The 72,089-nt window shown below is 44.6% G+C and overlaps 1 protein-coding gene across 1 annotated transcript; it reads right to left on the minus strand.

Moving 5' to 3' along the window:
- Positions 1–31,504: 31,504 nt before the first annotated feature.
- Fam155b (family with sequence similarity 155 member B) lies at positions 31,505–57,775 on the minus strand. Its single transcript, XM_028769977.1, has 3 exons — positions 56,013–57,775; positions 34,740–34,911; positions 31,505–34,336 (listed from the first exon to the last, which is right to left on the minus strand). Exons 1-3 carry the CDS (start codon positions 56,868–56,870, stop codon positions 33,951–33,953), a joined length of 1,416 nt encoding a protein of 471 aa, XP_028625810.1. The 5' UTR covers positions 56,871–57,775; the 3' UTR covers positions 31,505–33,950.
- Between the last annotated feature and the right edge of the window lie 14,314 nt (positions 57,776–72,089).

The following is a 72,089-nucleotide window of genomic DNA, read 5'->3' on the forward strand; positions in this document are numbered from 1 at the left end:
GGGTTGACAGAGTACTTACTCTGTAGCCCAGGCCAGTCTCAAACTTATGATCCTCTTTCTGCAGCTTTCCAAGTGTTGAGATTACAGGCATATGCCACCACACTTGGTTATATCTCATTTACTCCTCAGCCCCAAAGGTTCAGCCTTCCTGGAAGTGTTTTTTCTAATACAGCTCATTTTCTTCAACCCTAGTTGCCACTGCTCCAATTAGGTTCATTTTTGCCCAGAATTTCTGTATCTAACCTTTAATTTCACTATACTTCCAGATTAGCCTAAATACCAGTGTTACCGTGGTAATCCACTTTTAAAACATTCTTCTTTGGATTGGCATGGATGTTTTACCGGCACTGTAGATCCGTGTACTACTTATATGCTTAGTGCCCTCAGAGGTGAGAAGAGGGCATCAGACTCTCTGGGACCTGAGTTACAGACAGTTATGAGCTGCCACGTGGGTGCTGAGACACAAACCTGAACCTGGGTCCTCCAGAAGATCAGCTAACCACTGAGTCATGTGTCCAGCTCCAGATAATGCACTTTCTTAATCAAAAGTCTTTAATAATGTAGATACATACCATAGGCTGTGGGATAAAATTGACCTTCTTTGCCTAACAGGGTAGCATATAGTGCCTCAGCAATGTTAACGAGGTTTGTTCTCTTAACCCTCTGGGCTTTGGCTATGCAGTTTCCTCAAAAGCTTCTCCCAAGCTTCTTGTTCACCAAATAAATCTTGCTCATCTTTTAGAGCCTATATCACATATGCCTTTCTCTATGAAGCCTTTCCTGATGTAATAGAGTAGGCTGTGGTCATATTTTCCCCATGTTCTCACAGAGCCTGTACAAACATGTACACCTTTCCTAGAGACTTCATTGCAAAGGACGCTTCCTTTACCTATCTTCTTTTCTGTCTATATTATGAAATATTAGAAGACAGTGGTTATTTCACATCTGAATCTCTAGCTCTTAGTATAATGTATAGCACAAGTTTTATTATTGGGGTGGGAGGATGGGAGAAGAGTAAACTTTATTGAGTTTATTGGTTCCATCTGCTATGGCTCAAGAATGTATATATCTCACTTAAACCTCAATCTATCTGATCTGTCTGTTGGAAAGTGTGTTTTTATGTGACTATGTAACTTGTGGGGTGTGCGTGTGTGTGTTATTTGTACAGCCAGAATCCTCACTAGTTTTTTCTTCCAGTGCTAAAGATGGAACTTTTGTACACACTAGGCAAGTTGACTATCACTGAGCAACATCCCCAGCTCTTACCAGCTTCATCCTGCCTTCAGGCTCACAGCCCTCCAATAGCATCCTATTAGGATCACGTTCACCTACACTCATTTTCCAAGAGGTAAAGTAACAAGAACCTTTAAGTCTCATAAAAATGTCCCCTGCAGCTCTACTTTGGGCTCCATACCTTCAGTCTGAGACTTCAGCTGGGCCTATCAATCCTTTTCCATTCTTCTCCTCTGGGGAGTTAATAAGCTTTCTAGTCACACTGATCCTCTGTAGCTAAGTGCTTTTTCATTGGAGTTGATCTAAGACTAAATGGCAGTTTTCTTTACTATTTTTGTTTTTGTACATATGTGAATGGTATCTATATGTGCATATTTTGTTTTCTGATGTGAGTGCACATATGTGTCTGTGTGTGTGTGTGTGTGTCTGTGTGTGTGTGTGTGTGTGTACGAATGCTAATGCGTGTATCTATATATGCACATGAATGCAGTGGCCTGTAGTTGATATAGAGTGCTTTCTTCAATTGTTGTACACCTTATATGCTGAGATAAGGATTTCCAGTTAAACCATAGCAGGCTGGCTGTGGGACTCTGTCTCTGCCTCCTGTGCAATGGGATCACAGACCAGCCTCCATGTCCTTTCAGTATTTCTGTTAGTGCTAGGAATCTGAGCTATGATCTTTATCCACTGAGCCTAGAAATAAATGAGTTTACCGTTTATGATGATTGATTTTTTTTTTTCTGGTAGATGTCAGATTGGCTTAGCTGGCACAGATTATAGAGCACACAATCCCCATTCTTATTTTTGGCCTTGATCCTGTCTGACTTGGATGCTTGACCATTTTACTCAGACTTGTTACCTGGAAAGTTTGGCTTGGTGCCACCACACAGTCTGGTAGGATTCCCTATCCTTTCCAGAATCCAATTTATCCATCTAACTTTGCCAGAGGACCGGGGGGTGTTGCTCACTACATTATCTTTTGGCTCTTCAGAACGCTGTACTTGTCCAGTACCTTTTCTGGTTCCGGAGAGAACTAGTCTGCTTCGATGGGTAAAGAGGGCACTTTGACTGTGTAGCACAAAAGAGGCTTCTGTTATACTTTAGCTGGGCAGCTAGTGCTTCCATAACTCTTCTTAGGTGACTTAGTAAGAAAATCACAGTGATACACATTTACAAAGATATCATAATGGAAACCATTATCTCTTATGCTAATCAACTAATGGTAATGATAATAATAACAATACAAATAAACTGATTTTTCTGTCTTTCGTTGACTCTTTCTTTTTTTAAAATGTTTTACCCTTTTTATGATATTGTAATTTAATTACCACATTTCTCTTTTCTTTTCTCCACTCAGTATACTCCTCCTACTCTCCCCCAAATTCATTGACTCTTTTTTTATTGTTATTGTGTGTATGTGTATATATGCATATATATGTATGTATATATATTTTTCCCTAAATATAACATGTTCTCTCCATATGATGTTACTCATATGTCTGTTTTCGGGGCAGACACTTGGCAGTGGACAACCAACTGGTATGCTCTTCCTTCTGCCCTCAGCTTTCCTCGGTTGCCTCTAGTTCTTTGTGTAGGATTGAGGCCTCCTGGGCTTTTTCTCATCCTCCTGGCATATTTGTTGGGCGTCAGCATTGTTCAGCTCACATTTGGACCACCACACTGGGGAGACTTTAACGGTATAGCTCCTGCTTTTACGTGGAGACACAATCTCACAGCAAAGTTCCTGATCTCTAGCTCTTACAATCTTTCTGCCGCCTCTCCCTCAGTGTCCCCTGGGCCTTCGGTGTGGAGTTGTTTGATTGGTAGATGTATGCCTTGGTACTGAGCTCCACAACTCTGCATTTGATTGGTTGTGGCTTCTGTACTGGTCTCTGTTGTCAAGAGAAGTTTCCTTTATGAGGGGTGAAGACTACACTTACCTGTAGGTATAAGGACAAATGTTCATAGATTGATGTTAGGTATTATGCTGGTTTATTTAATAAATTATTGGTTGTAGATGCTCTTCTAATAACTATGATTTCACTAGCACTGAATATTTAACAAGGTTTCCAGTACTAGATATAATATCCTTTTTGTTGAGCAGGTCTTGACTCACATTCAATAAGGATGCCTCCCTCCATTCATAGGCTCAGAGACCAAGCCAACCTTGTGCTGTATGATCTCACTCCCTCCACATCATTTGTTGTTCCAGAATTTGATATGTTCCAAGTTAACCCAATCAATGTAATTCTCTGGAACCTGAAACTGGTACTGGGTTACATAGCATGGCAGCCAGTCATTGAAGCTGGGCCACCATGAGTGGTGATGCATTAATGAAGAGGGGCCACTAACTTCTGTTTGAGGCTTCAGTACAGTACTGATTCTTGCTCCTACTTGCAGCAATGCTTTCTTCTATGCCTTGCACCCAAATGAGACTTAGCTGTTGACATGTAACGAACAAAGCATCAGAACTACAAATTTACAATGTTTCATTGTTCTGCTTTGTATAGTGCAGAAGTAATACACATTCAGTAAAAAAAAAAAAAAAACATACTTTCAATTTACATCTTTTCTGGAGCTAGTGACATGCCTCATTCCCAGTCAGTCATATGATCACAAGGCTAAACAACTCACACGCCACTGTATAACATGTTGCTCAACTATATGGGTTAGATGCTCGAATTAGTTTTTTATAATATTTACAGTGTCTTCAATGTATGTATCAAGCTATACAACCATTGTAAGTTGGGGAACATGAGCAGTTCTACCCTTCTCTGACACACTGCTATCATGGGCCTGAAAGGAGATCCTTTTCATTGTTCATGCCAATGCTGACCTATTAGAGTGTTTTATTAGCTGTTCTGCGAAGAATGACTTTGAAGCAGAATCAGCACTGAAGTTAGGCTTACATTTCTCCCATGGTAAAGGAGCGGACATTAGCGTTGTTTGACAGGTATCTTCAGACCTCTCTGACTTCTGGGAGTGCTTCTGCCTATGAGCTTGTGTGGACTCTTTCTGAAGTCTGTTTGCCTAGTTCATTAACTCTGTGACCTTGGACAGATTTCTTCCTTTCTTTGAGCTCCAGTTCTTTGAGTGTAAATTAGAGGTTAGGTCAGACAATCATGAGGTCTTTGCTAGTTCTTTGGATCAGGTCAGCTTCCTTCCAAGGTCAGCATCAGACACCCCATCTTCCTGCTCCCCCCACCCCCACTCCGCTTCCCCTATGCAACAGGACTCATTAAGTTCTGGTGTCTTGTTGAGAGGCATTTCCAGTTCTCCATTCATTGACAATGTGGAGAAGAGCCAGGCTTTGAGCCCCAGGAATCAGCAGCTCCTTTCTTGCTCAGGTTATGAACCCACTTCCCCAGGCTTTCTTTGATGATTCGCTCAGCTGCCCCTCTCTTACCCTTGGGAATGACCTACCAGAATGTTCTTTCTTCAGTTTTGCAATAGGAAGACACTTCACATGCTGAGTTTTAGGAACAGATAAAATCCATCAATGGCAAAAAAAAAAAAGTTGCTTTCTCATGCCCTCCCTCCCCTGACCCTCCGACTCTATCTCTACATCATGTGCCACTCCAACCAGGGTCACACCCCAGGCATAGGCTCCAGCCCTCCCGCTTCCCTTCTCCCTTGAAACAGTCCTGAGTTCCCCACAACTTTCTCTGTTCAGCCTTGGCTGCCTCAGCTTGCTCCTTTCCCCTTGCTGGGCTCTTCCTTCTATAGTAACTCAGCCTTTACCATGTCCCTTCCCTGCCACCCAGCTCCAGCCCTGTTGCCCCCGTCATGGGCCTCTCCCTCTGCAGCTGCTGCAGACTGAATGAGCACAACAAAAACCTTACCACATGTATTGAAATGAAGCTCTCCTTGGACAACTGCAGCTTTCCCTGGGCAGGATTTCAGTCTGATTTTCTCAGGGTTCCCATAGAGCCAGAGCTCCTACCCAGAGCTCCCCCCACAGATGTCTGGGCCTGTGGTGAACCAGAGCCCTTTGCTTCTCTGGCCAGTTCTGAAGGACCAGACTCCTCCCAGTCCAAACATCTCTGTCCACTGTTCATGAGCCTAACAAACAAGTGAGGGCAGAGGAAAGTCAGCCAAATGGGGCAGGGAGTCTGCCCCAAGAGGGGTTGTTTAACTCAGAACCCGAGCCCCCAGGGCAGGGATCCAAACTCCCCTTACTGAAGCAGAAACCAGTCTTGCAAACAAACATATAAACAAATGATTACCAGTGAGTCAGGAAGGCCTGTTAAGGGCTGGAGAGCTCTGAGCTGTCCCTGGCACTTACCCCAATGCTTAGGCTTCAGGATTGCCCAGGAGGGCCTGGAAGTGGGATTGGGTCTCCAAAACACAATCTCCACCCAAGCTCTGAGCAGCTGAGCAGGATGGCTGGGGCCTCCGTGTCAATCACTGCCTCTTTCTTCCTGGCCTCTCCATCTTGAATCCCACTCTGGCTCATTTTGCTTTGAAAGCCTGGGCTCTTGCCCATCTCTACTGTATATCTCTGCCATCTTTTGGCAGTCTTTCATCATCCTCAACTGCATTTAATCCCCACAAAATGGCATTGCCATTACGTACCACCCCTAAATGGGTTCCTTTTCAAATGCCCCCTAGGAATTGTGAAAATGACCCCAGGGAACACTTCACCTTCTGCCTTTCTGTGTTTCAGTATCCTTGACATATAGTTATTTAAGTTACGTTAAGACACCAAGCGCCCTGGTCAATCTCCATAGCACCTGTATGCTGTGGGACAATTACAACACCCAGGCTCTGGGGATTAGGCAGGCTGCCAATTTGTACTTTCCTATCTGTGTCCCTTTCTGCCATTCCCAGAAGAAGCATTAGGGACTGGTACCAAGCATTTAAATATTTAGAAGGCTTGGTAATGGGTGAGGCTTCTGGTATGTCACAGCTTTCAGCCTTGGCCAGGGGCATGGACCGTTATTGTCCAGTCCCAGGACCAGGTTTCAAGTTTCACAGAGAGAGCCATGCTCTGCTATTGCACTCTTAACCCTTAGCACAGTATCTGTCACATAGGAGTCACTCAAATACGTTGAAATGTTTATGGAGAGATATCTAAATGAGTTAAGTGGACAGCAATACATTTCAGGGCCTGCTGTGACCTTCTCTCTGTAAGTAAGATCCGTAGGCTCATGAGTTAGATTTCTGGGAATGCTATAACAAGTTAGAACAAAAAAAACCAGCTTATAACAGCACCCGTGGACAAGCTCACAGCTCTGTAGATCAGAAATCTGAGTGGACTCAGCTGAATTCTCTACAGGTCCCATAAGCCTAAGATCAAGGTTTGAGCTAGCTTGCAAGTTTAAAGCCAAGTAAGTATCGAATTCCAAGTTTATTTAGGTTATTGGCAGACTCCATTTCCTTGTGGCTGTTAGTCTCAGACCACATTTCCGTGTTGGCTGTCATTGGAGGTCACTCACTGCTTGGAGAGGTTGCTTGCATTTCTTCTCATGCGCCCTCTTCAAACTGGCAACAGTGCCTCAAGTCTTTCTCATCTCCTTGTTGTTCCTTTCTGCCAACAGATGGAGAAAGTTCAGTGCTTTTAAGGACTCACATAATTAGATTAGATCCATCCAGATGTCCTCCTTTTTCTTTCGCCCCTTTCATTAGTTCTTTGAGAATTTTCTACAATGTATTTTGATCACATTTACTTCCCTTCCCCCAACTCCTCCCAGATTGCCCCCGACCCATTTTGTGTCCGCTTTTTTTTTTTCTAAAAAACACCTATCAAGTCTAATTTGTGTGGTCCACATGTTCTTGAATGTGTGGCCTTTTACTGAAGTGTGATTGACCTACCAGGATCATATCCCTACAGAAAGGGAACTCTTTGTTTCCCGCAACTATCAATTGTCAATAGCACTACAAGCTCCCCAGCTTGTAGTGAAACTTCATGGCCACCTCCCCTTTCCATGTTGACATTTGGTTGGCTTGAAGTTGTACAGGTCTTGTGCATGCTGTTATAATTGCTGTGAGTTTTTATGTACAACTGCTCTGCTGTGTCCAGATTGTACTGTTTTGTTATAGTCATCTATTGCCTCTGGCTCTTAATGATCCCTGAGCCTTGGGAGGAGGACATGATATAAATGTCCCATGTAGGGATGAACAGCCTGCAATCTCTAAGTCTCTGAAGCTGGTCTTGTTTTGGTCTCTGTGTTAATCAGCATCTACCACAAAAAAGAAGCTTGTCTGATGATGGTTGAGAGATGTAATAACCTATGGTTATAAAGAATAAATCATTAGGAGTTAGTTTATTAGGTTCTCCCCTAGGGCTTATAGCTTTTTTAGCTTCAGGTTCTTGGTTCCAGTAACAGTGCCAGATAGGGGTCTCATCTTGTGGAGCAAGCCTTAAAGCCAATCAGAAAGTGCTTGGTTACTCCTATGACATTCTTGTCACTATTGTACTAATGGCTGTGTCTTTCCAGGCCAGCCATTATTGTAGCTGTTGGAGATTGGAGATTGACAACTGGGTAAGACTTTTCTTAGTACTTTTCTCCTCAAGTGTGTATAGCACCTTCTAGCCTAGGACAGCTAGCCAGGATCAACCTTGCTTTCAGATGAGTATTAACTTGACTTCTCCATGGTCTGTGACTCGGGTAGTGTTGTGTCTTCACCAATAAGGTATTACTATCAAGTATGGAAGACAATTAAGACAATTGACAATAGCTTGTAATGTTTGAGGAGTCATTAGAAGCTCACAGACCAACAACACTAAAGGGGGTAACCCAGCACCAGGGCTTTTATTTGTTAGCTTGTGATGTCTAGTAGGAGCATTGTCATCTCATTAATAGGGCAAGTCTAGACTCATTTTATATATGTGTATGTATTTTAAGGAGCTTCCATAGTGGTAAGTTTCTATATGACCTTTTGGAAAAATCTTTAGTGTTGGTGATTCCTTGGCTTATTTCTTCCTATTTTCTGCCCTCCCATCCCCCAACAAGATTTAACCTTTTCTGTTCCATTATTTCCCCAATACCCTCTAAACCCTTTCTACCTTCCTGATCTCTATGGATATTCCAAATGAAACACACATATCTGAAGATTCAAATCTAACATTCACAAGCAAGGTAAGCAATATGCAATATTTGTCTTTCTGGGTCTAGGTTACCTCATTCAGGATGACTGTTTTTTTCTAGTTCTGTCAGCTTGCCTTAAGATTCCATAATTTCATGGTTATTTTACAGCTGAATAATATTCCACTGTGTAAATGTACAGCAGTTTCGTTATCCATATATCAGCTGATCAGATCTCTCTTTATGGTGGTAATGTACACAAAATATGCCTCTTATTCCATTTACATGTTACATACATCTATGTTGTTATCTAACCATTGCCAAAGTCTGCTTTAGAACATTCTTATTCTCCCAAAGTAAATAAAGCACTGAACCCATTAAAAAAGATATAAATAAAACCTCCTGTATTACTTTACTTTCTGTTTCCATGATGAAGGCCATTATCAAAAGCAACTTGGGGAGGAAAAGGTTTAATTCATCTTTTTTTTTCCCATTAATTTACTTATTTATTCACTTTACATCCTTATGGCTGCCTTGCTACTCCCAATTCCACCTCACACAGCCCTTCCCCCTTCCCCCTCCCCTTCTCCTCAAAGAAGGTGGAGGACCCCCTGTGTATCACTGCACCCTGGCACATCAAGTCACAGGAGGACTAGAGTTAGGGGAATGTATTTCACATACAGCAACAGCCCGTGCTCCAGTGGCTGGGGGACCCACATGAAGACCAGGCTGCACATTTGCTACATATGTGTGCGTGGAGGGGGCTGGCTCCAGCCCATGCTTGCTCTTAGTCGGTGGTTCAGTTTCTAGGAGCCCCCAAGGGTCCAGGTTTGTTGGCTGTTGGTCTTCCTGTGGAGTTCCTATTCCCTTTGGGTTTTTCAATCCTTCCCCCAACTCTTCCATAAGACTCCCTGAGCTAAGTCCAATGTTTAACTGTGAGTCTTTGCATCTGTTTCAGTCAGCTGCTTGATGGTACCTCTCAGAGGACAGTTATGCTGGGCTCCTGTCTGCAAGCATAACAGAGTATCATTAATAGTGTCAGGGATTGGTGCTTGCCCATGGGATGGCTTTCAAGTTGGACAAGTTATTGCTTGGCCATTCCCTCAGTCTCTGCTCTCTCTTTGTCCCTACATTTCTTGTTGACAGGACAAATTTGGGGTCAAAAATTTTGTGGGTGGGTTGGTGTCCGTATCTCTCCACTGGGGGTCCTGCCTCACTACAGGAGGCTACCTCTTCAGGTTCTGTATCCCTAGGCTTATTGGCTTATTTCATCTTATAGCTTACATTGTAAGGGAAACCAGGACAGGAACTCAAGCAGGGCAGACACCTGAATGTGTGTGTGTGTGTGTTGTCATTTTTTTCACTTTACATAATGTTTTGCAGGTTTATCCATGTTGTAGCATGTATCAGGGGCTCCCTTTTATAAGAGCAAATGGGCCATGAAATATAATGACTGTGAGAGACATAGCTCCCCACATGTATAGATTTGAGGAATTTGGGCTTAGAATCTTGGAGATTTTCTTAGAAATTCTGTCTATTTCAGTCTCTGCTCCAAGGATGTGGAATAATACTATTTCCCACCCCTGAGTAAAGGCAAAGACTGTCTGGAGACGAGAAAGCATGTAGTAGCTGGAATAGAGAGTGGTCTGGGCAGTGCGGTAGGCCACTCATCTGTGCCATATGTGTACGTTGTACAAGGTGCTGATGCTGAGTTTACAAACTGAGAGATAAATGTTTTATTCTGTCCATTTGACAGAGGCAAGTTGAGACTTAGAAACTTATCCAAGGCATTACAACCTCTACAAAGAATCATGCATTTGACTGCAGGCTGGAACTGCCTCCTAAGTCTGGAAATAAGACAATGCCAAATCTGTGAGGACATGACCAGGTGTTACCAAACCCTGCCACTGGGATTTATAAATCTGCCAGCACAGTAGATGGTGACTCCTATGGACTGAAAGCTATGTCCCATATGTCTCATATGTTGGTGCCCTAACCTCCAGTGTGACTGGCAATTGGGAGACAGAGCCCAGAATACGACCATGAAGGCTAAATGAGGTTATAAGGACTAGACTTTGATCTGATATGGCTAGTGCCCTTGTAGAAGACATAAGATTAGCCTTTCTTAACGTATGAAAATTTGATGAAAAGACATCAGCCTGGAAGCCTGAAAAGTTCTCCCAAGAAGAACCCAACTGCCCAGTACCATGAGTGTGGCCTTACAGTCCCCAGAAGAGTAAGAAACTAATACTCTGTTGTTTTAGCTATGTAGTTTGGAGTATTTTTGTTATGGCAACCCAAGTTAACTACTTCAGTGATCATGATACACAGCAGCAGAAACCAAGACAGAAGTTCCCAGCCCACTGTGCAATCTTTGCACAGTGTATTTGACCTTTCTAGCATTCACTGAGGGCCAGTTTGGGTGTCCTGCACGGTTGGATTCTACGGTCTGGAAGGAACAGGGAAAAGGGCTAGTGTCTAAGGCTCTGGCTGGCTTGGTGCAGCTGTCCGTGAACAGGGCAGAGCTGTGAGAGCAGCTGGCACTCTGGGTGCAAGGCCACCACCCGAAGTGAGGCCAAGAAAGTTGCAAAGGGAATTAGCTACAGCTGAACATCTGCAGCAAGAAGGGCAAGCGCATAGTGCCATCAATGTGCAAGTCATTTGTGATTGGGAACAGCATATTTGGGATGTGACAGCAGAGTGCAGGGTCAAGCAGCCAGCAGAGCTGGGGTGGTTTGGAAGCAGTTCAAGACTCTGAACTGAAAAGTCATTTTTTGGGGAAAGACCATGAGCATCTGTTTCAACTCTGAGACTGGCTCCTCTCTCCTGATGTTGCTGCTTTCTTTTGTCAGACTATGTAGGTCTGTGGCCTTTGGGAGCAAAGCTCTCAGTTGTTTAATGGCATCTCAGCCTTGGGGCTCTGCATTAGTTACCCACCATTGTGTAACAAATTACCATACATCTAATGACTTAAAACAGCAGGACTTCTTGGCTCATGGTTTTCATGCATCAGAAATCTGGGCACAGCTTAGCTGGTTCTCTGCTCAGGTCTCCCTAAGTTAAAATCAAGGTGTCTGTAGGGGTGCAACTCATCTGGTTGCTGGCAATGTTCAGGTTCTTGTAATTGTAGGACTTGAGCCCCCATTTTCTTGCCAGCTGTTGGTCAAGGATTGCTCTCATCACTAGGGGTCAACCTGAGGTTGTTGTCATGAAGGTCTTCTCATAAGTAATTCTCAATATGATTGCTTCTTCAGTGGCAAAAACAGTTTCTCTCTCCCTCCTTCCCCTTCAATCCACCCTCTTTGTGATGTGTGGGTGTCTCAGGGTTACTACTGTTATGATGAAACACTATGACCAAAATCAAGGTGGGGAGGAAATAGTTTATTTGGCGTACACTTCCACATTGTAGTCCATCACTGAAGGAAGTCAGGACAGGAACCCAAACAGGCAGGAACCTGGAGACAGGAGCTGATGCAGGAGCCCTGGAGGAGTACTGCTTGCTGGCTTGCTCTCTGTGGCTTATTCAGCATACTTTCTTATAGAACCTAGGACCACCAGCCCAAGGATGGTACCACCCACAATGGGCTTATCCCCTCCCTCCATCAGTCACTAATTAAGAAAATGCTCTACAGGCATTTTCTTAATATCTGGATCTTGTAGAGTCATCTTCTCAACTGAGGCTCCCTTGTCTCTGATGACTCTAGCTTGTGCCAATTTGACATAAAACTAGCCAGCCCAGTGACTGTGTGGATGCCATGTCACACATGTGAAGGTTACAGGGCAATTATGTGGCGTGGTTTTCTCCTTTCTCAGGAATCCAACTTAGGTAATCAGACTTTCAGGTCAAGTGCCTTTACCTACTGAGCTTTCTCCACAGCCCCACCAATAGTCACATCTTCTAAAATTATACTACACTATCATACCCAAGAGACTGGCACTGTTAAATTCTATGCCATTTTATCATATATAGATTCCTGAAACGACCAACCAATGCAGTCAAGATTCAGAACTGATCCTGTCATTAAAGGTTACCTCATATCCACAAACTCTATAATCGTTTTATTTTGAGAAAGTTATATACCATACAATATGTGGCATTTTTGTGAATGACCTTTTCTCCACTCAGCAGAATGCCTTTCAGTCTCATCTGTGCGTTTGTATCAATAGTTCATTTCTTTTATTTTTATTGTTCAGTAGTATCTCATATAATGAATGTACAAATTGCTAGTCAATGACCTGGTAAGGGACATTTTATGGTTTTAATTCTGGCCATTGCAAATAAAGATGCTATAAGCAAATGTGTGAAGATTTTTGTGTCAACATAGTTATTTGTTGGTCTGTAATAAATGTCCAAGAGTGTTGAAGGAAGTCAGGCCAGCTCAAGCATGGGGAGCATGGCAAACATGGCTCTGGCAGGCCTTGTCCTTCTCCCTCATTCCCTCTGCCTTGCTAAACTCCATTAGGTTATATTACTAAAGCTAGCCACAAATGTCTAGTCCCTTATTTGGCTACTCCCCCCTCCTGAGGCTGACTACCAAGATCCAGCTATCAAAGTATTGAAGTCCGGAAATCAAGTCCCCTTTGGCTCACATAATTAATATACCCAATAAAAATTAAACACCTCATCCTAACACAGGGTTTTCCCTTTTTCCTTTATAAACTGTCATTGTCCTATGTGTCACATTTATCTCCTCTCTATCCAGAGGTAGTTCTTTGTCCTACTCTATGACAAATATCCCGGCCCTCTCTCCCTTCCCCCTTTCTCCTCTCTCTTTTGTGCCCTTCCACTTTTCCCTCTTCCTCTGTTTCTTGTCTTTATCCCGTATCCCTCCCTTCTGTCTCTCTGGGACAAACAAATCTCCTTTGTGTTGAGAACTTGGTCTGAGAACACGGTCTTGGAAGTCCTGAACCAATTATTTTTCCTTTAAAGTATAGTTTTTGGTTATGTGATAAGTGGATGTATAGTTTTAAAGAAACCGGTCCAGTCCTCCCCAGATTATACATTTATTTTCCTACCAGCAAGGAAAATGTGATGCTGTTTCTCACATCCTCACCAGCATTTGATGTTGCCACTATTTCCTCAGCCTTTTGGATAGGTGGCTTTAATTAGCAGTTCTCTAACGGACAGCAGTGGTGAGCATCTTTGCACTTACATAGTTCTCATCTGCAGATGCTCTTCAGTGACATGTTCCTTCTTGCCTTTCCCTTATTGTCTAATTAGGTTGTTTATCTGTTTACTGTTATATTTTGAAACTACTTTATGTAGTCTAGATAATGACTGCTATCAAATACATGTTTTACAAATATTTTCTCTCTAGATAGCTTCTTTGCTCCCTCTTAGTAAAAGTGTGCACCAAATAAGAACTGTATTTGAATTTTTAAATTTTTATTTACTATTGGTGTGTGCATGTGTGTGCTCTGCATGTGAGTGTGGGTGCACCTATGCACTAGTACATGTTGAAGTCAGAAAACAACTTTGGGGAGACAGTTCTCTCTTTCCCTGTGGATCCCAGGGATTGAAAACAGGTAGTTAGGCCCCATGACTGGTGCTCTTACCTGCTGAACCACCTTGCTGCCCACAAAATTTGTGATTTTAATGAAGTCAACTCTATTACTTGTTTCTCTTATGGGTTATAGTTTTCCATATCAAGCCTAAGAATGCTTCATCAGTTCTTATATTTTAAAGATTTCCTATGTTTGCTGTGCTTTATAGTTTTACACTTCATATTTAAATCTACACCCCCCCTTTGAGGTGAGGGTTTGTTCTTGTTTCTTTTTGGTTTGGTGTTAGGGATTGAATCCAGTGCTTTGTGCATACTAACAATGTTCTGCTACTGAAAACTAGCTGTGATGTTGCAGGTCTGTAAATCCAGCAACTGGGAGATGGAAACAGGAAGATCAAGAGTTCAAGATTATCTCTAAGTTCAAGGCTGCTCTGGGCTCCACGAGACTTTGTCTGAACAAAAACACAGAATATACTTTAACACTGAGCTATATTCCAGCATATCCCCCACCTTTCAATTAGGTTTTTTATATAAGCTGTTGACTTTATGAACAGTTTTATCATTTGCCTATGGCTATCTAAATGCAGCAACACTATTTTTTGATTTTAAGGACTACTCACGTGATTAAATTAGATCCACTCTGAATAACCACCATTTATTTTAAGCTCAAAGTCCACTGACTATGGACCTTAATTACATGTGAAACATCTCTTTTCCCATATAACAATGTAATAATATGAATTACTGTCCATTGTGTTTACAGGTCTCACCTTGGCTTGAGGGAGGAGATGATGCAAATTGTGTTAAGGGGGAAAGCCATCGTGAAATTCTGCATGCCACAGGCTGTGAACCTTCTACTGATACTTTTTTTTTTTACCTCTAGGAAAATAATTGGCTGCTTCTAGCAAAGCTAGCGTGGTGCAGTATTTGTACCAAGCAGGTCTGATGAGGAGGGGAGGAGAGACATGGGGGCGGGGGGAAGTGGAACACCACTGCTACTACAAGAGACTTTTCTTTGAAAATAGAGTTGGGAGTTGAGTGTGGTCGCACAATTGTAATACACACCTGGGAGGCTGAGAAAGATGGATCATAAGTTTGTTTGAGGCTAGTTTGGGTTACATATTCTTCCTCAATAAAGAGAAGGGGTTGGGTGGGGAGAGAAGGAAGGGAGAGAGGGAGGGAGAGAGAAAAAGAACTTTTAGATTAGCTAACTCATGACAGAAGCCCATCATAGGCTCCACTGACATCTGATTATTTTGCTTTCTAAACTTCACCCAAGCCAGTGTTCTGACACTGACATAAAGTTAGTAAGGAGTGTTTAGAGATGGCTTTTTTGAAAACCTATGGGATCTTTTCTATCTCCTCTGAGACTCCTATAATGTCTCTTCTGCTGAAAGAACCAAGATTGTGGAAGCAAATGCCAATCTATACTTTGTATCCAAAGATCAAGTGAGCCTAGCAGGCCAACCACAACCGAAGAGCCCCTGGAACCAATAGTTCTCTGACTTTGTTTGCGGTGCTAGGAATAGAACCTAAGGTTTCCTGTGCCATCCTCAACCCTAATTTTCTGGCTTTTGAGTAAAAGGTAGCATAGTGAAATCAAGCTGTGATATTGTCCTTTCAAGCTGGGGGCCACTGGAAGATTGTACAGAGTAAAATGGCTGAGGAAGCCAAGAAAATCCAAGTGAAGAATTTGATTGAAAAGTCTAAGGGTGTAAGGGGAAAGCCGGTAGAAGAAACACTTGAAACGAATGGGACCCCAGATCTGTTATTCAGCCATCTGTGATGTGGGAAATAGAATGAGAAGCACAAGAGTCTTATAGCATCACGAACATTCTTCTATTCTCTCACTTCCAGCATTCTCTGTGATATCTAGCTTGAGCTCTGTCATTACCAATTCAAATGGAACCTCTGGGCACAGCAGTGTGCCAGTCCTGGTTCCAGTATATGCTATGGAAATGGAATTTAAAGGTCAGCAAACTTCCCTGCACTCAAAACCTCTTAAGTGTTCATGATCTACCTTCCATGCTAACTGTTGAAATCAGGTTCACCTGGTTCTATGCTTCCTGCACCACGGAGCTCCTCCCAACCCAAGCTGTATAGGGTCTCAGAATGGAGAGGGGAGGGGCACATTACCCTAATCCCTGCAGCTGCTTCCACACCACTGATGAGCTCTGCTGTGTAGTCTCTTCTGCCTTTCATACACATTTCATCTGAGGCGATCAACCTTCCTATTGCTCCATCTGCCCACTTTCTCATTTATACTTTCTCCATTGTCAGAAAAAAATTAATATCATATGCTTATTAATTTTTAAGAATTTCATACCATTTGCTCATATTCACCTCCTACTCCTCCCTTAACTCCTTCCATATCCAGCTCCCCTCTCCTAGCCCTTTCCAACTTCATGTCCTTCTTTTAAAATTGTTATAATTTACCAAGTTCAATTTGTTATGCCCATATATTCATGGGTGTGAGGCCACCCACTGTAGCATGGTAGCCCTACCAGGGACCATATTCTTAGAAAAAACTGACTTTCCCTCTTCCAACAGCCATCGAGTGTCAATAGTTCCTTAGCAGAGGGTAGGGGGTTCCTGAACCACTTCCTATTCTGTGTTGACTGGATTGTAATCAGGTCCTGTGCAGACAACCACTGCTGCTATGAATTCATGAGCCGCAGTCCTATAATATCCTGGAAAAAAAGGTTTTGTCCTAATCCTCCCAGACTCATAGCCCTTAACATCTCCCAGGTTCCTCCTCTGAGATGAAGCCTGAGTTTTGTGTGGAGGGAATGTGGTATAGATATCCTATTTATGGCCAAGCACTCAAAATACACTCTCTGTGCTTTCATCAGATGTGAGTTTCTGCATTAACCCAGGGGTATAGTAGAACATAGATGATATGAAGGGGCAAGGGGCAATAATGGGGTTTAAATGGAGAGGGGGATGGGGATGCAGAGTGGAGGAGGTGAAAGGAGGCAAAACTAACACATATAACTATATAACTATATAGATTCTATAAAGTAACTTAATTAGAAGGATCCTACATAGGGGATGTCTCTCTCGGAAACCATAGGTTGGCAAAGACAAAACCCTCTGCCAGGTGTGGGGCATCTTCTCTCCCATTGTACGTGAAAGATGTACTGAAAACCCTCAAAACAATGTCGGATTTTGCCATTGCTCTTGATTGCCCACCAGAATCTGTGGAAGACACCAGTATTGGGATAATCTACCCCCCTACACACACACATACACACTGTGTATCAAATGGCTATGTAGGTGTGCACCTGCATTTTCAGTTGTTAATTGCTGTGCTTGGCAGAGCCAAGTGCTGGCAGGATATTTAGTATTTTCATTTCTATGTCCCATTACCTGCTTTCTTTATGTAAATGCTTGTCCTTCTTTACTTGCCCAAAAGATGATTCTCTGAGACTATCATGTAATAATGCAAGCTGCCCTGATGAAGGACACAAAGGTAACAAAGATGGGATGGGCGTTGTCCTGCTGCTGTTTGGTTCAGACTGGACAAATAAGGAATGCGGCTTTTTGTAAAATAAAGAGCTGGTGGCTGAGGCAGAGGCAGAGGCAGAACAACTGACCTGGTAGACAGATGTGTGGAAGAGAAAAAGCAGACAGGACAGGACAGAGCAGGGAGGTAAGACAGTGAGAACCACATGGAGAGACTGAATAGCAGAGAAGTCAGGTTAAGTTAGATGGGCTGGCTGAGAGACTGTCCCAGAAAACAGCTTTAAACTATAGAGATGTTTCTGTGCCTTTATTATTATTAATCCACAATTGAGACCTAAAAAGCCCTGCAATATGCCATAGACCTTAGTCCCAGGACATGGGGAAATCAAGCTGGTATTGACTGGGAAGCTTCCTTCTTTTCAGCTAATTTCATAGTACTAGGAGATACTATGTAGGTTGCTGGGGGTGGTGGTGGTGATGCATAGTCTTCAACTGTCTTACTCAGAGCTGTGAACTCTCTGAAACGCAATAATGATCAGCATGGCATAGCTCCATGGGTGCAATAAATGCGATGGTGGTAACCAACCACTTTCTGATTGGATTTAAGGCCTACTCCACAGGAAGAAACACATGCTGTAAATCATTCTGTAAATCTGGCCAGCAACCTGTACTTGGGGAGTTCAGAGGCCTCAGAGAGTGAAAACTACTGCCATTAGTTTGATACATTCATATAATATCAAATTACCCTCTAAATTCTTATCTCTCAACTCATAGATCAGTGCAGCTTATCAACAAAGTGTCAGGGCACGGTGATACACCTCTCCATTCCAATTCTCGTTGAAGCATTCATTAGCTGATTTCTCTTGCTGTAGATGGTTCATTCTCCTCCTATTTCTAGCTCACTCATTTCTAACCTGAAATTACTTGGAAAACTTTTAGAAAGTATGAGGGCTTAGAGCTAGCTCAAGCCAGTTGAATCTGCTTCGTCAGGGCTACAATTTGTCTATGACTTTCTAAGCTCTAAAAGGATTCTAGTGTGCTGGGATTACAAGGATGGTTTTTAAGCTGCCCGTTGCCACTTCCAACTTGGTCTATAGTGGGTCCAGCTTGGTAGTGATTCAAATCTAAAGATTCTCATCTCTTCTACACTTTAGGAAGACAACCGACTGCCTGCTATCATACATCAGACTCACCTAGAATTTTACTGCCTCAGAGTTTTGATATCCCAAGAATACTAAGTCCATCTTCGGGATTTGTTACTTCCCTCGTCCATCTCAGGAACATTTGAGAGCTTTGACCGAGCCCCTCCATCTCCTTGCTCTATCCCCAACCTATCCTGACTCCCAGGGTTGATTATTCTCATCACTAACCTCATCACCAAAGCCTTCTTGTCTATCAGGTTTTTGGTTTTACCTTAAAATTTCCAAACCTTGAATCAAGTTGGCAGTCAACCTTCCGGTTCTTAGGCCAGAATGCCTGAAGAAATCTGGGTACCATTTATGCGTATGACTACAAATAAGTGGTTTTAAATTTTAGTTTATAAACATAGTTTACCCTGTGAGTTTTATTCCCCAACTGTCTCTATTTCTGTCCCTCTGTCTGTCTTTTTCTCCTCCTCTCATATTCCTTGGCCAGTATTTTAGACTTTTGCACTTTTGTAAGTAGCAGCCATGGTATAAGAACTGCCTTTGTAACTACAAGCTTGTTTCTTTCTCCCACTGTCCTTTTGCTTTTACTCTCTTCCTGTTCAAGGCTAATTATTCTTCCCATTTTCTGGAATATGTCATCATGTATTTGCCTTTGTTGAATCTTCAACCTCTGTCAGCTTCATCTTCTGATAACTGAGAATGAGTTATCACACACACACACACACACACACACACACACACACACACACACACCTCCAATCTCCTAAAAAGTCTCTCTTGAGCTTATACTTCCCTTCAGCTACCAGCTTCATTCATTGGAGCCTAATTAGTCTAATTCACTGTCTCCATTTCTTCACTTTTCAGTTGTATTTCAACCTGCTGCTATGGGGTTCTCGACAGTCCACGAGAACCCATTCAGACATCCAGACCATTTTTGTTTCGTTTACACCATCTGTGCTAACCACTTCAGCCTTTTAAAATCCTCCATTAGCACCTGTGATTCTCCTGCTCCATGGCTCATGCCCACCTCCCTATCTCTTTTTTTCTAAGTCTTCATTGCCATACCACGTACAGTCCTTTATGCATTTTAAAGGTTGGGAAATTTGAGAGTTCTCTCCTTAGTTGTCATGTGTTTTTTTTTTCTGCATATATTTTCTCCAAAGGCAACCACATAGTGAGGATTACCCACATCTTTCTTTTAGGTCAAGTCTCTGTCTGGGCTGAATTCTAGGCTTGGGCATCTTCTATGTGCTCTCAATCAAGGTTTGTTATTTTCCAGAATCTTCTACCATAAAACCACAGAACCAGAGTCCTATGTTCCTTATCAGTGCTGATAACACTATCATTAACAGCAGAAATTGAGCTTTAGCTATCTCAGAATGATCTCTTTGATCCTTAATCTCTACTTGCAATTAGTCAAGGTTTTTTTTTTCATTTTTTTTATTTCCTTTATTTCCTAAGTCATCTCTAGTATATCTACTTCTCTCCATTGCTTCACTGAATATGATGATAGTGACACCACCACCTACACACTTGTCTCTATATCTGCCATTTGGTTCCACCATGATATTTCTACCAAGCAGCCAGAGCGATGAAGGCTTCTAGAATGGCACTTGAAATATAGTAGGTATTTAGTGAAGTTCTAATGGATGAATGAATGTCCAAATTCTCTCAGGTATGTATTCCAATCCTGCTCCTCTTCTGGTGCCTACCCCTGACATTTGGATCTTAGATAAGAAAAAATCTCAGGCTAGGTCTTTGGTTCAAGATGGCATACTCCTCTAAGTTGAGCTCAGCTGCTTTTCTTTCAACCTCGTTGTATGGAAATCTTAGAAACCTTCTCATTGAGTTCATTTGTAAACCAACCAACTAGGGGTGAGAGACAGACAACAGGACCACCAATCTTTATTTCTCATGAGCTAATTCCACAGTCTTAGACACATAATAGAAGGAAAGAGATAAATTCTCTGTCAGTTGAGAATGTGGGAGAATTCAAACATAAGTGCATTTACTAATTCATTCAAATTACTTTGCTCCAGAATCTGTTCTGCGCCTTGAGGTATGATAGTGGGCAGTGTCAGGAAATGTTTGACACAGTGGAAAGTCTAAGGGTATAAGGATGTAGATAAGCCTGTATCAGCATAATCTGGATGGAGGTGGGTGAAATGCCTCCCATATTGCAGGAGAATAGCTAAATCTTGCTCTAGGGTATGCTCTGACCACAAGACTACCAAAGTAGTAGAAAATCATGACATGGTGGACAGATGGAGTGTCCTTGAGTCTGCAGAGAGTTACTGTTTCAGCCCCTTACTCCTTGCTTTAACCATATCTTGGTGCAATAACCATTTATATCTCCTTGGATGCCTAGAATGTAGTCAGGCCAACCTTCCTGGCTGTGCCCAAGATAGAATGTGCCATTTTTTGTTGTTGTTTTGAGAAAAGGATAATACATGGAAATTTCTCAGGATTCTTTGTATTCTGAATTTTCTCCCATAACCCCCTGGCTATTTGCTAGTGATTCATTCTGATGTCCCCAAAGGAAGTTCTTTCATCCAAACCCTTTGACAGTGTTTGAAAAACCACTTTATGCCGTAGCCTATTGCTGCCAACAAGGTCAGTGGCGAAGGACTGACCCTTCACACAGCACCAGTCCAATAAGGATAAAGCAAGCAGCAGGATCCAAGTTGCAAAGGTTGGTACTGAGAAATCAGGTCTTGTGATCCCCTGCCTTCTTCCCGGGGTCGGGGTGGGGTTGGAGGTCTGCTGGGATGGCCTTCTCCTGAGTCCCTCCCTTGCCTCCTCCCTTTGTGGGCAGGGCTGTACCAGACCAAGAAGACACTGCCCCAGGGGCTCGTAATCTGAGTGAGACAGTCCAATTATGTACAATTTATGGAGCTCAATTGGAGTGAGTTCAGAAAAGAGCAACCTGAACAATTAAGGGACCGGAGGGCTCGGCTTCTGGGGCAAGATAAAAGGCAGGAGGTCTCAGGCAGCCCCAGTGGTTTCAGGAGAGCGGGTGAAGGGGGAGGGCCTGCAAGGATGTCTGCCAGCAAGGGAGTGTTAACGGGGCCAACACCTGGGAGAGAGGGGGTGGACGAGCAGGAACAAGGCAAGGGATGGGAGCCCCCAGGAAGTGTGGCCAAGAGGCTTGGAGCACAGACCCAGGTGCTAGGAGCCAAGGCATGTTGAGCAAGTAGTAAATTTTGGCTTTCCTGGCCCAAGTTCTGGCTTGAGGGAATCCCAGGAAGCCCTGGAGAGTGGAGCTGGCAGCAGGATGGTGCCTTGACAGAAAGAAACTTAGATTGGGGCCTAGTAAATGCTCAGGCTCCAAAAGAAGGCTGCATGATGTAGAAAAATAATGGTTAAGGAGTTCTGTAATATTGGGAGGAGGAAGAGGAGGAGGAGGAGGAAGAAGAGGAGGAGGAGGAAGAGGAGGAAGAAGAAGAAGAGGAGGAGGAGGAAGAGGAGGCTTGTTTCAGTCTTGACTCTACCTGTGCCAGGCTGTGTGATTTGGGGAAAGTTCTTTCCTTTCCTATGAGTTGGATTCCTCCTCTGTCAAAAAGGGAGACCTTTTGAATAATTGAACTCTCTTTTAATGAAATCTTACATAGAATTTTACTCTGTAAAAGGGCGAAAACAATACTTGATTAATAGAAAGGTGCCCATTGAGTTCAGATTTTGTCAACAGAATTATGGGAGCATTTATATCAACTCAGTAGCTTGAAATCAAATATTCCTTTTCTCATTTGCTATTTAAAATCTACCCTTAAAATCCAAGAGCACCTCAGAAATCTGGGGAAAACCATGTACAAGGTTATTTCACTAGAATACTTCCAACTCTGATGCTTTCAGAATGAATACTGTGGGTCCTGAAAAGGTAGAACCTGTCTTCTTTCCCTATGTCCACAGTGCCTTGGGAATTTTTATGTCTGCCTTGGGGCATGGCTCAACTGCATCCAATTGAACTGTGGGTCTCTGATCTGGTAAAAGACAATGGCCAGAGGCATGCCATTTGGCTGTTTCAGTGTTCCCACCCAGATGGCTCTAGATGTTTTTTGTAGGGGAGGACTCACAGCAGCCTGGTCTCTCTGTACACAGCATGTACTCCTTTTCTCTTTGGCTACAGTTTCCAGAAGTTTCACAATTGGGTGCCAAGGGGGTGGCCCACACCACAAAATTTTAGAAGTTGAGTAAAACCATCCTAACCAAAAGAAGTTACCTGGACAAGAAGTATTCAAGAATGGGCCTGGTTTAAACACCACACTTAGCCATAAGGTACTGACTGTGTAAATGGCATTACCAAGCAAAGCTCTGGATAGTACAGGTTCTTGGTTGTTTCTTGCAGGACCTTCCTTGAATGGAAAGTAATTCCAGGTCTTCTTGGGAGAATATTAAAGAGGACTTAACAGAATTAGAAAAACTAGGAACATTTTGGTTAGGTTAATGGTCCAAAATCCAACAGGAATATGAAGGAATATAATTTTAAAAGAACACATGGTATATGCTTATAATTTTTATTCCTTTCCTTTAGAAATGCAAAAATGTCTTGACATATTGTCATTTATATTCTTTAAAGTGGCTGTATAATAAGCCATTGTATATATACATCAAAATTTATTGAACCTATCTTCTTTTGATGACATGTAAGTTCTAGTAATATATATGATTCATGATCTTACAACAGCTATTATTATGTACACAACATCCAACAGAGGTGTAAGCATGTGAGCATGTCTTATTACAGAGTACTTGTGCTACCTTTTAAAGTTAACTGTGAGGTGGCAGGGCAGAGTGCTCTGGAATCCTGTGGCCTCATTTTGCTACCCTTTACCAGTTTTGGTGTTTTTCCAGATCTTTGGTCTGCTGAAGCTAAATGGCTTCCTGGGACATGATAGAAAATGGAGCCAAAAATTCAGATGGCCTGGGAGGGAGTCTCTTGAGATATACCCACCAACTAACAATTCCCGATTTGTGACACTTTTTTTTTCAGCTATTGTTGTTCCTTGAACCACTTGAAGCAGTGGCCAGAGATGGCAGACTACTTTTAGAAGCCCGGCAGATAATGAAAATCCAGGAAGCCAGCTTCATGCGGGATGACAGATGGCAATTGACACCTAGTTTCAGCGAGAGACCAAAGGGAAGGTGTGACAGTGGGGCTGACTTCTAGAGCTGACTCAATTCTAGCTGCCAGCACTGCCACCTATTAATGGATAAGCCAGGAATTTGGCTTTAAATGAACTCTCCCCACCATGTACAGAAAAATAACAGGAAGTGCATAAGCTCTGAGTACTTACTATTTGTTAGGCAGTGTTCTAAAAGCTTGGACAAAGGCTCCACCACTAACCAAGAAGGTCTATGGAATTGATACCTGCTGGGAAAGGGAAATCAGTTTTCACTGGGTATTTCAACCACACTCCAGGGCAAGCCCCATGCCCAGGAGTAATTGGTCAATACAAAATGGACTCTGTGTTGTTGTTGATGTTTTTCTTTGTGAGCATTTTGTTTCCTTTTGTCTTTTTATTGTTTTAATTTGATTTTTATTTTTAATATTGTGGAGAGAGGGAGAAAATAAAGTTGGATGGTAGAGAAGATCTGGAGAAATGGGCAAAAAAAAAACATGATCAAAATATATGATAATATTGATGGTAACCCAGGGAGTACTGTTGTTTATCTACACATTACAGATGAGCTAAGGAAGGCTCAGATAATTTAAGTAAAACCTCCACAGAGTCACATAGATCAAGTGGCAGACTCAGAATACAACCCTAGGCTATGTTCTTAACAATTATAATATACAACTACTTACTGTGCTCCCCTAACTGAAATGTGAATACTGAAGAAATCAACACTACCGAGCCAGACTAAATGTTGCTGGAAGCTTCCTGGAGAGATCCTTGCTTTACTCTCGAATGAGACTGTTGTCATAGATGGTCCTAAAAATCTCAACCCTAGTCGACTTCATTCTAGCATTCCTGCCTAGAAAAGGTCTGACTCAGGAGCAAACCTTTTGAACCTGCCTTTTAGATGCCGACACTTGGATTACTTTCTAATTCTTGGTCGCCTCCTCCTCTTCCTCTTCTTCCTCCTCTTCTTCCTCCTTCTCTTCCTCCTCTTTCTTTGTGCTGGAGATGGAACCCAGGACTTGGAAAATGTACTTCCATTACATCTTTAGCCTTTGGGTTTTGGGGAGAGAGTTTTGCCAGGTAGTCCAGTCTGGCATGAGCCTCACTAGGTAACCCAGGCTGACCTCGCATTTGCAGTGATCTTTTTGCCTCCTAAGTGCTGGGATTACAGGCATGTACCGCCACGCCTGGCTGCTTCTGACTCTGGTTTGTTGGCTTGTTTGTTTGGAGTGGGTGGATCTTTTGGTGTCTGTCAGTCTCAATTTTCTCACCTGTAAACCCCAACTAGTAATCTTTCCTGCATAGGGTTATTGTGAGGATCAGCAGGACACTGTGTGCACAGGAACAGTACAAATAGGATATTCTTAGCAGTAGGGCTTGTTTATAGATAAGATGTCATTTCTCAGGGAAAGCTCCCCAGAAATGGAACCAGGGATGATGAGCGTTCTTCTTCTGCCATTATTATCTTTCTCGGAGCTCTAGCTTTGATTCTAAGCTTTTGCATCCACCAGGCCACATCTATGGCTCTATCTGACCATGGGCACTGATCTCTGGAGTTCAAGGGCATGTTGAAATTTACCACAAGTGCTTCTTTGCTAATGATCTCCCTTTGCCATTTTTTTGTTTACTTACAGTTTTAAATTTTTTATTATGTTTATTTACTTGCGTGTGTGCTTGTATGAACATAAACACTCCACGATGAGTGTGAAGAAGGTTTTACTTTCTACTATGTGGGTCCTTTTCAAACTCAGGTCTCCAGGATTAGTAGCCTTTTACCCTCTGAGCTATCTCAACGACTCTACTTTTATGGGTTTTTTTTTCATATTAATTTACAGGTTTGTTCAGTGAGTTCAATAAGGCTAAACGCACACACACACACACACACACACACACACAGAGAGAGACAGAGACAGAGACAGAGACAGAGAGAGATAGAGAATATCTTTTCCTCATGAAGAACTATTGTCTTAGAATCTATAAATATTAGGCTCCACAAGCATAAGGAAAACAGAAAAGGTATTTGGTGAAAGTGGGGCTCAGCATTGTGGAGAAAACTTGATCATGCATGTCATCAGCCAGGTCAACATATGCTTGCTGAGAATCAACCTCCAGTAAGCAGTGGTCAGGAGGGGAAGATATTGGAGGGAAACAGTAACAGTGAAGCACTTAAGAAGCTGGTGACTAGGAGAGGACAGCACAGAGGATGCAGACGGACTCTGGTGCTCTGGAAAGGCAGGCACATGTTCTTTGCATCCGGTCTCCAGTCTTGTCACAATGTACTCCTGAGTGAAGACTGCTCAAACAGATGCCTCTGAAACCCTTCACAGAGTTCCACCGAGTCTCCCACCGTTCTAGATCTAGTCATTGCAGACCACCGAAGTAAGCCTTTTAGTATTAAGAGTTGAAGCCAACTGGCCAAAATGGTGTGGTCAGAGTGTGGAGGGCTTTGCATATCAGCTTTTGCTTTCTCCAACCAACGGGAACCATTACAAGAGCAGGAAGTTAGACCAAAGCTCAAGAAGGCACCTGGCCCCATGCCAGGGCGTCTCTTCTTTGAGGGCAGGAGGCTGGAGGCAGGTGTGGAAAAAAATGAAGATCTGGGGACAAAATAACAGACATGATGATGGGTCAGTAGGAGAGAGGAGGGAGGGAGAGAGGAGGGAGGGAGAGGGGATGAGAAGAAGGAGGCAGGGTAAATGGAGAGAAGGAGGGAAGAGGAGGAAGGGGCAGGGTGGAACAGAGAGTGGGGAAAGAAGTAAAGACAGACAGAAACTGAGACAGAGGCAGACACCCAGACACCATCTGGGTCTTTGGGGTGGGGGAGTGGAAGGCGCCAAAGGAGTCCCAGATGATAACTGGCTGGCTTCTTGCTCTAATCGCCAGGGCCATTAGCACAAACAGTGAATTGGCCCCTTAGTGGCTTTCTTCCACTAGAAGCACCAAGGCTGCCCATTCAACCCTGTACATCTTTTCATTTCAGCCTGGCTAGACGGGGCGGCCGGCTCCCAAGCTGTGGCTGAGGTTCTGGAGCGCTGAGCTGCATTTCATGGCATGGTTCCGGGAGGCCCGGCCTTCAGGGGCCTCGAGGCCGGCTCTCCCGCCCAACCTCCTGCGCCCCGCCCAAGCCCCAGCCTCAGCCTGCCTTTGGCTTGACAGGGTAGTGGGAAAGCCAAGGCCGCCAGAGGCGGAGGGGAGCAGGCAACTGAGGGCCTGGGTGCGGATGAAGGCGGGAAACGGCCCAGACGCGAGGAAAGCACGAAGAAGGAGAAAGAGGCCAAGGAGGGAAGGGCGGCAGGGCGGACTGCAGCGGACCCCGCGCCTGGGCCTTGTTCAGCGGCTGCGCCTCCGCCTCCCTGGCGCCTCCCGCCCGGGTAGGAGGAGCCACAGCGCCACCCAGCGTCCGGTGTTGGGGAAAGGCAGTTAGGGCTTTTCCGTGGCCCCGGAAGAGCTGGAAGCTGGGTGGTGCAAAGCCTGAGGGAAGCGCCTGGAAGGTAGCCTGTGCAAAGGTAGGGCAATTTGTGGTTGATTAGCTTTCAAAACCAGACCCTTCGTTCACTTCATCTACCACTCCATCCAGAACGTGGTTTTACTTGAACCTTACCTCAGGTCAGCTGATAATAGTCTTCTGAAGTTCAACAGTCTTCCATGGCTCCCAAAGGACCGCGATGTGAAGCCAACCTAGATTTCCTGTTCTGACTGACCTTCAAGGCCTTTCATGTTTTTACCTTAGGCAATCTTTCAAGCTTATCCCTTGCCACCCACTCTGTACATCCTAAACCAGTCTTTCTTACCTAAATGAACTACTTACCACCTCCAAATTCATTCACTCAGTGGATGTTGACTAACATACTAGAGAAAAAGGTCCTTGTCTGCCTTAGAGCGTCCATTCAAGTGCAGAGACAACAAACAAGAAAGCAGATGTGAAAACCCTTGTCCTGTGTCCACTTATCATTTAAAATAGTTCCATGCAGTCTAGATGATATAAAAAGCAGGGTGACAATGTTAAAATATTGGGGCAAGGGGGGCACCACTGTACAATGGGTAGTCAAGAGAAGCCCTCTGAGAAATTGACTTGTTAGGTGGAACCTGATAATGAAGAGTCAGCCCTGCAAAAATTGGAGGAAGAACATTTGAGGCCGAGGAACTGCAAACATAAGCTCAGCATAGGTGGGGTGGCAGGAAGGGAGGGAGATGATGAGGGAGGGGAAGGCAAGATGCTTCTGGTTGTGGAGAGCTTGGTTTGCCATAGAGAGTTCAGATTGTATTCTATGTGTGACATGAAACTATGGGAAGCTGTTATCAGAATATGGGATGATTTTCATCTTTAGAAGAGTTCCACAGGAAGGATACAATCTCACAGACCAAAAGACTATTTCTCCACACCTCTTCCAGCACTCCAGAATTTGTTCTCAGTTATGTTGTTGGGCTTTGTCGTTCTGACTGGGGGGGTGGTGTAAGATGAAATCTCAAAGTTGTTTTTATTTGCATTTCCCTATTTGCTAGGGAGGGTGAACCTTTTTGAGATATTTCTTAGCTAGTCTCTCTCTCTCTCTCTCTCTCTCTCTCTCTCTCTCTCTCTCTCTCTGTGTGTGTGTGTGTGTGTGTGTGTGTGTGTGTGTGTGTGTGTGTGTTGGGACTTCTCTGTTCTGTTCAGGTCCATTTTTTGAATGGGTCATCTGTGTGACATCTTTGTGTCTGGTCTAAGTCACTACTGGCCTGAGTTAGGTGACACCAATGAGCATAGAAGACATTCTCAGAATCTACATCATGCATTTTGAGAGATCTCTGTTTAGGGTTTTCTCCCTAGCCAGGGCAGGGGCTCTTGGGAGCAGATGCCATGTTGAGAGGAGTAACCTGTTGACACTCATCCTACACTCCAAGGCACTTACCCTCTTGAACACTCAGTACTAAGTGAATAGATTTCTGTGTGGACACCACAGAGCATGTGATAGGACATAATGGCAGTAGGGCAGAACTCTGAGCCTGTTGCTGTAATGGACTTTTGCCATTTTCTTTCTTTATCCCTGTGTCTTCTGTGCTAGCAACTGGAACCAGGGCCTTCAATTATGTTACTTCGAGTTGTTCTTTAACTATTTAACATCTAATCCCATCCCTCTGTTTTAGAGATCAACACCAAAAGGAGAAAAGGGACTCTATGAATGTTGGGTACAGTCAAAGTCATCATGGCATAAAATGCTCACTATTTTGAATCCCAATCTCTTCTTCCTACTTGCCCCACCCAATTGTTTATTCACATCCATTATGCTATGATCCTTTTTAGCCGCTCATTAATTGTTATAGTATTGCAGCACAATGCAAGTGAATCTCAGGGTGAAATTGCAAGTCTTAAGAATGAGTCAAGATTTCACGAAGTCAATGGAAGTGATATTGGAGACCATCTCTAATGTCACACAGAACCCTTGCTAAATGGGGATTTGGAAGAGATAGGCCAGTTACAACTGGCAAATTGACCTGGGTAATAACAGGATCAAGGCTTCAAAGAGAACAACTCAACTCTCAGAGGATTAGAAGTCCTTGGGATAATTGAGGAAGCTCTTAAGTTTTATACAAACAGAACCTTGCCTGTGACTGTGCTGTAAAAGCCAACATTGTGTTCTCATGCACTTTGGTCTGGAAAATTACATTATCCTGCAATGTTTGAGTCATTTTTTGTTGTTGTTGTTCATTCTAAGAGTTAGTGCATATTTCCAATTATTTACACATTTTAAATAGAAATTAAGATATTTCCAACATGTTCAACTTCATTTCCCAGGTTAAAGTCCCAAATCAAGACTTTTCCTTTCTTAATTCTGTTACACAATGTCAGTTCTCACTTACAATGAAGCCTTTTTCTAGCACCACTTATCCTGGAATAAGAAGGACTTCATGTAGCTGCAGTCTTCTCTTCACTGCTGATTGCCAGGCCTGGCTGCACATTAGAACCACTTGTGGAGTTTGTTAAACAAAGCTGAAACTGGTACCCTCCTCACCCCACACTAAATTAGGTTAGACTTTTTGCTGGCAGGGCCCTGTTCTAATACTCTCCAGGTTATTGTGATGCAAGACCAGGGCTTCAAGCCACTAAAGTCCTCCCACTTCATGCTGTGCTAAGAGATGAAGGCTGGCTGTAGTTGCACTGACCAGTGGGAGAGTGTCAGAGTCTGGGTCTAGATAGACAGGTACACTCAGAGAGATAGTTGCAGGGTGATGCTAGCCTACCTCAAGAGTCAAAGGGTGCGTAAAGCTTGTAGTTACTTGCTTGGCAATATCATTATGGCCTGCACTCCCTAGATACATATTCCCAAACCCTTCACTTTTCCTATGTAGTAGCGTACAGAGAATCCATCTCTCTGTCCTGTACCCAAGGCCAAGAGAGCCTGCCTTGCTCTGTCTGGACATGTGGGAGGCTAAAATGCTAATTGTAAATGTGATAGTGAGAATGTTACAGTAAAGTTTAAAAAGTCATGTTGTATGTCTAGAACGCATCCATCCTGCCGTACTGCCAGCATCTAACACAGTGCTTGACATGTTGTAATTGCTCCATAGGTATATTTTGAATGAATAAGTAAATTGAACACAGACATGTGTTATGTACTATGATTGAAGTGCAATGCAGTACCAAAGTACAGGAAAAGATTATTTCCTGCTGGGGAAAGGAGAGGATGTGAAAGCCTTCATTGCAGAGAGGATATTTAGGCTGGATTTTGAAATCTAAGGCAGGTAGTGATGGGCAGAGATGGGGAGAAGACATTCTAGGAAAAAGAAAGTAATGAGAGCAAAGAGCAGAAGAGGAGAGGGGACAGGGTTTATTTATAGATCAGCCTGTATGATGGTTGCTTGCATGTATGTATATGCACCACACGCATGTGCCTGTTGCCAACAGAGGCTACAAAAGGATGCCAGATATCCTGGAACTAGAGCCATAGATGGTTGTAAGTCACCATATGAATGTTGGGAACTGAACCAGGGTCCTCTCCTGGCCAGTGTGCTTTTAACCACTGAGCCATCTCTCCAGCCACAACCATGGCCATTGTATTGGGTTTCTCCATAGCACCTGGGACTGTGCTGGGTGGAAGACTGACTGGGGCCACAGCAATTGGACAAGAGATTAGCTGGACAATAGTTGGGCTATTATCATAGTCCAAGCAGAGGTCTTGAGGTCCTTAAGTCCTGGAATGGCTTAGTGGGATGCAGGGAAGAAAGAAGGGCTTGGTACATAGTACAGAGAACGACAGAATTTGAGATGGGAGTAAAAGAAAATGAAATGATCAACGATTGTCAGCTATTGTGTCACGTGATTATCTGCATACCTTATTCTCACAATAAGGTAGTGGCTTGACTTTTTAGATCCAGTCTGTTCTCAAAGGCTATGTGCTAAGTGCCATGTTCCATTGCTTTGGAGGAAATTGGGAGTGGAGCTTTTCCTCGAAAAGCAATCTGGAAGCTCAGCCTAATCATACTCTCCTGTCCTCCATTCTTAGGAAAGAGGCTCGCTGGCACAGGCTCTTTTGCTGCTCCTGCAGCAGCAACGACTTTGTATTCTTTGCTCCTGCAGTGGGAAGATGAGTCTGGTACAGTGGCCCATATGGAATGAGTTAGGGTGGTTGATTAGCTTTTAGTAATTATGAGGCATCATGTCAAAATCTTGAGTCTTGGCTTCTCTTGCATTCAAAATAAGGACTGGCCACATGCCTCACATTCCCACAGTAAAACCTTGGACTTGAGCTTTGGCCTTTCCATATGTCCTGGAGTTCTTACCACTCCAGGTTGAGTTTGCACTTTCCCTCAGCTTTGCTCTTTATGTTAATTATCATCTTGACCGCTGCCAGTGGAAAGCTTTGTGATTTCCTTGTCTAGAATGGTGTACTACAAAGTTTATGTTTTTCTCGATATTTAAACTGAGTTAGTTGGCATCCCCTGGCCCATTGGCCTCCTCAGACCTTAGAGTTTTTCCTAGAGCAGCAAGCTGGGTTCTACAGAGTAAATCCACGAAGAGAGGGTTATCAAGTCTTAGCTTTTATTTCTTTAAGGGGTTAAACAAGAGCAGAGAGGTCTCTGCCCCACAGTGCAACAAAACAGAAAGCAGTACACATACAGACACTCTCACTGAAACACAGAGGCAGGTAAAGAGGAAGGCAGAGACAACTGAACCATAGCCGGGGAAAGGAGGAAGGGATGGGAGACTACTAGGGAACCAGCTTGGAGACTCAGTAATAGGAACTAGTGCAAGAAAGTCCTACTCATGAAGCACAGTGTAGAAAATGGCATAAGAAAGCTGCCCAGCTCTGCTGCCTGTGACGGAGGGCAGGGGCAGCTGGGGAGGTGGAGGAAGATTAGGGGGTTGGGTCGATGGGGACAGTCAAATGACTGTGAGGTGGAGTGTGGTGCCCCTTTCCCCTGCCACTGGGCAAGGCCTTGGGCTGGTCTGAGCCAGGGGTCTCCTGGGCACTTGGTGAGGGGGAAGAGAGGATGGGAGTCTCCAAGGGTCCATTCCCTGGGACCATATTGTCCCCCTTTGCTTCCCAGTCCTTTATCCCCTCCTGAGGATGCAGGAGTCAGAAGGCAGTACTGGGATCTCTCTGGAGCCCAAGCCCCTGCCTTTCACTTACACATAAGCACATCTGGGAAGGATCCAGCACCTCTTACCCTCCCCAGCTGAAAAGAGCACTCTAGGGATGGGGTATGTGGCCAGGCCCGAAGTGCTGAGGGCCAAAAGATGGAGGACACAGGGTCCAGGCAGAGGACAGGCTGTGAGATATGAGTAAACTGGCAGAGAAAAGGGCTCCATAGGCTCAAGAAGCTGATTTGGGATCCAACAGTGGCCCTTGAATGAAGGAACCCTTGTCTGCTAGGGAGGGCTTCCATCTATCACAAAGCTGGCAAAGTGCAGCTTCTTCTTCCCCTCCCCTCTTGTTTCTCTGTAATGTTGCTCCAGGACTATCCTCCCTTATGTGTCCTTTTGGTCTCTGAAAGCCCCTGGCCTGTCCCACAAATGATCTGGCTCCTGTTCTTGTCAGCTTTCATTGGCTTTTAGATGCCTAGGCAATGTGGCCTTCCTTTTCTTCCAGCAGGTCAGTGCAAGCAAGGCCAAAGGCTCCCAAGCCTCATCTCTCACTCATCCCTCTAGCCTGACTAAACGAGTTCCTCAGGCAAGGGTTAGCAGCAGTACTTTATCTCCAGTCAGAGTCCTCTTGCCAGTCTCTGAACTTTGTCCAGCAAGGGCAAGGGGTGGCTAGAGAAAGGGACCTGCTAAAGGGTGAGGAGGAGTCTAGCTGTCCCTAGTGGGACAATAGGCCACAAGGTCAGGAATGGGAAGGGATGAATACTCTTTGGTAGGCTGGGGATGGACACAGGATGGGGTAGGGGAGGCTAATCTCTGGAGAGCTCTGGGGCAACACCACCAGCTCTCCTTCATGGTGGCCTGGGCTAGGACAAGATGGGGAGTATAGGGACCCAGGCCAGGCCTGATGCACTTGGGCTCAAGTCCCTCCTCCCTGTGGAGATTGGAAATGAAAGCTCTGTGGCCACAAGGCCAAGATTTCCAGGGCAAGAGCAGCCCTAGGGAGTGTGTGCACCTTCTGTAAGATATGGCCCTCCAGACAGCGGCAGTCCAACCATGTGCCCTCAACCTTCTGGGTTTTGGCTCCTGGGCTCTTTCCCCAGGGATCTCTTAATGCAACTCCTTCTGATTTTGGGGGCCACTCTTGAACTGGCCTCAACACTAATCACCCACCTCCCAAAAGCCAACTATCATTAGTGTAGCCATCTCTTCAGGCTTTCTGTCTGCCTCTCCCCTTTCTTCTTCCCTTCCCTATCTTTCTTCTCTTTTACCACTCATTCCATATCCAGTTCTAGTCCCTCATTGCCTAGGGTGGTGGGGGCAGCCTAACTGGGGCACCTTCCTAGCTGTTACACTGTGTGCCTCATCCTGTGCTGGCCCCACACTCAGGGTGCTGAAGCAGCAGGAGGGCAGCCACACTGTCTGCCGTCACCTGTAGGGATATGGGCAGGAGGGAATTAAGGATCTTGGCAACAGAAGGAATGTGGAGGGGGAGAACTACTCCCCTCTGTGCCCCCAACATTCCCTGCAGGGTTGAGGCTGGGTAAGCAGCCTCCTTCCCTGGGGTCAGGGCTCTTGGCAGGATTGGGCAACTCCAGCCCCTCCCCCCTTTTATAACTAAGCCCCATAGGTGAGGCTTGGGAGGGGACACCTGCTACTCCTACCTTTTTCTCCTGGGTGAAGTTTACAGCTCCTTGGGGGCCTTCTGGCCATTTTGTTGGAGCTGCTTTTAGGGCAGGGGTAGATTGGGGACAATATCTGGTCCCCTATTTCTCCCCCACCCCCACCTGATCCTACACCTCCTGTGGGAGGTGCTTCCTTCCCCCAGCCTGGAGCCAGGCTGGAGTTGATGTCAGAATGTGGTGGAGGTTTGTCCTCCCTCCCTGTTGTCACTCTTCCTGTGTCAGCCCCTCCTCTAGGGCAGGCAGTGTCTCCAGCCCCAGTCCCCCACCACCCTGGCTGCTGGAGAAGGACACTACGGTATGGAGGAGTATAAGAACAAGGACACAGAGCCGGATCCTGCTGGGACTGAGGCGGGAGCCCCCAGAAACCGGCAGCAGGGAGGGCTTGTTGCTGACACGGCTTGGGGGTTCATGGCGGGGATGGTAGTGGTGGTACTGTTGGTGGTAGTGGTGAAAATAGGAGTGGTGGAATTGCTGGTGGTGGGTTTTAGGGGGCTCAGAGTCCTTGAACTTCTTCTTCTCCGACTCACAGGAGACCCACTGCACGTCACAGCACTTGGTTTCCGGCCGCTTTGGTGAAGTATCCATCAACCCTGCCAACGGATAAGGAAGGTGTGTGTTGGGGAGGGTGCTTTAGGGGGCTAATGGCTCTACCTTACCTGGAAAAGGGATGTGCAAAGCTGAGGCTCAGGTAGCCCTACTCAAGAAACTCTCCCCACCAGCCCTCACATCTTCTGCTTCTAGTTCCTTTCTTCCAGGGATGACACCAGTTTCTCCAGAGTAACTCTTGGCTCAGCATATTCTGAGTAGATATGGCCACTCTGGTCTTTTTGTTCTGTTGCATTTGGCCCTATCCCACCCAAACTGGGCACCTGGTTGCCAGCTCCTTTGCCACTGATCTCCTCCTGATCTAGCCTGTCTTTCCTTGGTATCCAACCTGTCCCCATGCCCCTAACCTCTTTCATCTCCTCCCTCTTCCCAGTGCTCCAACTTTACCTGTACAGATAAAACCAGGGAGGCCTCCATACACCATTTCTTCATTGTCAGGGAGGATAAAGGGGCACCGGGTCTGCACCTCCAGGCAGTATTGCTTGCAGGGCACCCAGTGCTCGCATTCCTGCTGGGTCACACTGAAGTATTCTGAGCACAGCCAAGCCTTGTAGACAGCCTGTGGAGGCAAGGAAACAGCGTCAGCCAGTATGCCATGTGTGACAGGGTTTCCTACGTCTCTCTATGGAGCCAAGCCAACTTGACCCCAGTGTTTGGAGGAGGCCTTGTTGGAGGTGTCTACATATTACCCTAATATCTCCCACCTCAAATCCAGGGCTCCTGAGTTCTCTAATCTACCATCATCCGAGATTTAGAATTGTTGATCAAAATTACAAAATTAATCCTGTGTCAGAATGGAAGGAACTTTACCAATCATTTCATCCAACTCTATCATTTTACACATGGCTCAAAGAGGGGTTTCACTCTTCAGAGGCTATCCACATGTAGTGAGGCAAATCTCAGTTCCATTCAACTTGAAAAACATTGCCTTTCATGATGGTGCTGAGCTTCTAAATTCAAGACGATGAGAATAATTCATTCGCTACCTCAAGAAGGAGATGAGAAGAATTCATGCTCTAACTCATTGGACTACTGTGGATTAAATAGCGTGGCACATATGAAAATGTTCTGTGAACTCTAAAGGGCAATACAAATGTGACGGCTTATCTTTAATAAAAACTGGAATCTGCCTTACCAGGCACCACATGTGTCTTTGGGCTCTTCTTAATTCAGGCTCTGTCTTGTTGGCTTCAGCCCTGGTATGGAATAGATATCTCTCGGACACTGCTGCTGCACTGCTTTTTGGAATCTTCCTTTGTGGCTTTACTTCACTGGTATCCTTTCTTTCCTTCATCTAGCCCAATCCCACCTCAGCACTGGTTCTGGTGAGAAAGCTCCCTTGCTCCATAACTTGTCTCTCCTTGAGTCTATGCTATCTCAGAAAAACTTAAGTCACCCAGGGACAGATAATTCTTTGTCAAAGTGGTTGTACTGTGCATTGTAGGATACTGAGTAGCATCCCTGGCCTCCGCACATTAGATACTAATAGCAATGTCTCCTCTCCTACATTATGACATGAAAAGAATGTCCTCAGCATTAGGCAAATGCACCCACCCTGGAAGAAGCCAACGTCACACCTTTGTGAAGGCCACCATAATCCCTCACCTGGATGACAGATGCGTCCCACCTCTACTTTTACTCTTTCTAATCTATTGCATGAGAATAAGCGTGGACTCAAGCTGTTATCAAATTATATTACTCCCTTGCTTCAAGCTCTTAGATGCATTTTGACTAAAAGCCTAATGTTGAAGCACAGACTTCAAAGCCCTGCACAGCTCTGCCCATCTTTCTCCAATCTCATAAGCTCATCATGCTGCATGAAACAGAAGTTTGCTTTCTTTTCCTTGAATGTGCCCTACTTCTTTCTACCTCTGGGCCTTGGCACATGTGACCACATGGCCTGGAACATTCTTCACCCCACCTTTGTTATAAATGGGTCCTTTATATCTTTCAGAGCTGAAATTAAATATCACTTCTGCTGAGAGAGTGTCTCTTTCACTACTCTCATCAGAGGACACAGCCCCCAATTATCCGTAACTATTTTTTTTCACCACAGATGCTACTTTGTCTGCATCCTTGTTTTAGTTTCTGCCAGCTCCACTAAGCTGTGAACTGCCTATAAGTTCATTGGCTTCTCTATTAACCACTGTACTGTACGTTCAGGACAATATACACCTTAAAAATCTTATGACTGAATGTATATGAAGACAGGTCCCTTCTCTCATGAAAATTCCAGTTTCATGAGTAGACATAGTTAACTTGAACCTATGACATTTATTCCATAGGAAGGGCTGAACTGTGGATCATTAGGATTAATAGTAAACCGAGAAAAATTTCAATGATGAGATAGCAGTTGAGTTTGGATGCTATGAATGTGATTCAGTTAGTAGAGTCCTTGCATAGAATTCATGAAGCTATAGATTCAATACCTAGCATGCCATGAGCTAGGTGTGGGGTACACAATTATAATTCTATCCTGTATTCAGTACCTAGCATTGTAAAACTGGGTATAGTGGCAATCCCCACATTTGGGAGGTAGAGGTAGAAGGATCAAGAGTTCAAAGTTATCTTTGTCTACATAGTGAGTTTAAGGCCAGCCAAAGATACATGAGCTCCTGTCTCAAACAAACAAACAAACAAACAAAAAAACAAACAGCCCCAGCAACACTGGGCATAAGGAAGGATTTATATAGCTAGACTGCACCAATAAGGCAACTGTTTAAGCAAAAATGTAGAGATGAGCAAACACACACAGACTAACAGAAAAGAATGGCTCCATGTGGATGGCATGAAAAAGAGACTATTGTTCATGACATTTGAATGCCTTCTACGTTGTGCCCATGATAACAGTGCTCCACTGAATATCTCTGCACACATGGGTAATGCACACAGCTTCAGTTTTATTTATACAAATTCCCAAAGGTGAAACAAGTAAGATGAAATGTATTTACAAAGGAAGGATAATGGGGTCAAAGAGGCATGGAAAAGAACAGGCTAAGGGAAGAGGCAGGGAAAGAAAGCTGGGGGGGGGGTAAAAGAGGGTGGTAAGGGAGGTGCGTAGGGGTAAGAAGAAGCTGCAGTAGTATAGGTAGTAAAAGAGAAGCTGTGTAAGGAAGGCAGTAATAAAACGTAGGGGTATATAGGATGATTAAGAAAGAGACTAAGAAAAGATGGGAACAAGAGAACATGAGGATGGATAAACAGGTACAAGAATAAATGAGAAAGATGCACATTGAAAGGAGGATCAAAGATTAGGCAGAGGGGAGGAGAAGCAGGAGTGAGGCAGATAAGAAAGTAAAAATCTCAAGAGCCAAGGGCTCTAGCACCTAAGAGCCCCCTCCATAATCTGGGCCCTTAAGTGCCAAGATATGTTTCTGTCCATAGCCACAAACCCCATTTTTCCAGCATGGAGCAAGAACCCATGTCACTCTCTCCCCAAACTGTGTAATCAGCCCCCTACTCTGGTCATCAGTGGAGCTGGGGCTCATAGGGCCCTGAGAGTCTCCTTAGCAATTTCAGTCCCGAGTTCCTGCTTCTAGAGGAGTCCCCAGTGACATTCCTGCTCTCCTCACAGGCATTTGCAATTAGCCCAGTAACAAAGTATAGAGTCTGGGCACTCCCTTCATCTGAGAAGTGGGGGAGGGAGAAGGGGTGGCCTGACAGTAGGAGTATGGCCTTTCTCCTTAATTAGCCGACCCCCCTTCAGTCCCCACACCCCCAGTTGGAGTCACCATGGCAACAAGTGGGTGAGCAGATTGCCTGGGGAGGACACCAGGCCTGTGGGTGGTGAGGCAGGAACAGGCAAGAAGCTAATGAGGGGAATAGAAGCAGAAGAGCCACAGTGAGCTCAGAGGTAATCTAATTCCTAAGCCCCACAGCTGGCCAGCTGAGCCACTGCTGGCCCATATGCTTTAAGGTAGCCTGGGGCCTGTTTCAAGGATAGTATGGATCACAGCGCTACCACTTGGCAATAAGCCCACCTTAGACTCTGAAGCCCTGTTTACTTTGTCCTCTCTCATCAGTGTGATAACTGTGGCAGGAGGCCTGGGTACTCTTCTGAAGAAAGAGAAGGGGCTAGGAGGGCTTGCTGGAGGTGAGCATTGGAGGAAGTGTCTTAGAACCAGGAAAGGGAGGCTTGGAGACCTATGGAGATCTTTTGCTCTCAGATATTTAACTCTGCCTGTATAACAGGACCGCTAGGGAGGATTTTTTATTTTTATTTTTTTTGTAAAAAGAATAAACCTGTCTGGTTCACATGGCACTCTGACCAGAATGTCAGAATCTCTGCAGGCAGAATCCCACACATCTGCAATTGGAAAATGTCCTCAGGCAATTTTCAGCATGCAGCCAGGGAATGTCAATTTTTACCATTATATAGATGGAGAAACTGAGGCCTAAAAGGGAGAGAAGATTTTGAATATAACCTCATAAAATATTGGCAAAGAAACTGGAAGCCTGGTTTCGTAATTCCAGCTCCAAGTGTCTTCCTATTGAAAAATCCTGTCAGTAAACACATCCTAAAACTAGGGGCCAGACACCAGGGGCCTGGATAACAGCAGTGTGCTGAGAAGAACACAGCCTATTCAGCAGCTTCAGAATCTGAACTGAAGCCCTGTCAGAAAAGCCCTTTCCATTATTCCCTGGTCCCTGACTGGAACCATCCTAGATCCCCGAGGGAGCAGGAATGGCGACTAGGAGGTGGCAGGGAAACCTTGAACTACTAGTGCCCTTCTTCCCCACCTCAGTAGGGCCACCACAGGTCCCAATCAAGTTCTGGCTGCTACAGCCCAGTTGCTATGGGAACTAGGAGGGGAAGGAAACAGGGAATAACTAGAGGGAACACCAATTAACCCAAAAAGGAAGCTAGGAAGACTGTCTCACCCCTCCTCCCAGCTGAGCAACAGAAACACCCCTCAAACAGAAGGGGTGAGACAAAGGGGATCCCCTCCCTTCCTGGGCTCTGAAATTGTCAGTTTAGGGAGGACTGGAATGACCCAGCCAGCCTCATACTTAGCTTATTGGCTTGTAGCCCTGGCCAGGGCATTTTAGCCCTACATTCCTCTAGAAAGAGATGTGTGACTTCATAGAGGGCTGTGTAAATGCACAGTCACACCCCAAAGTCAGGACTTGGGGCTAGAATGTTTAGAGAGAAGGCCATTGGAGCTCCTAGGTTCGGGGTTGGAAAGCCCTCCAAGGGGAAAGCTTCAGTTATTTTCCAACCAGGAAGCAAGCAGTTTCTTTCCTAATTTCTAACTCAGTTCTCTCTCTAGGGTCTGTTTCCCCATCAAACCTTCCCTATAGACCCTTTCTTCATGGCTGCTTATCTTCTTAATGTACCCATGGGACCCCCTGGCCAGGAGCCGCAGCTGCAGTGCTTTTGGTAACAAAAGGGTGGTGGTGAGCTTCGGACAAAATCTACTGTCTGCAAAATCCACAGTATACAAGTTACCAACCTAAGCCCAGTTTTAACCCATAGGGAAACTGAGGTCCACAGAAAGGGAATACATTAACTGGATTGGAGATGTGAAAGGTACCTTGGCAACTAACTTGATGCCTTCTTGCCCAGCATCTATTAGCAATCTTCAAATTATGTGAGGTACTCTGCTGGGCAGGAGAAAGTGCTCTTTTTCTACCCTGGGCTCTAACAGTTGGATCAGAACAGAGTAAGGTCAACATCAGAACATGAATGTAATTCTGTAGATAGCAATAGTCTGCTGGCATTGGTAAAGTCAGAATCAGATTAGAGGTATTACAAGGCAAATGACAGGGCTCTACTTAAGGGTCTATAAGCAACAGCTATCTTACTTCTTAGTATGAGCAGTATGAGTTAAAGTGGCCTGGTCTAGTCTAACGGAAAGGTGCAGGAGATGGTTGGAGACGTAGGTGCAAACCTAAAGGTAGTCCAGTCCAGAGGGTCCTCATATGTCCAAGCCTCCTAGACCATCTGCTCCAAGGCTAGATGTGTTCAATCTGTCCAAGGGTGGACTAATGGAGAAGTAATATCCATAACCCATGGATAGTTCTGAAGGAGCCTAGATGATAGATGCCAAATTAGATGAGCAGAGGAGGTAAATTCATAGCTATTCCAGAATGGAAAGGACTGTGAGAGTCACCACTCCACCACATTATCGGTCCCAACATCACAGTAAAACCATCCAGTAGAAGCCATCCAGCTTCTAATTGTAAACACTGTCATAGAAAGCTCATCCTCTCATAGGGTAGCCCATAGCTTGAGACAACTCTAGTGATTAATGAAGTTCTGTCCTCTTTGGAGCTGAAATAAATGCCATTCTGTGACTTTCCTCATGTATCTTACTAGCTCTTCTGGGGCCATATATAACATTCACAATCCTGCTCCTCAAGCCAACTGTTACGAATTTGTAGACCTCTCTGAATCTAGTCTCCTCATTCATTGTTTTTTAATACAAAGAACACACTCTAAATACCTGAGTGCCTGGCTCTATGTTAGGAGCTACAGATAAGACAAGACTCGTGTCTTGAGCAAGGGAAACGACCATGGGAATCAATTAGTATGAACTTCAGTGGGAAGTCACATGTACTTGGCACCATAGTAGGAGAAAAGGAAGAAAGATTGGCTGTGTTTTCAAAGCTGAAGGACAGAAAACATTTCCATGTGGGGAAATTTTAAGTTAGGTCTTGGAAAAAATGGGGTGGGTAGAAGCTCAGTGGGTGAAATAGAGAGAATAAAGTACTCTTCAGGCAAGGAATCAGCAGGCATAATAACCTGGAAGTAGGAAATAATGATGGACTCAGACAATGTAGGTAGTTCAGTGTAATTAGAGGGTGTGAACAGGAGGTTATGAAGGAACATGTGCTGTGCAGAAAGTACATGACCGTACCACCATACTTTAGATATGGGGAGGAACTAGGACTCTTCTTATAGGCAATGGAGAGCTGTTCTTTTTTAACATTTTGTTTATTATTAATTTTATTTATTCACTTTGCATCCCACTCCTGGTCACTCCCACAACCCTTCCTCTATCCCCCTCCCCTTCTCCTCTGAAAGGGTGGAGGCCCTCTGGGTATCCCTCCCACCCTGGCACTTCAAGTCTCAGCGGGGCTAGGAGTATCATCTCCAGTGCAAAGGAGAGTTTTTAATGAGCTCGACAAAACTGCTTATTTAGAGATGTTTATGGCTAGCCTGCTGGTGCAGGTCTGTAATTCCTGCTGCTTGGTAGGTTGAGGCAAGAGTATTACAAATTTGAGCCAGTCTGGGCAATTTATTGTGACTCTGTCTTAGAGGGTTTGGGGAGAGATTGCTTATCTCTTTTGTGACTAATTTTTTCAGGCTTTTGTCTGCAAGTGTGGAGGATGGAGTGTTAGTACGAGGACTGGAGGCAGGGAGATGAGCTAGGTTATTGCAATGATCTGCATAAGATAGTATGAGGGCCTCAACTAAGGCCGTAATGGCAGAATTGAGAATTTGTGAGTAGAAGAAGAATATGCATATTGAAATACTCTGAAGGTAGTAATGGATAAATATATTTTATGAGTAGGAACCTCTCTTAACACTAACGTTAGCAATAGTACCCACTTGACAAATACACACTAAATGAATGAATGTTAAGATACAATAGCAAGTTGTGCATGCATGTGTGTGTGTGTGTGTGTGTGTGTGTGTGTGTGTGAGAGAGAGAGAGAGAGAGAGAGAGAGAGAGAGAGAGAGACTGACTTTTGGTTTGCAATGGTTATGCAAAAGATCCAATAAAATTAAAAATTTTCTTGCCTGAGTAGGGCAAAATGAGAGGAAGTAGAGGTGAGAAAAGATGTCAATGAGGTGAAGCCAACAGGATTATATAGTGAGGTGGAAAAGAGTCAGAACATAGGGGTCTAGGATAGCTAATAGACTTCCAACTTGGGTAGTAAGATGAATATCAATTTCATATTATTATTTTTAATTTGCTGTTGTTGTTTTGAGATAGGGTCTCATGTAGACCATGCTGCCCTCATATAGACCAGGCCCTCAAACTCACTATGTAGCCAAGGTTGGCCTTGAAGTCTTCTGATCCTCTTCCCTCTACTCCCTAACTTCTAGGATCCAAGGCATATGCCACCACCCCTAGCTAGTATCATTTATTAAGGAAAGAAATATGGGGAAGGGTGTGTCTGAGGATGAAGACATTCAACTGGGGTCATGTTGACTTTGGGTATATGTGGATCTGATAGATGGAAATGTCAAGGATGTAGATAGACTAATGGCCTCAGCTCTAAAGAAGGGTCTGAACCTGATATGGTAGCAAATGACAATGATCCTAGCACTGAGTTAGGAGGCAGAACAAGGGGGAAATGCTGCAAGTTCAAGCTAGCCTTGTCTACATGACAAATTTAAGGACAATCTGGGCTACGTGAGACTCTGTCTCAAAAAAGATTAACTAAAAAACATAATAAAAAGATAAAGGTCTCCAAGTCATGGGGAGTTAAGGGGCTGGTCATTAGGCACAGAGTAGGACTAACTTTTCCTCTTTGAAGTTAGGTATGGTCATCGACAGGACTTGAAGTGATATAGCTTACTTCTGAGGAGAAGCTTTAAGGGCTGACAGATGTTTTACCGTAGCTTTTCTTCTTCTTCTAACTGTGGAAATAAAGTTGAGATAGAGATGATCCCTCGTCCCTATATAGTGATCATTCTGAAGAGATGTCTTATCTCTGTGGACCTGTCTTAGATATGAATCATGACAAGAACTAATCATCTGTGTGTTAAGCCTCTGATATTTTGTGGTTACTTGTTATGACAGTGTAACCTAGCTCACTCTAGGCAATAAAATAATACAGAAGCCAAGGGAGGCAACAAAGGGCTCAACAATAGATTCCCGAGAAAACACTAACTGAATTGAAGTGCAGGTGAAGGAAAGAAATGAGATAAAGATGGATGGATGAGTGGTTTAAGAAATGGGAAAGGAGCTAGGGGTGTAGCTCAGAGGTAGAACATTTGCCTAGCATGCACCAGGCCCTGTGATGAACCTCTAGAGCAATTAGAGGAGAAAAAGGAAAACAATAGCAGTCTGTAAATTAAGAGGAGAGAATGTCAAAGATTGGGGGATGTGGTCAGCAGATAAGGATTTATGTAGTTGAGAACACATTGGTTTGGGTAATTAAGACACAGTCTCCTCACAGTGAGAACAGTTTCAGTGGAGCAGCAGGGAAAGAAACAAGACTAGTAATTTGAAAAGGGAATGCAAGCCAAGAAGCGTAGAGGTAAGTATGTGTACACAGAGCTTCCAAGAAGTCAAACATCCCTAGGTTTTCCACCTATTTCAATGGATATAGTTTTTAGTTCCCTGTTGTTAACAGTCACAAAAGCCTCTGTTTTTTGTTTTGGTTTGTTTTCTTTTACACAACTGAACATTGTGCTCAAATACGGGTTTATTGACACAAAGTGAAGTATAACCTTCATCCCTCCTGTTGTAGAAACTGTTTCTGTTAATGTAGCCTGAGATACCATTTGCTCTCTAGGGGACTATATCTGATTCTTCTGATAACCCATTGCAGATGGAAGCTTGTCTCAAGTGTAGGACCAAAGAGATGATCTGATTCAAAGTCCCAGGATGAAATTCAAGCTTTCCAAACACCTCTGCACAAACTGAATAGCCCTATGACTTTAGGCTCTTTCAGGACAGAGATCATAATATCTTACTTAGATGTGCATTCTTTTCATGGCTCACAGGGTCTCGTGATACAGACTGGAAGAGGTATGCACAAGGTATTTGCCAAGTACTTGAAAACCAGGTTCTCAGCAGCTAGCCCAGATGGAACAATGTGAAGCACTTTCCCAAGAAAAGAAAAAAAATGAAAATAATGGGTTATAAATATATTTTCATGGAATTCTACAGTGAATGAAGAAATTGGTGAGATGTTAGCAAAATTTTAAAGAAAACCAAGCAAAGGGGAAATGAGAAGCCATTGCTAACTCCTAGAAAGCAAGTTGACCAAGGAATAAAATGTTAATCATACAGTCTTTCATTGCTAGATGTAAACAATAATTATAAAATTAACAATGTAAATAAGTTAAACTGTTAGACTCAGAAGTTTGGATATGCCAATATTGAATGTATGAAGGGAGGGGACGTGTGTGGGTGCACTTATGGTGCTACCGATACTAAGAAAGCTAAATATTCCTCCAACTAGATTTTTTTTAAAAAAGTCAATAGATATTTAAAACAGAAAAAAATAAGCAATAGCATATTGATGTGCCATTTAGAAATGTGAAGGTAAACATTAGCAAAAAACAAAACAAAGAAACAAAACAAAAACAGTCAGAAGAATCAGATGTATTTAACACTTAACAGTGAGCTCAAGGGTGAGACATAGAGCTACCATTTCAATGACAACCATTTATATCTATATATATGTGCATGGTGGACTTTTGTCCTTTTATATGTATAAGTGCACCTAGAAAAATCAAGTATTAGTAATATTGGCATAACATTTAATAATGTGGTGGCAAAATCAGAAGCAACCAAGAAAGTTCCAAGTGTTTGATTCTGAAGAGCAAAATCGGGGGCAACCGAAGACATATACGCATGTGCATATGTGTAACAAAAATTATGAATATGCATTACTTTTATAAAATGAAAAATAAATAGAAAGAAACTCGCCTGTAGTCAGGAACCTAATAAACAAAACAAAAACTCTAAGACTTGATATGACCAACATTGCCAGATTTAGTCCATATGGCTTTTGTCCCAGAGGCCTTGGGTCAGCTGATCCATCACCAGTGTCTGGACTATAGGCACTATCCAGGTGCACTTAACAAACCAAAAGAGCAAACAAGGAGCCAGCCTTCTAGATAAAGAGAGAAACTAAGATGGAAGACGGGAGTTTCTAGGTCTTTTCTGCCCAGTGGTTGTGCTAGTCACCACAGACAACTAAGTGTGACAGACAACTATGGCTTCTTTGGGGTTGCCCACACTCCTCTCTCCGTGGCACACTTGTTTTTTTACAGAAAGTGACTGTCAGTTATCACTTAGATCACTGGAAAACAAAACCAGCTCCCTTCTGCTGTCTCACCTTCTTCTTCTAGGTAGATGACAGGCTGAGATGAACAGAGACCTGGTCAAAGGTAACTACAGCTATTCTTTGGTTATAATGTGAATCAAGGACTTTAGGAGTCCTTCTCTTATTCACTCCCTCTCCTACATCACCCACCTAAACAGGTCTTTATGCACTTACTAAAATATCTCAGTTGCCTTCTAGCTTCTAATTCCCACCCCTACCCTAGACATTTTACCCCCTCTTCAAAACACTACTTTTCCCTTCTCCTCAGCAACCCACCTCAGTGTTGAGAATTTCAGTTGGGTATTAAGCAATCATTTGGACTAAACACATCTAATTAAGATGAGAAAATAGCTACCATTTATTAAGTGCTTACTATATGCCAGGCACTATTCTAAGCATTTAATCCTGACATTTATTAACTCATTGATTCCCCATAATCACCCCCTGAGGGAGATACAAATCTTTACAGATAAGGACAGAGAGGACCAAAGAGTTTAAATAACTTATCCGAGGCTTATAGACAATGATAATCATAATGGTGGTTAGCATTTCTTGAGCACCTTCTACCACAAAGACATTATAAGAAATCAGGATGATTTATGCCTCATAATGACCATATTTCTTAGTTTTGAAGGTGATTAAAGTGGGATTCCAAGTGAGATTACAGAATATATTGAAGGCTACAAGATGGCTCAGCAGTAAGGATGCTTGCCTCTAAGCCTCATGAGATGAGTTCAATCTCCACGATCCAAAATTTGTGGAAGAAGAGAACTGACTCCCAGATGTTGCCCCTGTGTACTGTTACATGTGGAACACCCATAGACACAACAACTACGTATCATTTTCAAATGTAAAAAATGTAATGCAGTGAATGCCACAACAATTATTCTACAGAGCAGATAGATTTCAAAGTAGAATCTGAAGTCAGTATAACCTGTATTTTATATATATATATATACCTTGAGCTTTAGTACCCAAGTTCTTATATACCAACTGCCCTGGGGTTAGTCCCTTCAGTTTACCACCACTATCTATCAAACCATGTTACTCAAACAATTTTTTTGGTGTAATTTCAGGCCAACTTGAGGAGAGATTTCTAGGCTTGAATAGAGAAGAATGATTTTTCCAAAATCAATATATTCATCTCACTTCACACAGAAGTAGAGTTTGCCTTGTAAGAGGGTGCAAGGGAAAGAACATTTGGTTATCAGACACTACAAATGATCACTTCCATTCCCTTATCAAAGCTCTCTGTTCAGACTGGAGATGTAGTTCAATGGTATAGGACTTGCCTGGCCAATACAAGACTCAGAGTTCATGACCCAGCACTGCAGATCAAGAAACAAATGAACAAGAAGCAAAACAAATGCCCAAATATCCCCTTTTCCTCTCTACTCCGCACCCCACATACATGCACAATTAGAGCAGGGCTGGAAGCTATTTCTAGTAGAAATGTTTTAATGCCTCTAGGGCATAAGTTCTCCTGTCCCAAGTCCCATCTTTTGGGAGCTTCTGGGATTCTGGAGTAGCCTGGTACTGGAAGACTCCAATGCCAGAGACCAGACAAAAATGTGGCATGTTATAAACCCCACATAATTGCCCCTTCCACACAGCATTTCCCACAAACATTCTTTATCAAGTAGCCTTTGCTGCAACAGATGGATAGGTACTCAAAGCTGTCTCTGCCAATAAGTAGCTGTGTAAACTTGGACATATCACTAGAAAGGAGTTGTGGCCACAATTTTGCTGCATGACTGTGAACCAAGTACTTTTTTCCCTGAGCTGATAAGATGGATGTTTAACTAAGTACCATGGATGGTAGGAAGATGGGGTCAAACATCTTAAACTCAAACAGATCTGCAGTCAAAATCCAAGGTATGCCAGTGCTAGTAATAAAAGCACAGGCAAGATTGTTGACCTCCCTGACAGCCCTTTTCTGATAGACATGCTATGTCCCTTTAAAAAAGAAACTACCCTCACCTCTCTGTAAATGATGCCTCTAACACAGAAGGAGAAAGCTTTATCCATATGCACACTATCATGGATTGAGTAGTAGTCAACAGATAATTTCCAGCTTCAATTCTGTGGGCTGATGACTCCATTTGACTCCTTTGAGACTATTTTATCCACTGTAAAATGGGGACAATTATGTATACACGTCACAAAGCAGGTATAAGAATTAAGTAAGGTAAAGGGTACGACACAACCAGGATCTCACCTTTCCTTCTCATTCTCTCCTTTCAGCTCTAAGATCCAAAGAGCAAGCTTTGCAAGTCTGCCACAAAGATGATCAGAAAAGGCTAACATCATTAATCCATATAAAGGGGAGCAAACAAAGCATTCATAAAAACAGAAACCATGAACTAACAATTCACAAACAAGTCCTGCGAATGGCTTATAAACAATAAAAACAAATGTCTGACCAAAGGAATGCCAATGAGAAGCTAAGGCTAGATCATTTTTCAAGTAAATTAGCCTTCTTGTAGCGGGTATAAACTAGAATAATCTAGTAATTTGAAAGAGATTTAGTAATGTATGCCAGCAGCATTAAAAAGGTTAATACTGTGATTCTGTAAGTCTAGTTCCAAACTTCACTCTACAGAATGGATGTTTATGCTTCCATTCAGTTACGGATGTTTGTTTGTATGCAAAACAAAGAGTCATTTTATGTAGATGTTTATGTAAGTTTACAGAGAAGAGAATACACACAAAATTGTTAATATCCAGGACCTTAGGGCAGTGGGACTAGGGAAGACTGAACAGGATTATTAACATTCTCTTTATAAATCTTCATATTGTTAGATTTGACAAAATAAGCATGTATCATTTGTGATTCAAAAAACTCGACAAAGTACAAGAATAAGGAAGAATGACTGAGATAGCCTTTATGGGTAAAAATCATAGATCTGATATAAATTGGTGAACAAAGATAGTCACCATGGGATTATTTATAATAGTAAAAAGTTAGGAGTCATCTAAATATTTAACAGTACATGGCCTGTTAATTATGTAACTTGTAACAGAGCTTACGAATTTTTAAGTACATGGAAAGGTTCTCAGAGTACAGGCAAGTTAAAAAGTAAAATTAAAATGAAAGAAAAAAGTAAAATTAAAACTAAATAAAAGTAAATCATTAGGGAACCATGTGGTTGCATCAACACAGGTGTTATCATCAAAAGAACCCAAAAAATAACGAGTGTTAACAAAGCTGTGGAGATTTGGACCCTTTCTCAGTTCACTGCTGATATGTATGTAAAATGGTTCAGAATGCAAAATTTAAGAATGGAATGAAAAATGGCGCAGCTGCTATAGACAATTGAGAGGCAATTACTCAAAGAGTTAAACATAAGCTGGACACAATGGTGCACACCTATAATATCAGCACTTGAGGCTGAGGTAGGTGGAGCTTAAGTTCAATGATAGTCTAGACTACATAGCAAGACCCCATCGAAAACAAACAAGCTAATAACATCTCAGCATGAAATCATCATATAACCAAGGTATTCCTTTCCTAAATATACTCAAAAGAATTGAAAACAAGTACTCAAACAAATATTGATAGAACAGGGTTCATAGCCACATTGTTCACAATAGCCAAAAAAGTAGAATAGTTCAAATATCCACTAAGAAATGAATGGATAAACAAAATGTGGCATATGCACACAATAAATAAATCTGCCAAATTCATTTAATGCTTTTGACATGTTTATGTATTTAAGGCTGAGCACTTGGGATTGGATAACCTACCATGAAGTACTATAAGCAGTTAATGGCTGCCAAGGGAGGGAGAATCTATCACTGGATGTCAAGGACAAGAAACATGTATTTTTTTAAAGAAATATTATTTATTTAATATATATGAGTACACTGTAGCTGTCTTCAGACACATCAGTAGAGAGGACATCAGATCCCATTACAGATGGTTGTGAGCCACCATGTGGTTTCTGGGAATTGAACTCTTAACCACTGAGCCATCTCTCCAGCTCCAAGAAACATGTATCTTGAACAAAGAGGATGCTAGTGAGTCCTCCCTCTGAATCTGAGCTACTCCAGAGGTTTCCCTAAGTTTCTAGTAGGCTCTATTGAGCCTCCCCTCTAGCCAGCCTAACTTCTCACTAGTCTATTCTTAGCCACCAGGGCATTGCCTCCAACATCTGGCAGAGAATATTAACATCCTCTATATATCTATGCACTGAGGAAAGAACAAAGGCAGGTTTGCATCCCAGCTCCCTGCCCTATGTAACTTAGGGAAGTCATTTCCTCCTTTCGCTGAACCTCAACTGTTACATTTGTACAATGGGGATAATAATGGTACTTTCCTGCTAGGATCATTGACAAGATTGAGTTCATGGGTGTATATACCCCTCAAAACACACACACACACACACACACACACACACACACACACACACCTCCTAGATACTCAAAAGCTTGTATTTTATTTTAATTTTTTGACTTCCTTTTCTTACCCCTTTCTTCTTTGGAGCCAGCTGGACTCATCTTTTGGCCCAGAAACTTGTGGCTCAGATTCCAGATCCCATTTCCAGAATCCATTTGAGCAAGAGCTCTGGCTGTGTCAACCCTTCTCCTTCTGCAGTAACTCACTGTCACCCTCCCCTAAGCCCAGCCCACTTGGTGCCCTTGCTCTTCCCTCTAAAATCCTACCTAATTCAGGGTCTCATAAATTCAGGCTTCTCTGAGCTCTGTCTCTTATGCCCATGGACAAAAGACTGGTTTGTCATTCCTCACATAGACTCTGACCTGTACACCTATAACCACAGGAATTAAGACATAGCCATTTTCTAGAACCCTACCTGACCATTGTTGGAGAACTGTGTTTATGGGCCCCTCGATTGTACACAGTCCACAGGAGAGGTGGTTCCTAGCACTCAACACATACCTGCAACTGGAATGTCACATGACTGAGAGGAGTGGAGGGTCAGGTTAGTTCTAACCTGCAGACACACACCACAGGTAAATAGTCTTGGAGCACAGGGATCACAAAAGAACTGCCCTCAGAGAAGTTTTTCAAACACAACCCCTGACTCCTGAGTCTTGGGTGTTGGCCTACATCCCCAACCACACAGAGAAGAGTGGGTGTGTGTACTCTTTCCCTGAGGTACTAACGTCTGCAGAAGGCACCAGCACACAATCACATAGTTTGGGAGTACCCTCCCAGCCTTTTGATGTACCCAGAGATCCTTGGCTCTCTTTTGATGTTGGCTCCACCCACTTCTCATCTTTCCTCACCACCACCTCTACCATGTTCAGCAGGTACCTCCAGCTAGAACAATATTGGGTGGGAGATTGCTGGGTTCCTCTCCTCCCTCTTCACTCCCTCAACCTCATCTTCAGGAGATACCAATACATCCTTCCTGGAGGTTCCCGTTGCTATGGTGACTATAGTAGTCAGCCCACCGGCTTGTGGGAAGGATGGAAAGTAGCCCCGAAGACTGGGGGATGTGTGTGTCTCTGTGTCTATGTGTATGAGTGTGTGTGCATGCACTCATGCATATATCTGCCCTGAGTGGACTGAAGAAAAGGTAGAAAAGGGGGAAGAAAGAACATAGAAGGAGAAGAGGGGAGAGGGGAAAAGGGGCAAAAGAAGAGAACATCAAAAGATGAAAGAAAATCAAGGCATGAAGAGAGATAAGGATGAGGGAGGTGAAGTATGCATATCCTGTGAAGGGGCATGAAGGTGTCAAGGGCAAGGAGTATGGTACCAAGGAGTTGAAGCAAGGCAGAGAAGGGGTGAGATCTGCAGTAAAGGTCGGGAAGTTTGGGAAGTTGGAGGCAGATGGGAGAGTGGCATGGGAACATTCAACTGGTGGAGAGGAACAAAGTGGGACAGGAAGTAATCAGGCCAGGAAGATTAGAAGTAAGTTTTGAGAGGAACAGAGAGGTGTGTAAATACGTAAATGAGGGTTAGAGAGTGAGGTGTGGGATGGGCTTTGGGAAGGGTCTAGGGTGATAAAACACTGTCTAGTTGGTGCTCATTGAAATATGGATGGGGATGTTGGGCGTGGACCACAATGTAGAAAGAACATGGGAGTTTGGAGGAGCGGGAATGGGTAAGGATATAGGTCAAGGATCTGGGGAGGTATATTTCAGCAAATGACTGCTTTGTCACTCCCAGCTTTAGTTCATATATCCTTGTCCTAGCTGTAAGCATTGCCTCTTCTCTGTGCCTACTCTTGGATTCTGGGGCACCCACCTTTCCTAGAACATACAGTCCTTAGTGATGAGGAGGTGAACTGCTATGAAGCTAGAGGCCCCGCCCCCAGAGCCAGCTTTGCTATGATTCCCAGGAGGCTGCTTATTGCTGGCTTTCCTCTTCCTCTGCCTCCAAACAGGAACCAGGGCACCCTTTCTAGCTTTTAAGAGTTCTGGGCCAAGAGAACATCTGAGTGACAACAAGAACTACTATTCAACTTGGGACTCTTGAAGCCCCTGGCTCTGAGTACCCATCATCTCCAGTGTTAGCCTGAGAGTCCTGTTTGGCAGGAAAGCTGTGGCAGGTGGGAGGAGAGAAGGCAGTGAAGCAGAAACAGCTGCCAGCCGCCAGAGTGGAGGAAGAGCAAGGCCCCAGTAGGTATGGGCAGAAAGTGAGGTACTGTCTCTGGCAGCCCCCACCCTCTCCCTGTGTGAGGGTGTTGAGGCCAAACCTCCTTCCCTAGCCTCTCCCATCCAATCCTGCTGCTGAAGAACTGAACCAGACCCCTGAGGTCGACTGCTCCAGTTCCTTCCTCCACACAAATACAGCCTTCGAGTCGTCTCCCTGGCATTTTCACCCAGCAGTCCACTTGTGTTAGGCCAGAGACATCCTGGAGCACTGAGGCAGTCTGTTCCTTCTTTGCAAAGAAAAGCTGGAGGGAGAACCTCTGATCTGCTAAGCCTTGATGCTGTAAAGACTTCTCATTAATACTGAATTCATAGGGCCTTTCTTGATGAACGAGCCCCATTTGGCAGATTAAAACAGTGAGGCTCAGAGGTTTGGAGTTCATTGGTTCAAGGTCACACTGGTATGAAGTGAGAAATTTAGAATTCAGGACTTTCCATAAAGTCCCTTGGAGCAAGACATGCATGTTTTATACAAGGACAATCCTTCTGAGGTGTGAAATCTGAGACCATATTTTCCCGAGTCTCTTCTTCTCCAAGTCAAACTCCTTTAACTCTCTCCAGGGAATTTAGGTTTCAGCCTCCTTCTCCACCTCATCAGTTGATTGTCCCAGCATCAAACCTGCAGGCTGCCAGGTGGGTGCCAGACAGTCTGGAGTGGGTCAGCACTATCCCATCCTTCTTTGAACTAGCTGATTAGTGCAGCTAATGGCTATTGCAAGAGCTGACAACGTCCCTCCTCTTGGGCCTCTCGGCCTTAGAGGAATAGCGGTGAGAAAAGAAGCCAGAGTTTGCTCCCGTGCCCTCATTCTCCTTACCCTGAGTGTTCTGAATTGAGAGGAAGAAAGAGGCAGAGGTGCAGAGGTGGGAGAGGCAGCTAGCAGCAGGCAGGGGCATGGTGAGATTAGGATGAAATCTGGGAGGGGATTTATTTGTGTGGTAACTCTGGGCACGACTAAGGGAAAGATTGTGTGTGTGTGTGTGTGTGTGTGTGTGTGTGTGTGTGTGTGTGCTGGGGGGGCTTGGTCACAGGGAATTAAGGGAAGGATGGGGTGTGGCCCTTGGACCTAGGAGAGGCCAGTATGGGGATGGGCATTGGCCCGAGTTTGCTACATTTCTCTGCTATGTGAGAGGAAGTCAGTCGCACATTAAGAAGATGTTACAGCTGGTACTAAATTGGGAGGTGTCACAGGCAGCAGTGAGGACAGGTATGATTCCTGGGGCCCTGTGTGGCCCAAAACAGGGGCAGACATCTCAGAGGCAGAGAACAGAGTTTCTAGGGCCACACCAGGAGGATCTGATTCAGACATTCAGAACAAGGGCCCTGGGGCTAGGGGGTCCCCTGGCTCTAGAACCCGGCTCCAGTGTTGGTTTACAGACAGAGAAAACCTCCTCATCTTACATAGGACTTCAGGGTCTCACTTAAGAGGATTCTGGGTGTAGGATATTATCTCCATTATCTCTGGGTGTAGGATATTATCTCTATTTGGGGTAGGGGCCAGACAGGGGAGCTCTGAGCTCAGGGGAGGGAGGCTTAGTATGGGTAAAGAAGGCCTGTGACAAGGTGGGGTGAGTGATTGAGGAGACAGGGTGTCAAGAAGAAGGGGCTCAGGACTGCCTGTCTCTTTCATGCCATCAGAAAACCGGATTAAAGACTCAGGGCAAAGTGAGCTTTGGGCCTCAGTTGAAGGAGAACGCTTTGGACGAGGCAGAAACCACAGGAGGAGAACTGAGGAGCTGGCACAGCTCTTCTGCAGGCATTAGACAGTAAGAGCAGGAGAGCTCACTTGCTGCTGGAGAGAGCCATAGAGACAGGAGAAAGGGCCTGGGGAACTTGATAGGAGGCTACTGCCAAAGCAAGGATTTAGCATGAGGAGACTGAGTTGGAGTACCGGAATTCCTGATCATTGCTGAGGGCAAATTGTATTACCCGTCTGTACCTCAGTTCCCTTATCTGCAAAATGGAGGTAATTTAGACAGTTGTATTCTCATAACATACACGAACAACCGAAAGCCCTAAATATTCACTTATGCCAGGTGTTAAATTCTTACCCCAGAATGCTACTAGTCACGCATTCCCACTTACATCTCACAAAACACCCAGGACTTGGACAGGGAAAGAATATTTTTTCCTGTTTTATAAATGAGGAAATGAAAGCTTAGAGCGGGCACAGAAACATGCTTGAGAGCAAACTGCTAACACCCCTCAACAGATGAGATAAGACCTCCGGAATCAGACAAAAGCTCTGCCTTCCCAGACATCAAACTGCTTTGTAGCAGCAATCACTGTGAAGGATTTAGTGTGGGCTCAGAAGGAGCTTGGATCCAACTGTAACATGGAGAAAACCCCCATAGAAAAGTTGTACCGTGGTTTTCATTAATTTTGGAGACTGACAAAAGAACAGTTATAGCCCTGGAATTGGAGAGGGGACCACAAAATGTAGATCTCCTTTATTCTGTTTGCTAGGGGACCTCTGCTCTCACTGAGGACATGCATCCGTGGCAGGCAATTAGAGTATGCATCTCTACCTCTGTACGACAAAATGTGTCTTTCTTCATGTGATTGCATGTCTCTGACACCACAGGGAGATGCATGTGACATGGCGCCTGCTTCCACAGCACTGTTTATGAAAGTGACAACCTCTCAGTTCCTCTGTATGACTTTGTCCAGAGTCTCGCTAGCGGTGCATGGTTGGATATGTTTGTCTCTCTGTCTGTACACCTTTAAGAAGTGGAATATCTCATTTGGTAGTGTGAGTGAGGCAGTGAGTCAGCTGAGGCTGAGTGAGGCGGGAGGAGACTGCTAGGTTACGAGAATAGGAAAAGGGAGAAGGAGAAAGTGAAGTCAGGATGGACGAGCTACTCCTTTCCTCCCCAGTCCTCCACCCCAAATCCCCAAGGGGCCCATAGAGAGCAGCAGAACCTTGCAGAAGTCCACAGGAGCGATGCTGCGCTTGCTACCCTTTCTCAAAGCCTTGAGAGATGTTCTACACTAGGAGGTAACTGCCTCACTCTCCAGCTGATGGCCCCCAGCTCTAGAATGTGTGAGACCAACCTGGTCTCACTGTCACTTGTCCTTTTGACCTTGCTGTTCTTTCTTTCCACCCAAAACAGGCCACCTGCCCAGGCAGGAAAAACAGGGAAGTAGATTCAAGCCCCAAATGTGTATAGCCCCACCTACCTATTATTACAGAGAGCAACCCTACTGAGGGTCAAGAAATTTCTCAACACTCAATTCTTTCCTAGGAAGGTCCCTTTTACAGTTGCCTACTCTCTGATTTCCTCTAGATGCCCATCCCTAGCAGCCAGAAAGCCAGGTTTTCCTGTCACCACCCTGGAGCACTGCGAGTTTTGTAATGCACCAACCTTCCATGGCCCTTCCAAGAGCTGGTAAGCCCTGTTTCCCCAGCCTTCTTTCCTCAGAAGACAGAAGCCTACAGGTTCCCTCCTTAAGAGAAGGCAGGCATCCCTGGGCTCCCGTGCCTAGGATCTGGCCAGCTATCTCAGGTCATATAAGGTCAACAGTGTGGTTGGTGTACCCTGTCACCAGGCGTGGCCTGGCCTTTCATCAATTGGCAGGAACCAAAGGCTGAGGATTAGGTAGTCAAATATTCTTCCTCCTGCCTTTTGAACATCCCCCCCCCCAACCCCAATCCTTCTACAGGATTAGTCCCAGGACTAATTCTAGTCCAAGAGTGGGTTCAGAGCCAACCAGGAGACTGGGGAACACAGACTCTCTTGCTGCCACTTTGCCTGCCCAGGGCCCCACTTCCCCCTCATACGGGAAGCAGTGCACCAGGAGGTTCCAGCCTTAAAATGTTCAAACCTTAAACTCATAGAAGTTGACCTGAATCTCTGTAGCTCCCTCTCTAGGGAGGGGTTCGGGGTGACACAGTACTACACTGGGAATGGTGGGAGCCATACGGGGGGGGATGGAGAGGGAGACCTTTATTTTTTCCTGGTCCCACTGACACAGAAACTACCTCTGGCCAGGCAGCTATTGTAGCGTGGGTCATCAATCCCTACCTTGCAGCCTTTCGTGCAGGACCGGATAGAGTACTCTTCTGCCTGTAAGTATTTATGCAGCACGAGGTCGAACTCGTCATATTTTTCCTGAGCATGTCGGTCCAGTCGCTGGTATGCCTCTATGCAGCTGCTACATGCCTCCCAGGTCCCGGAGCCCGGGCTGGCCACTACGGCCAGTAGATCCCCCAGCAGGGTGTCCAGACTGCAGTCCAGGCTGTCGGGGCGGTCCATGCCAAGCAGCAAGTCCCAGACTGTGTAGGTGTCGCAAAAGGAGAGAGTGAAGTTCCGAAAGTGGCCTTTGAGCAAGTTTTTTTTGGCAGAGGGGAACTCCGGGTCACGGGAAGGGGAGTCGGGGGGCCGCAGAGGGGGAGCCGGGGTGGTCGGTTCGAAAAGTTTCTGCAAAGATTCCAATTTGGTGCAAGCTGCGTCCAGCCCGGTGGGCTCAGGGACGCTGTTACAGACCGGCCCAGAACCGGCTGCAGGGGCGGCTTTGGTCAGGTTGCTGTATCGCGGGCTGCAGGTGCCCGAGGACGCTCTGGACTCGCCCGGCGACGGCGGCGGCAGCGGCAGCACGGGGCGAGGAGGCACCGGCTGCCGCTCGCGGCCAGCCCCCCAGGGCGGCCGCATGGCGCTGCTCAGCTCCCTGGCCCGGGGCCGGGCCCCCGCGCACAGCCACAGATGGTCAGCGAGCAGCACGGTGAAGAAGAGCAGGGACGCCAGGGACAGTCGCCATCGCTGCGCCCGCTCCGAATCGGCGCAAGGTTTGTCGCTCTGCCTGGGAGCCCAGCAGCAGCAGCAGCAGCAGATAGTCAGCGCGGCGGTGTCTTTCCCGGGCCACATCCAAGCGCCCCTGAACATATTTCAGGGGGGTCCGGGCTGGAGGGAGTAGGCAGGCGCGAGGCCGGACGGCCGTCTCGGGAGGGCGGGCTGCGCACCGCACCGCGCTCCTCAGCGCCGTCCAGGCTCTACCTCGGGGGCCGCATGGTTAGGCAGGCCGGCCGGCCCGGGGCCCCGCTCAGGCCGGAGTGGCGGGGCGCTCTCGGGCCGTCCCCGCGCCCCTCCCGCGCTCCCCTGCTGGCAGCCGGGTCGCCGCCGCCCGGCCCGCTAGGCGCAGCCCGGCGTCCCGGCGGGGGGCGGTGCGGGGCACTGGGGCGGTGGCGGCTGCGGCGGCGGCGCCGCACTCCTCATAGTGTCGGGCCCCTCAGCTGCCCTGGGCTCCGCGCCACTTCACTCCGCGCCCCCGGCCCCCCGACTCGCACTCCGCTCCGGCCGTCCGTCTCGGCTCGGCGCGGCTCTGCGCCCCTCAGCGCCGCCGTGCGGGCCCCGCCGCGCTCCGCTCCGCTCCCCTCGCCCGCGCCGCTCCTCTCCCGCCCGTCTGCCCGCTGCCCGCTGCCCGCTCCGTGCAGCTCCCCGCCTCGCTCGTGCCCTCCTAGGCCGGCCGGCCGGTCCGCCGCCGGTCCTTCGGGCTTCCCTCGCGCTCTGGCAGTCCGCCGGGGCTGGTCCCGGGCCGGCTCCGCACTGGCTCCGCACCCGCGGCTCCCGGAGTTCCGGCTCGGGCGGGCCACCTGGCTCCCCGCAGCGCCACAGACGCCGGACGCGGACGCCCGGCTTTACTTAGTGCGCCTCTCGCTTCCGCCTCTGCTTCGCACCGCTGTGGCGGCCGCCCAAAGGCATGGCCCCGTGGCTCCCGCTGGCCATGCCCCCTCAGTCTGTCGCCATCTTCCGCTGTGCGGAGAACACCTTGAGAGCCCGTGTGCGAGTGTGTTTGGGGGGGAGCAGGGCGGAGAAAGAGGCACCGGGAGGAGGAGGGAGCGGGACTGGGGCCCCGACTGCGCCTGCGCCTCAGGACTCCCCCCTCCCCAACCCCAGCCCCCGCCGGCCGCAGCCTGTGCTGTTTGGGGATGTTTCCAGTCCACCCCCAACTCCATTCACTTCAGCACCTCCGTTCACCCGACCGCTCCCCGTGTGCACACGCCACACGCAGAGTCCCAGGCCTGGCGCTCCCCCTCCCCCACCAAGCAGCCGACCGCCTACCTCCCCAGGACCGCCCCTCGCTCCCCCCCCCGAGGGCTAAGGGACTTCTGAGGGTGATTCTAAGAACCATGGGGCATCTCCTTAGGTTCTTGCTATCTTTCTGGATAGCCTTGCCCTCGTCCTCAGGACTAGGGGACACTAAAGCCGGTTGTGGATAGGACCGGTCAGGAGTCCCTAACTCCGCTAACGCTCTCCCTGTCCTGCCTGAGGCCAAGGCTGCCCCTGGTGCTGAAGGACAGCTCCCAGTTTAGCTGCCGAAGAGAACCGAGCTAGGAGTGCGTCCTGAAGGAGGCAAGGCAGTGCACTAAGACCGATAGTAGTGGTGGGGTGTCGTTTTTTGCCCTTAGGAAGATTTCCAGCAGCCTCCCCCCAAAACCCGTCCTAGCTTCCTGGCTCCCCCTACAGGCTGCTGAGAATAGCTGAGCGCCAGAGTTAGGGAAGCTGTGCCGGGTGGAACCATGCGCTCGGGGCTCTTAGAGTCACATGGCTCTAAGAACTCGGACATACAAATGTCCTGCCGCGCTACTAACCTTGTTTGGACTCTGCAAACATCTCAGATTGTTTCTGTGGTATACTTCCTATTTGCCTTCCCTCTTTCCTCTGCAAGTCTTCCCATAGTTTTGAGCAGACTACTGCCCCAGGAATTTGTTACTAATCATAACAATGGAAAGAGAACCTTTATTGAGCACACATAGAACTTGCTAGATACTGCACTTGGCACTTTAATTTGCTTTAGTCTTCTGATCTCAACAACCTTATGAGATAGATGTTAGCGTTGTCTTCATTTGCATGTGAGGAAGCTGAAATTTAGTGTCCTTAAACTGCCTCAGATAACCAGTGCATCTTGACAGAAACCCAGGGAGTCTGGCCCTAGACCTCTCTACAGCTCCAGGAAGGCCTTAGAAAGATGAAAAAGTAGGAGACACAGACCTGTCTTAAAGGAAACAACAGTTCAAATAATGAAATGAGAATTATATACTGGCTAGTGGAATTCATGGATTGAGGTGGGTTCAAGTAACACTTGTAAAACTGACCATGCTTTGTGTCATGAAAGAATCTGTTCTATTTTTCTGTCTTGACAACATGGGAGAATACCAAGGGATAAATGAGATGGGTGGGAACTGCTAGCACTACACAGAGCTAAATTGCAAAGGATGTTTGGAAATCTGAGTGGGGTTGGGAGGTTATAGCTGGTTACTAAAGAAGTAGCAGAATTGGGTGGGTAAGTGAGGACGTTCCAGATTAAAAAACAAAACAAAACAGGAGACCAAATTTTCAGGGGTAGAAATCAGACATCCATGTCTTTAGTGTAACAGTTTAGACTTTAGATGCAAAGTAAAGCAAGCTATGGCAAAAAGAAAAACTGTCAAGACATTCAGGAGGCCTAGGCATTCATTATATTTAAGCACTCCTGGACCTGTGTAGGGTGCTACAATTTTCCAGATGTAGCCTTGCTGTGGGAGTGCTTACAGTTGAATTGGAGAAGCAGACATGTCAAAGGAAGGGATTGTAGCCCAATACAAAATAATGGTATCAATAAGAGGTCTCCTTTCCATAGAGAGATGGACTGCTCGACTCTGAAATGTTCCTCAGAGACAATTTTGCCCATAGCCAGGTCAGTTGGCAAATATCTGCTTGAAAATGCATCAAATTCCATGTGCTATACTGGGTACCAGTGATAGAGGCACAAGTACAATGTGTGTCTTGAGATGGAAAGAGGTTAGTTGAAGTGGTATGGGATAAGTGGGTCTTGGCTAAACAGATTGGAGAGGAAGTGATGTATGAAGGGTGTATCAGGAGAAGGGAAGTCATGTGCAAGGGTATAGAAGCAAAGACAGGAAAAGCATGTTTAGAAATCTATGAAGTAGTTTGCTGTGGCTACGTGTAAAGTGGGAACAGTGCCAAGATGGAAGCTGAGCATTTGGCAGGAACCTAGTCATATCCCAACCATGGGTCGCTGAATCCATAGAAGAAATTGGAGGATTCTTGAGAAGAGATACCATGACCAGGTTTGTATTTTCAAAGGATTGATTTGGCTTAGGCACGAAGACTGCATTGGAGAGGGCAAGACTGGAGGCAGGGAAATGGGTTGGGAGACTATTTAGGAGTTCAAATGAGAAGCATTGAGGACTGGACAAAGCATTGAGGACTGGACACCATCAGCTGAGGTGGGGGAAGAAATGTATTTGGGAGGGAAATAAAAAAGGTATAATTGAAAGGATCTAGGACTGACATAGGTGTGAGGAATGGAAACAATTCTGTGAGGAAGGAAGGTGAAGCTAGAGAGCTCCATTAGTGACACTTAGCAGGCCTCCTCCTGGCCACCTAGGGAGTCTTTGGAGAGCCATTCTTTGTTTAGTCTTTGGAAGATTTCAGTGTTATGTTTAACAAAGAAGACTAGTATGCCTAGTTTAAAGCTTATTGGCTAGCCCACAATGATTGATACCCTTTCTCATCATTGGAAAGAGCAGCCTTCCTGGCCTAGGCTATCATCTCCAAGTACCTTTGGAGCATTCTGTGAAAAGTCATTCAGGCAAGACTCTCTCTCTAAGGCGAAATGTGTCTCACAGAAGTCCATTTATCACAGGAGTACAATATCACAATGACTTGCCCACACAGCACCTGGCGCACACAAAGGAGAAGTGATAGCATACTAGCAGCCAGAGGAGGATCTCATTCTCACTCTAGATAACACTGGAAAGTGAAATGAGGGCGGGGAAAGCATTGGCCTCTGCTAGAACAAATAAGGCAAGGTGCAAAGGGGGACTGGAGTGGCACACTGCTCCCTGCCACTGGTAGGATCCAGCCAGGCTTCGTCCCAGCTCTTGCTTTCCATCTGCACCCCAAGCAGAGACCAGAGGCTAAAGGCTGGTCTTGTCTGAGGGGACACACATTACCCAGGAATCACACCCTCAAACTGGACCAGGGAGAAGACAACTTGGGAGTAGAGGGAGGAGGGAAAGAAAGGTTTCCATGTAAAATACTGACAATAGGAAGAAGGCAAAGTGGGGACTGCTTAAAGAAACCAGTGTGGGTATACAGGAGGCCTTCTGTCAAAGCCAGGTTTTAAACAGTCACCAGCAAAAAGATGGAAGGAAGAGCATGCAAGGAAGGGTGAATCTAGGAAGAGTGTCAGGATGGGTTAAGCACAACTTGAGTTAAAGGTTGTCAGGCTCTGCCTGTATCCCATTGGAGGTACCGTCTATTCCATGATTGAGACATTTTTCTTCTGTCTATAGTCCACACCTACACTACGATGAGAAGGCTTAAAGTAAACCCAGCTTGCTCCAACTCCCTACTTGAAATATAACATCACTCTTTGCTACTGGTCTAAGGTTGTTCTGAAGTTTCCTGACCCTCTCCCTCATTCTGCACTTATTCTGACACATATCCTGCACCCAAGTCCCAGCTTCATACCTATACCCTAGCAAGACCTAAGCCTGTCATCCACAGAATGTACTGACCCTGAACCTTAGCCCCACTTCAGAAGGCTCCTGGCAGACCCAATTGCATATATGTATTTCTAAGTAGTTGCTTCTTTTGATTTCTAGAGTCATGTTTGTCCTTCATTTGGGTCTTTAAGTTTTCTGTTGTTACTTTGTTCCAGTTAGAGATTTTTTTTGGCCACAAATAATAAACAAATGTACGGTTTGAGCTTAAACGGATAAAGATTTGTTTGCTTCATTTAACAAAATTTCCTTGATCTAGGGCCACTATGGCAGTTCTTTAATATCCTAGCTTTTGCCAGGTGTGATGGTGCATTCTTAAAGTTCCAGTAAGTTGAGTGGATAAGCCTAGAGGATGATGCAGTTGAAGCTAGCCTGAACAACGTAATGTGGTTATAAACATCCACCCCAATAGAAAGATCCTGGATGTTCATCTTTACTATTCTTATTGTGGGCTTTCATTCATTTGCATTGTGCTTTAGGATGATGAGATAGCTACTTCAGCTCTGGGCTTTTTGTCTGTATTCTAGACAGAAGGAAAGGAGCACACTGAATAGGAAAAAGACTAAAGGCAAAGGTCAGTTTACAGAGCCTTTGCTTTTTATTCACAATGATATTCTGTATCCAGTAACATCCACCTACTCCTCTCTGAGTATGTTACATGGACATTCTGAGCTGCAAAAGAAGCTGAGAAATCCAGTATTCTTTTGCTTAGCACATTGCTGCACTGAACAATGGTGGGATTCTGCAAGTAAGGAAGAAGAGGAAAATCATTATTGGACTGAAAACCGGTAGCATCTTCCATGACCCCAACAATCCACAGCTTGCCTGGACTGTTATTTATCTCTTTATAACTAAATTCTTCCATTACTTGGCTTTTATTGCTGCATGGGACTTTCTCCTAGTGATTATAGCTGGTTTGTTCTTCTAGCACAGGATAGAAGACACCTGCCTGGTTTAACAATAGCATATGTGAAAAAGACCTTGATTTGATTGTAAAGTCAATGTGAGCCAACAGACTGATGATGCTGCCAAAAAAGCTAATTAGATTTTTAGGCTGCATTAATAGAAGTATAGAACCAGAACAAGAGAGGCTATGGTTCTGTCCTTTCCTACACTTGTCACATCCTACCTGGAGCACTGGGATCCATTCTAGACAGCTCATTTAAACTGTGATACAATGACAAAGTGTAGGATGTCTAAAAGTGAGTTACCAGGCTGGAGTAACAACAGCAGCAACACCATATGGAAAACAGTTGAAAGCTCTGGGCTTCTTCAGTCTAGAGGTAAATAGACTCAGAGAAGAACACAGAGAACAGAAGGCTGAGAAGGGCTCATTTAGGTTAGGGTGCAAAGCCATGGAGATGATAGCAAGCAGAATAGCATCAAGTGATTAAATCAGAATGCAGGAGAGAGAATAAACAACAATCAAAATAAACACTTACATAGAACATAACAAGCACCTGATACTGGTTTATGTACTTGTATATATTGTCACTTAGCTTTCCTTTCACAATAGAAACATTTTATTAGTGTATAATAGTTATATAAAATAATAGATTTCATTATGATATTTTCACACAAATAAACATACCCTGATTGCATTCACCCTTTAGTATGAACCACTACTCTCCCTCTGGTCCCCTTCCTTTCCCACAAATAATTTAACTTCTTTCATATCTTCCTAAAATGTATATTTTTGTATATAACATAGTGTTTTTTTTAATAAATCTGGCTTATTTTGCTTAACATGATTATCTTCATCTCTGTCCACTTTCCTGAAAATGAAAGCATTTCATTCATTCTGACCAACTGAACGTCCAGTGGTGTGTGTGTGTGTGTGTGTGTGTGTGTGTGTGTTGTATTTTCTTTATTGATAGTCATTCATCAATGGGTACCTAGGCACATTCCATAGCTTAGCTGTTGTGAATAGTGCCAAATATGGATGACACTAGTTAGTTTTCTATGGCAATAATTCTGTGAAACAGGAACTATTATTCTCTCCATTTTCCAGAGGAAGAAATTGAAGCAAAGATAGGTTATTTCTCAAAGGTCATACAACGAACAGTTGCCCAAAGTAGAATTTGAGCACATGTAGTTCCACTCCAAAGTTCATGCCTACCTTACCTCATTTTAGAAGAAGTGGATAATGACAGAATAATTTTCTAGACTGATATGTGAACTAACATTTTCCATTTCCATTTTCAATTTTTGGTAATTATAGGTACTCTAGTGCATGGAGGATTTAGGAGTGTAGGGTGCCATTTTAAATTCTACAGCTTAGATTCCATATAAATATTTTGATATTTATATCATAGTCAAAAGCCAGAGCAGTAAACCTCTACACTTTAGTTCTCATTGTCCTCTCCCTCTCACCCTCTCTGTTTTTGCTCTTTCAAGACAAGGTTTCTCTGTGTAGCCCTGGTTGTTCTGGAACTTGCTCTGTAGACCAGGCTGTCCTTGAACTCAGAAATCCGCCTGCCTCTGCCTCCCAAGTGCTGTACCACCACCGCCTGGCCTCCCTTCTCATTTTTAATATAAGGAAGGTAGCAGCATCCCTAGGTAACTAACTGATGGAATGGCCTCATCCTCATATCTACTTTAGGAATAAAGGAGCAGAGATGGCTGCCCCTAGGCTCACTAATACTCTGGAGCCTGAAGTGTACAGTCTGAAGGTTCTACAGCTCTTATCAGCTCTGGCAGAGGGCGATACATTTCTAGCCACAAGACTCAGGTCCAGAGCCCATCTCCTCAACACTTTTGTGAATAACTTCATTCTGCTCTACATGTTCTAAAAGCTTCAGTCAACTCCCAACATATAAGCCCTGTGTCCACCCTTACTCTGACTCACACGCTACTCTGCTTTTATCCTCAGTCAATCTGGGCTCATTTTTCCCTCTGTCTCCCAAAGCTGCCACTCAGTCAGCTCTCCACAATTGGCATTCTGAAGCCCTTTGGCCTAACTGAAACCTAACCCTAGCTGGAAGGCTGGAGGACTCTGCTTCCCCTGGAGCCTTCAAATGTGAGAGCTACTAGTTGCCTTTTCCAGTACTGTGTGGTCAGGAGTTTGGTTAAGATAAGAGTCTTGCTTGCTTCTGACTGGCACTTTCAGAGCATTTGCTTTTTCTTGTATAAGCCACCAGTTTTTTTAGTCTTATATCACTTTTAGTGTGTTAGACACTCCCCATTGCTGTCATGCACCAGTCTCCTGATCATATTTTCTATACTGAGTTGAAATGTACCTTTTAAAGAGATGCATTAATGTTCTTAAGAAATAAAGACATTTAAACACAATTGTACACAGTGATAACTTGCAGACATGTGATAAGAGAGGCAGACATTGGAGTGATGTAACTATACACAAAGGATTACCAGTGGCCACCAGAAGCTAGAAGAAAGTCATGGAAAGTTTTTTCTGCGGAATTCTCTAGAACCAACGAAGCATTTGCTGCTCAGACTGAATTTCTGGCCTCTCTAATGATGAAGGAATAAACTGTTGTTCCAAGGCACCCAGTTTGTGGCAATCTGTTAGGCTAGCCCTAGAAAAACAATACACATACTTTCTCAGTGAAGACTCTGGTTTCGGTCTCCCTGGCTTCCTCACCTACCATCACAAGGATTGTCAGCATCTGAGGTGATATGGCCTGGTTTGGCCTGATGGCGCTTGTATTCTAAGGCTAATATTGAGCCCCCAAGAGCTGGTTGTCCCAGCAGTGAGAGAATCTGCATGTAGACCCAAATGACACTGTGACCTTGCCCCCAAGTTATTTTTGATTGGTAAATAAAGATGCTAACAGCCAATAGCTGGGCAGAAGAGACATAGGTGGGGTTTAGGATTCCCTGGCTTGGTGGTTGGAGGAGAACCATGAGGGGGAGAAGAAGGTGAAGGAGGAAGGAAAAGCCGTCATGGGTTAGAAGAGTCAAGAAAATGTGGCCCTGAGGGCTGGCCAATTGGAGTTAAGAGCAGCCCAAATGAAACACAGTAAGTAGGGTAGATATCTACCCAGCTCTCGTGCTGTTTGAGGCTTATTGTAAATATAAAGGTTGTATGTGTCTTTTATCTGGGAACTGAATGATCAAGGTGGGGTAAAAACGCTGAGTTGGGACTAAATGATTTCTACAACAGATATCAACGCATAAGCCAATTATCCAACCTTCACCTGAGTCTCTGGTTTCTTAAATGTCATCATCTATTCCCCTATAGCTCAGTTACCTCCACTCACTGTCACCAACTGTACCTCAATAAAGCCCTCATCACTGCTTTGCCGTTCTCTGTACTAAATGTGTTAACTACCTCTCAGTCTCCAGGAGGATGATTTAAAACCATCTTCAATCTTTTCCCCAACCTTCAGCCCCCCATGTCCTCCCTCTTACTCATAGCAAATAACCTTGTCATCTATCTCACTGAGAAAATTCAAGTATCATTCAGGGCCTCCTTTTCCTGCCACCATATCTACACATGAGCTCATCTATCTCCTCTGTAGGTCTTCTTGTCTGAAATGGTGGAGGAGGCATCCTTTCTTTGGGGGGACTATGCTTTCTATGGCTGCTTCATAGGACATCCTTTTCGACCTTCTCCTATAGTCAACTACCTGCTTTCTCACAGTAAGGCTCTTTTCTTCAAATGCATGCTTCTCAGTAGCAGGTGAAATAGTCCCTCCTACCTTAAAGTAACAACCTCTGCCCTAGTCTGCCCTCCTCTAGTTATCACTCTTTGCTTCCAAAGACATTTCCCAGAAAATTGGTCTCAGCCCAGTCCAACCTCCTGTAAACAGTCTAAATCTTCTTTTTCCAAAGTCATCAGGGACCTGTATGTTAGTAAGCCCAAAGGACATTTCCAATTCTTATTTTACCTGAATCTTTAGTGGTCTTTGACATGATTAGTCAATTGTTTGTTGAGATTTTCTGCTATTAACTTCCTTTTTCTGTTTTTTCCCCTACCTCTTTGATAAGGTATTAAGGTGTCCTTTGAGGCCTAGTTCTCTCTCTACCACTGATCTATATCCCCAGCCTCTTTTCCACCTTTATTGTGAAACAGAGGTCTCACTAAGTTGCAAAAGTTGACCTTGAACTTAGTCTGCAGCCCAGGCTGACCTTGAATTTCAGTTTTTCTGCCTCCTGAGTCACTGGGACCAAATGTTAGAGTCCCTAGAGCCTTTCTTTCTTACTCTCTACTATTTCCTTGAGAACTGTCATGCATTTATGCTGTGGTGGCTTGAATTATGTTTGGCCAAGGGAGTGCCACTATTTGCAGGTATGGCCTTGTTGGAGTAAGTGTGTTACTGTGGACATGGACTTTAAGACCCTCATCCTAGCTGCCTGGTAGCTAGTCTTCTCCTGTCTGCCTTTGGATGAAGATGTAGAACTCTCAGTTCCTCCAGCCCCAAGTATGCCTGTATGCTGCCATGCTCCTGCCATGACGATACTGGACTGAACCTTTGAATCTGTAAGCCAGCCCCAATTAAATGTTGTCCTTATAAGAGTTAACGTGGTCATAGTGCCTGTTCACAGAAATAAAACCCTAACTCAAGACACATGCTCATGGTTTGCATTCCACATCTTTACTGAGATGTTTGAAGTATGGCTAAAATAACAACTCATGGCCAGGGCCATCATCTTCTCCTGCAGAGCAGGCTTCTCTATTGTTTACCTCTTTTAGTTAATGGCATTCTCAAATATCCAGTCAGCCATTCAGAAGACTAAGGATTGTCTCAGCTCCCTCTTCTTCATATCCAGTCTGTCAGTAAGTCTTCTGTAATGGAAGTCTTTTAGTCCAGCCATCCATATGTAGTTGCACTGCCCGGAACTATGTTTGTCATATTGCGTTTTATTTTTTGCAATAGACAGCTATCTACACATCCACACTGTGCCCCTGAACCACTTAAAATTTATTGAAAGTTTTCAAATACAATATATATTTTTGAATACATTCTTACTTTCCCCAACTCCTCTTAGATTTTCATCACCTCTCTACCCACCCAAATTCATGTTCTCTCTCTTTCTCTCTCATGTTTTTTTTTTGATATTTTATTTACATTTCAGATGTTATCCTCTTACCCCATTCCCGCTCCCCCCCCACCCCGGAACTCCCTATCCTATCCCTCCTCCTCCTGCTTCTATGAGGATGTGCCCCCACCTACCCTTACTCCCACCTCCCCACCCTCAAATTCCCCACACTGGGTCTCTCATGTTTTTTCTCTGTTCTCTCTTATGTTTCCCCCCCCCAAAAAAAACAAAAACAAAAACCCAAAACGATAAAAAAAAACAGACAAAAAAGGAGGAGAAAAATCAATAAGATAAAATATACCCAAACAAAAATAATGGGCACAAAACCTACAAAGTTTGTTTTGTGTTGGCCGACTACTCCTAGGCATGGGGCCTGCTTTGCAGTATGGTTGATATATTTAGTGACATTTATTGGAGAAAACTAATTTTCCCTTTCCCAGCAGCTATCAATTGCAGCTAGCTTCTTGATTAGGGTGGGGCCTTGTATCCATGTTCTCCTCTCTGTGCTGGGACCCAGACTGCCTTAACACATGTGCAGATACTGTGTGTGTTATCACAGTTTCCATGAGTTCATATGAATATTGGTCGTGTTGTATCTGGAAGATGCTGTTTCCTTGGAGTCATCTACCACTGCTGCCTCTTATAATCTTTAGCCGCCTCTTCCACATAAATCTCTTACCCTTTCACGCTCTGCACATTGTCCAATTGCCTCCAACACCTTTGAAAAAACATAATTACCAGAGTAATGTTTTTTAAAAGTTAAATCTGATAATATTATCATATTGGACCAAGAACTCCAATAATACCCAATTACTCTCAAAAAGAGGGATTATTAATGTGTCCTACAGGGCCATGTAAGGTCTTGACCAAACACTTCTCCACATACTACACTTTTCCTCATGGTAAATGGTTCTTCATAGCATTTATTCATATTTTCATCCTTATTTGTATAATTCCTTGGATAAGTACTATCTCTCCCACTATATTCCAAACTCTGTAAGAGTAGGAATCATGTCTCATTTTGCTCTTCCTTGTTTTTCTCTTGCAAAGAACACTGTCTAGCATATGTTTCTCCAATTTATTGAAAGAATAAATGAGTTAGTGAATAGATGCATCAAGTTAAACTATCCACACTCCATCATGTGGTAGGGCTTTACTCTAATGCACCTGCTAACATGACTGTTTTAATAGTAACCATGGGCCACAACTTGTAGAAATATAATCATAGCCTATGGCTGCCTCCAGAGTTACTGAATGCATGGAGATAGCAGCTTGTACAAAGAGGATTCAGATACCCTTGCACATAACTAGACAGAGGTTTACCTCTAAACTAACCCACAGTTATGGCTGAGTCCCCACATTTCACAGCAGAAATAAATGAGGTGCTTTCTATGCCAGAATCAGTTCCTTATTGTACCTTTGTTGTGGTTTGAATAAGAATAGTCCCTATAGACTCATAGATAGGAATATTTGGCTACCAGGGAGTGGTACTATTAGAAGGTGTGGCCTTGTTGGAGAGGGTGTGGTTTTGTTGGAGGAAATATGTCGGAGGTGGGCTTTGAGGTTTCAAAAGCCCAAGCCAGGTCCACTCTCTCACTCTTTCTTCCTGATACCTGAAGGTCCAGATATAAAACTCTCAGCTACCTCTCTAACACCATGTCTTCCTGCATGCTGCCATGCTTCCCACCATGATAATAATGGAATAAACCTTTGAAGCAGTAAGCCAGCCCCAATTAAATGTTTTCCTTTATGAGAGTTGTGGTGGTCAGGTGTCTCTTCACAGCAATAGAACACTGACAAAAACAACTATGTATAGGTAATTGTCAGTGTTTGGCTGTTAAGGGTAAGTACAATGTAGGGGATGGTTCTCCCCTGAATGTGGACAAATACATTTTATCAGTTGCAACTGAGTTCTAAGGATGATTTTCAGAAGAGATGTATTCCTTACTGAAGGAATCCAGGCTTAGATGGGACCAGGGGGAGACTATGAGTCTGGAATTCTGGTTTTATAATAGTGGCTATGGAGGAATTTCCACAGTTAAACATGCTCTCTGGGGTTTGAGGCAAGAGTTACAAACACTAAGAATTACCTACACATAGTTGTTTTAGTCAGGGTTTCTATTGTCTTGAGCTTGCCTTTTTTGATCAAGTTTTGTGGGCCTTAGTTTATGGTTCTTGGCATTTCAGACCTCCCACCATCTTCAGAAAGCCACCCACTATGGGTAGTGGATACAGTATTCATTTTGAAATCAGGCAGACCTGATTTAACACTCTGGCCCAGTATTTCCATGTGTCAGTGATCACAACCCGTTTCCTCTTCAGTAAAATGAGGAAATACCTGCATCTATTGGTCTGCATCTTAAACATCATGATGGCTCTATAGTGTATTATACATGGCCCTTGATGTATATTAGTCCACCTTAAACTAGTCTTTGTAGAACAGGATAAACACTCCATTTTCCTTCTCTCCTGGTGTCTTTCTGTGCTGTTCTGTTGCTTGAGACACATTCACAGGCAGGTTATTAAGTCTGATTCTCTGCTGGGAGAAAACTCCCTAGAGGGGACAATTTCTATGTATAGCTGGAGCTTGTGGGTTGAGTGCTTCTTTTCCGCACCCAGTGCAAATATCCTCAGAGATCTAGATTTTCTATGAAAAGAATGGAGGCCAGCACACCTTTGTTTTAGGTCTGGTTTGGGAGGATTATATATGTATATTGTCTGGGTGAGGGGAGTGCATTGTATATTGTATGCTAGGGAAAATAACCTCTATCTTTAAGATAAGAATAGTGGAGGAAAAGAAGTCTAAATGAGCTTCCAGTGTCCATTTAGGAGACCAGTTCCAAAAGCCAGCTCTCTGAAGACTTTGGAAGATGGGCCTTTGCCACTTTATATTCATTCCAGGATAACAATCTACAAAACCTAGTAAATGCAATATTTTTATTTTGTGACTTCTGTTCTTTGCTTTCCTGGTGGTCAGTAGATTCTTTTATCTGAAGACTGTGTTTAGATTTATCAGTGTGGAGTATGTTAGGCTGGCTTTATATCTTACTCTAAATCAAAGGAGGGTTATATTTCACCCAAAGGGATGGGTTGTTACTAGCAGCTTTAAGGAGAAAAGGAGAGGACTAATATCTGGGCCCACTGTATGGAAGCCAGTAGGTCTTTTGGAATTGATTTGAACCTGGCACATGGTAAGGAAACTTAAGGAGAAAACACATGTGAGGCTTTTGTAGGCCATGTCTCTGAGACTTAAAACCCTCCTTTGTTGTTCTGAACTCCTATGTGGACAAGTTTATTGCCTTGGCTATGTGGCCTCTGGAGATGATGTTTAGGGCTCAGGTATCTCAGTTAGCAGCCCTTTTCTTCCTGTTCTGAAGTCTTAGCTCTCCTTTGAACATTCCCAGTTCAAAAGTGCTTTTGGATGTTAGCTCATTTGTAGAGTTTAAACAGCCAAGTCTTTTGATTTTATAGCTAAACAAGCTAGCACAGATAACTGCCCTCATCTTCTTCCCCAAGAAATTACTCACCCTTCAGGTGTTCCAGAGGAGGATGGAATTCTTCCCAATAGTAGCAAATTGCAGCCTTATAATACATGAATACCATAAATTCATGGGCCATAAAATTAAGACGGTAGCACTTCCATGGCAGAATAGTTCAGAATGGTAGACATGAAAAAATGTTGCTGACGTGGTCTGGGGCAGAAGGTGAAGCAGCTCTTCTGAGCAGTTTTAGGCTAGTAGAGTTTAGCTTAGAATATCAAAAGGAGGGAAATGACATGTACGAATGAGTTAGTTGGGAAGGAGGAATTCCCGTGCACAGATACAGTGAGGGTGGAACTGAATTGTATGCAAATAATGGTTTCCTTTCTTACCAGGCATTTTTCTATTGTAACATATTTGTTTCCCAAGAGCGTCTACTGTCCTGGAATCTTCCTTTTCTTGGACTTCTCTGACTAATCTTGAATCTGTCCCCTGTCCTTCGGGCCAGGTCTGTGCTTGCCTGCAGGAAGGTGACGCAGTGTGAGATGAGACCAATTCTAGACGTGAATAGGAAGGAGCACCCAAATGCTCCAGCCAGTTCTCAGTCTAGGTTTAAGGTTCTGTAAATTGGCCTCTGCTGCCCCCCCATGGTAACTGAGATTACGTTTCCTCACCTGGGGTGACGTTTGAAGAAAGGCAGGCAGACTCCCATATTTCTAGTCACTTTTCCCAGGTCTTTACTCCTCACTCCATACAATACCTTTAGGAACATGACACTTTCCTGGTACAAGGGCAAGACAAACGAGTAAGTACTGAGACTGGTGAGATCTTGGCTGTCGTAGAGGTGCTGCTGTTCCCACTGGCTTGCAACTAGACTTCCATCTCTGCATTATTCTGAGGATATGGGAAATGTACAGGGAAAGGAGGAAACTTTGAAACAATACAAACAGAACCACTGTGAACCTGTGTCTTTTTATTGGGGAATTGTGTCCATTGATGTTGAGGGATATTAATGACCAGTGATTGTTAATTCCTGTTATTTTGATGTTAGTTGTAATAGTGTGTGTGTGTGTGTGTGTGTGTGTGTGTGTGTGTGTGTGTTTTCCCTGTTT

Source organism: Grammomys surdaster, unplaced genomic scaffold, assembly GCF_004785775.1.
Source record: "Grammomys surdaster isolate TR1022 unplaced genomic scaffold, NIH_TR_1.0 197, whole genome shotgun sequence".
Classification (NCBI taxonomy): domain Eukaryota; kingdom Metazoa; phylum Chordata; class Mammalia; order Rodentia; family Muridae; genus Grammomys; species Grammomys surdaster.

Coding starts and splice junctions, on each gene's coding strand:
- Fam155b (XM_028769977.1), bottom strand. CDS start 56,870: ATGTTCAGGGGCGCTTGGATGTGGCCCGGGAAAGACACCGCCGCGCTG. Junction 34,912..56,012: donor CCTGCACGAAAGGCTGCAAG/GTAGGGATTGAT, acceptor TTGCCTCCACAG/GCTGTCTACAAGGCTTGGCT. Junction 34,337..34,739: donor CCCTGGTTTTATCTGTACAG/GTAAAGTTGGAG, acceptor ATCCGTTGGCAG/GGTTGATGGATACTTCACCA.